General features: G+C 39.7%; 2 protein-coding genes across 3 annotated transcripts; both read right to left on the reverse strand.

Annotated features, from left to right (window-relative positions):
• Positions 1 to 9,614: 9,614 nt before the first annotated feature.
• DEPDC1B (DEP domain containing 1B) lies at positions 9,615 to 30,939 on the reverse strand. Of its 2 annotated transcripts, XM_074166218.1 has the most exons (11): positions 30,865 to 30,939; positions 29,961 to 30,226; positions 23,763 to 23,898; positions 22,041 to 22,168; positions 17,449 to 17,579; positions 16,322 to 16,369; positions 15,710 to 15,850; positions 13,328 to 13,494; positions 11,696 to 11,872; positions 10,833 to 11,018; positions 9,615 to 10,509 (listed from the first exon to the last, which is right to left on the reverse strand). In XM_074166218.1, the coding sequence occupies exons 1-11, from the start codon at positions 30,910 to 30,912 to the stop codon at positions 10,348 to 10,350; spliced, it is 1,590 nt and encodes a 529-aa protein (XP_074022319.1). In that variant the 5' UTR covers positions 30,913 to 30,939; the 3' UTR covers positions 9,615 to 10,347. The 2 variants fall into 2 exon arrangements, with proteins under 2 accessions (XP_074022319.1, XP_074022320.1); XM_074166219.1 differs by lacking the exon at positions 10,833 to 11,018 and having other exon boundaries at positions 10,348 to 10,509; positions 30,865 to 30,912.
• Positions 30,940 to 33,071: 2,132 nt separating this feature from the next.
• ELOVL7 (ELOVL fatty acid elongase 7) lies at positions 33,072 to 46,560 on the reverse strand. Its single transcript, XM_074166182.1, has 7 exons — positions 46,467 to 46,560; positions 43,893 to 44,083; positions 41,459 to 41,539; positions 40,994 to 41,050; positions 39,116 to 39,221; positions 36,101 to 36,237; positions 33,072 to 34,867 (listed from the first exon to the last, which is right to left on the reverse strand). Exons 1-7 carry the CDS (start codon positions 46,528 to 46,530, stop codon positions 34,664 to 34,666), a joined length of 840 nt encoding a protein of 279 aa, XP_074022283.1. The 5' UTR covers positions 46,531 to 46,560; the 3' UTR covers positions 33,072 to 34,663.
• Positions 46,561 to 72,089: the final 25,529 nt, after the last annotated feature.

Consider the following 72,089-nt stretch of genomic DNA (forward strand, 5'->3'; position numbering starts at 1 on the left):
GATAAAGCTGAATGAAACCATATTAAGTACTAACAGTGCCAGACAATTCCCACATGGCTATAACAGACATCTCAACAGCCAGAAAAGCTTCAACCTCCTTCCAATAACATTAATCCATTGATTTTATCCAAACATTACCTAATTTCATGGCTTATCTTTCTCCACGCACCTGTTTTTTTTTTCCCCAACCACTTTTTGTATTGCCCTCAACAATTTAACTTGTTCTGCCAAACTTGCATAATGGTCTTGTCCAGTGTTTCAAGATAACATCGAGGAGGTCTTGTTACTCCTGGAGGCAGTCAAGTACAATTATGACCATCCTTGGAAAACAGGCTGCACAAGAGTCAAGTTTGGAGCTAGACTTACAAAGGTCATATACAGAACCTGGTCTTTACTCTGGTAACAGATGCCTAAGTGTTCAATACATCAGCATCAGAAAAAATAGTGAGAAAAGATGAATCTCTGCATACACTACGTTTAGGCAACTTCCAACAAAGTGATAACCACGTTATGGCAAGGACTAAGATATGGGAAGCTGAAGACTGTAACATCATCTTATTTAATGCTTTCAGTGGCATAGATATTGTTTTTGGCAGGTTTGTATTAGTAGTGGCTGGTCTTCCCCAAGCAAAGATAGTCACATATGTTGAAAAACCTTTCCCCACCAAAAGCAAACACCTTGGAGGATAAGTGTTTAAAAAACAAACAAACAAAAAAATTTTCATCAAGTGAGATAATTCACAGTTGGTGTCTTTCTCCTCAATCTGGAGCATGCAGATAGCATTCAGCCTCGTTTGTTTGACCCTTGTCTGAAGACAGCTACTACTCTATGCTAAGCCTTTAGAATGGTATCATTAGTGTTGCTTAAGCTTACTTTTATCCAGTCATTGAGAAAACCTACCTGTACCAATACTGGTGGCCACTCTTCCCTGCTACACCCATGACATGTTGCAGCATCATTATCCAGATACTTCACTCCCACAAACATTAGGGCAATTCCTTTGTCCAGGCTGGATGGCAGCAGACAATATTCTTCTTTACTTTCTAAATAAAGATAAAAATGAAGTATGACAGAAATTCCTTAAGCAACACACCAGAGATAATGCAAAAAAGAGAGGTCCGCGTGCTCTCTCTGTTTCACGGTCAATGACATCGGATACCTGTCCCTCCTATGTGAACACTCCATAGAGTGCCCTCAAGCAACGCCACACTACTCTTTGCTACTCTTAGATATCAATAAAGCACCCCATGAGCCAAAGCTTCAGGGCAAAATTTTAATTGTATGCTGTGCCACATTATTTGTACAGTTTTCTTTTTTGTATTGATTTTTTGTCCATGCAGAGCAAGAAAATGAGAGTTCTTACCATGTCACTGTCCTCTTGGGGTAATTTATCCCTGTCTCAGCTTTGACCTTCTGTTTGTCAGGAATAATAAGCTTGGTGAGTGGAGTGGGAGAAAGAACTTTTCCCCTGTATGTTAAATTTATCATTCAAAAACCATTGTTCTCCAGCCTCCTTGACTGATTAATGGCTCCTATTTAATGCCTTCTATTTAAAAAGTTAGAGGTTTTAAAAAAAGCATTTATCCCTTTCTTTTTTCTTTTTTTTTAAACTTCCCTTCAGTTATTTCATGGCTGGGTATCCCTCTTATTAGGATTCCCGTGTCAAGTTGATCTTCTCCTATCTTGAAGAAAATCTCTTTATGCATGTACGTCACAGCACTTCTTTCACATGTAAATACTGAGAATCAGAGAAAATTTCAGAATACAAAATTTCTTTTCAAGGCTTTTATTTTCCCTGGTATATTTCTAAGGTTATCACCATTGTAACACTTTAAGAGATGGCAGAATATTTTTTCATTTATCTCTGAGGTTACGTAGGATTGTTACTGCTTTTCTTTAGTAAAACTGAATTGTAAACATATATTTAATGTTTTTCCAATTTAAATACACAAGCAAGCTCATCAAAATTGTATACAAGAAAATACTCTGTAAACCTATGTTTGGATTAATGTGTTCTTCAAAAATTTCTGGTCAGATCACCTTTAAAGTCTCCTTTCTCACAAATACATATTTCATATATCTATGGTGAGGAGACAGCCATAGCTTTGAGTTAAACTAGCACTAATAACAGCCCTAACAAAGATCATGAGATCAGGGGCTTCTGAGCAGGCTGGAGTATATCCCCATGGCTCCTGGCAGGCTTGCAAAATGCATTGAAAGCTATGTTTCTTCACTGTTATCATCTATGTTACAATGTCAAATTAAATTTAGCATATTATAAAGTGCTTACCTACATTTGGCTTCATAAACATGAGAAAAAAAAAAAATACGAGGCTGATTTTTCTTGGATTATAAAGTTTATCTACGCTTTGTTACATCCACAGAGCAAAACAAGTACTTTCTGAAAACAATGCATTTTATCTCAAAAGGCAGGAGACAAGTAGTCCCCTAAAAAATGGCAATAAAAAGGTATTCAGTTAGGATTTAGCTTTTACATAGCTGAAGTTGCATACAATTCCCACCTTAAGTAAGAATAATAAGCCTGACAAAAATTTTATCGATCACTTCACCTCTGAATTTAAATTTCATTTTCAGGGTTTCAGGCAACAGTTTCTTCATTAACAGGAATCTGAAAAATTGACAAAATCGGATGAAAAGTACAAAGATTGCAATATTTGGTAGTATATTTACCCTGACAGTTCAAGCTTGACTTCCAACTGAATTTAAAGGCCAGGTGTAAAAAATAATCATATTTTACACCAATATTACAAAACTGATGTTACATCTAAGAATATTTTATTCCAACCAGGATTAAAGTGTCTAAACAAAGTTGTTTTCTTAATGGAAGCCAGGTAACAATAGTATTTCAATATTGCAGTGTTTTTCAAAATAAAATTGGAATAAATTTGAATTTGATTGAATTAACCTTTCTAGTTGGGTAAAGAAAATGTCTTCGGATGTTATAATATATGTCTATTCTTGTTGGGTTTTTACGCATTTGGCAATGAAATAGTATACAACTTTCTTTTTTCTTTGGTTCGATTTCCTGACACAACAGGAACCAAAACCTATCAAAAAATTTATTTATGCTTTTAGATTCCTGTGAAACAAGCAAACAGGTTTTCTAGAATAAATCATTACTTATTTTATATTGATTAATATTTTGCAGATATTTTGAGTATATTCAGACACAATACCAACCAAATATGCAGAATAGGAAAGCAGGCAGTTAAACAGGAAGCCCAGCACACAGATACACACAGAGACTCCCTTCTTTTTCTTTCCTAACTGTAAGAAAATGAGCACTGTCATGGTAAGTACAAACATTACTATTCCACACTCAGATAATCTGCATATCATCTCAAAGTAGTAGGTAAACTGGGCTACAGAGAAACAACACCCATTATTATTGAAAAGAAAGTTATGAGAGGAACTAAACAAAGGAAAATTTGAGTCTATTTGACTCTAAGCAAGAAAAAATCCTCTTAGAAGTCTGTCCTGTAACAAGATTAGCTTGAGTTAAAGGAACTCAGACAGATGTTTGCCAGAAGAGCCTAAACAAAGACTTCACAGGTGACCCTGTAGCTTCAGGAAGTCAAACCTGATTTGTATAGTCCACTCCATATTCCTAGTTTGTTAAAACAAATTAGAGCCTTTATAAAATTCAAAGTGTGCACTAGTTACGTATCATCTGAATATGCAGTGTTCCTTGCTCAGGTGCACATGGTGCAACTTTTCCGTACCAATTTGCACAATTACTCTTGTATTTCCTTAAGTTACATAAGCCTCTCCTCACCCCAAACAGGGAAAAAAAAGTTTTACCAAAATTTATTGTTTTCTAATACCCGTGCTGTTTATCTGCCTTGTAATTTACCATCCTCAGTTTGGAAGGACAGAAGTAGGCTGCTGTTGCTTATGTTAATCCAGATATGTAGAAATTCAGGAGTAGCACATACTGGGAAAAACCATTTTGATCTTTTGAATCTTTAGGACAAGCTTTGTAGAGAGCACCCCCAAAGCACCTAAGCAGTGCTGTGTAATTCCATTCACCTGAATTACTTGTTTTAGCTAAATTTATGGACAAGGTAAGGTTATGAACCCTTCATGGTTGCAGATGTCTAAAGTCTGAAGTGGCTACTAGCTTACATACTCATGTGACACCTTGAGAAGTAGGCTCCTCTGTCAAAACCAGACCAGGCATTTCTGCACTGTGTTCTCAAAAGGAGGTGTGATGGGCAGCACAGTGCAAACGTCTCAGCGATTTTCTGCTTAGATAGTCTAAATTCAGTTGGGTTTATTAGTTTCAGTACAGCTGGAACCAAGCTGATTCAATTCAGAGCATCTGTCTCTGCACCTACTTTTGTTTCTCTTTGTTAAAGGAAGGCTTACTTAATTGAAGAGTTGCTCACAAAGCTGGAGTTTCTATGTAACAACTGAAGTGCTGGGCAAAAGCCGTTGTGCAAGGACAAAACATACTTTTGACTGAAAGACTGTTAAGGCAGCAGAGACAAGTACCAAAAGCTAGGAAGCACCATAAAATGGTAGTTATCAAGCAACATTAATTCACAATATCTTTTCTTTTGTATATCCATTAAGGTAGGGCCTAATTACGTAAGCACATACTATTAAGTCCACAGGATGCCCAAAGCATTCAACACTATTTTCATTTCAATAGAGTGAGTGGACAGGAACAAGAACATACACCACTGCCGATTAAGATTAAATAGCATTCTTCATCTTAATAGCTTGGCTTTCTGATTCTCCAGCAAACAATAAACATTAAGCATCCCCAATAATGTATTCCAAAAGGACACGTTACAGCATTCTGGTCACAGCACAATAATAAAGGCTTCCATTTCAGGATCGTATTTTCTCTCTCTCTCCAATTGGAGAGCTTTTTTATAAGATAATGCTCTGTCTGGCAGGTTTTGGGTGGTTTGTAGCCGTCTTTTGCAAAAGATAAAAGAAAACATAGTAGCTGCTGTTGCTCCAAGATGATCTTGCCTCCTTGAAGGCAAATTTTAAAGAGAAAAAGAGAAGAAAGTTTTAAAAGAAAACCAAGCATTAAGAAGCACAGTATCTATTCCTAAGGCTGGTTTTGACTTGCAGCCTGCTGCGAGACACAGAATATGTTTTTATTAGCTACTTCAAAACCTCGGAATATTGTCCTCATCACGGTGTGTTTTTAATGTCTGAAAAACAACTTCAGAGTATACAAAAAATGCAGTAAAGGAATAAAGCATCTTTGCAACGTTCAGAAAAGAACCTGACTGAATGAAAAAGGCAGCATGTTTTCCCAGTTTCCAATGTCATGCTCAAGTCATTTAAGCATGTTCTATTGCAGAAGACTCAGCTGCAGCCTTCACAATGCTGTTATTGCATATTTAGTTCTACTGTCTAACTGGATAAAAGTACTTTGGAGCTAGCTCAAGGTATACAGAAGATTGTGTTCAAGCAAAGCAAAGCAATTACATCAGCGGCTGTTGAGTTTGCCAATTGAAACTGAACTTAGAGACCAGCTAGTCAGCCAATTTAAGACAGAACTGCCACTTTTTCTTGATGTGGATTATAATCTAAATCAACTTTATATACAGAGTGCCACCCTTCACGGAATCACAGAATTGTCAGAGTTGGAAGGGACCTCTAGAGATCATCTAGTCCAACTCCCCTGCTAAAGCAGGGCTGCCCAGAGCACATTACTCAGGACTGCATCCAGACGGGTCTTAAAAATCTCCAGAGAAGGGGACTCCACGACCTCCCTGGGCAGCCTGTTCCAGTGCTCAACCCTTATTAGCATCAAAGAAACCATTGCTGATTATTCTAGCATTAGCTAGTCATTCTAACAACATAGGAATGCTGTTTTACATTGTAAACAAATCATTTGTGATTCTGAGCAGGTGGAGGGGTGGAAGGCTGATTTCCCTCCACTGCTCATCTTTCATTTTTTTTAGGCATCAAAAAGGAAAAAAACGCTCTTGTATGGAAAGGTAAGAACACTTTTTATTCTCATACACTCTTAGAAAAAGTAACAAAATACTCGCCAATTCTTCCCACTTCCCTCCTCACTTGTTCTTGCCCTGTCCCAGTCATTAATGTTGTACAGACACACTACTTTTAAGACGTCATGGCGAACCTGAAGCGTGTAGCATCAAACAACTGTTCCATGTGTTCCTTCCTGATGTTGTTTCACTGAATTACACAACCAACTCTGGAAATACAGTACTCTTATCTAATCAAACCAGTAATTAACTATTTTAGTATACCAATGAGGGTAACATTTGAGACAATTTGTAACAATTTTACAAAACAATAAACATTCCTATTACAGAAAGAGAAGTGACTCTGAGATATTTAAGCACACATCTAGCTACAACACAGTAATATCACACCAACTCTAGTTTGCATGAATGTATTTTATAAAATAAAATTCCAAAGACTTTTATAATACGAACTTTGAGCATATGTTTTGAAAACTGTCACAAGGCTGACCTCTGCTGGGTCATAAATTACCAAGCAGTTAGACTGATACACAAAACATTAAATAATTATCAAGAAGAAAAGGAAGGAATTTTTCATAGGATCCCAAAATATTTTGCATAGATTTCACCATCAAAAGGACATATTATTCTTCACACAATCTCTTGCAAGTGAATATACTGCAAGTAATTATAACAAACAAGAAACTAACAATCCCACTACTCATTTTCTCACAAGTATTTGAATACAAAATTAGCCACAGGGCTCAGAACTACAGCTTTTTATGAGATAAAATTTAAAAGCTAGCACTGCATATTGTCTTTGAAATCACATAGCAAATCTTAGTCATGCACAGGGCCAGATCCTCCCATGAATATGCACTCAGGTTGAATAAGGAGCAACAGAAAAATTTGCAAACATGTAAATATATTACATTGTGCCTTTTATTCACCTTTGGAGTCTGTCTAGAAGCACCAAGGTCAGTCCATCCTCTCTTCAGCAGGAAAGCTCAGGATTCATTGCCAGAAGCTTCTCCCTCAGTCACCACTAAAGTTTCAGAGAGCCTTGCAGTGATTTCAAACCACAATTATAGCGAAAGTGTAAAAAATTCACAGGAAGAAGTAGCCATAGACAGCCTTAAATCAGTGCTAAGACAAGAGACACTTTAGACTGCTTTGGATGTTCAAGAGCTGTCTTTCCTAGGTATGAAGATGATTAGTTCAGCACCACATAATCCCAGGTTAAAAAAAGGACTAAGACATAAATTTTAAAGTACGTGCTTAGATCATAAAGCAGCAGTGATTCTATTACTATAATTCATACCAGCCACAACATAACATTTCTACGTATCTTATTGTCAATCCCAGGCAAAGCAACTGCAGCACACCAGAGACATACCTCACCCTCCCTGACCAGAGTGCTGGGCAGAGCAGATCTGATTTTCGTTATCCCCAGAAGCTGTTGTGCCCTGGGAACTCAAAAGGTAACCCCTCTTTGTCTATATTCACTGGGGTTTGGCTGAAGAATGAAAGTAGCAAATGCTGTTTCTTTAGTTGCCTCAAAAATCAAGAGAGGAATGACAAGTCCACGGTTTCACATCACCTTCTGAATATCAAGTCACTGAGTGAAGCTAATGACTTTGAACAGATATGTAACTCACATGTGAAAATCCATAGCATGCAAAGATAAAGGAACCCCGAGATTTTGTCCAGTCTTCCACACATCACAAGTCATTATGCTTCTGCCCTGAGCTCAAAGACTTGAGTTTCAGTAAGTACCCACCAGGGAGCTCTTACTCTGAAGACACCAGGAAAAGTTAAAATTCAACACATTCCCATCATTCAGTACCCTCAACATTAAAAAGCCATATCCAGCTCCACCTTCCATTCACTGAGTATTACTCCCTTCTCAATTCAAGTCTTTGCTGCTTACCAGTACAAGTACTTCTTTATGTGAATGTACTCCACAAGATAATCAAGTGACCTCCTGTTCTTGTTTCTCATAAATAGGAAAGACTTGAGTAATTCAAACTCTCAGTTTAAGGTAATAATTCCAAATACTCACCTTGCATCATCTACAGTTTTACAAAAGCTGCAAAACCCTGCAATGTTTCAGTGTCAGTCAGTCAGCACTGAGTGTAGAGGTCACACAAGATGAGTCAGCTGATTTTATGTAACAACCTCCAATTTAGACCTTCAAGAACCACATTAGCCCTTTGCCTCAGCATAATGTCGGGAAGCCTTGTTCACTGTGGGAGAAATCTTTTACAGACTTCTAGTTTTCCAGAACACAATCTTTCCTCCTCTTTTTTTTCTTTTTTACATGACCTACATATCTTGTTCTGAGACATACAATTTTGACCTGCACTGTTACATATTAATGCCTCTACTACTACTAAATGTTCTGAAAACATTAATGAGATTAGCTAATGATGCTAACAGTGATTTTTATATTTATTTTCACATCCTCAAGGAAAACACTGTCTGGTAGGAAAATCTAGTACCAAATTCCTGCAGAAACCCATAAAGAGTATCTCCATCATGACTCCTTTATGCCTACATTTAGGCGGTTCTTAATCACTTAAACACAGACATTATCCAGGAATAATTTTATCTTAATACTTTTACTACTAAATGAAATGCCATAAAAAGCCTATCATATCCACAATTTTCAACTATATCTGTGGCTACATCGGTACTTCCAACGAATTCATAAAAAACTAATAAGAGCTAATCCATTGTCAGTTTTCCTAAGTCTGCTATATAAATATCTCACATGCATCAAAAAATCTTCAGCAGTCAAAAACTGACACACTTTATACAACAAACTTGCAATCTCCGTCCCTAACAAAGCCAATTTTGCCATGCAAGACAGTATACTTACTATAAAGAATTAAAACAATGCATTGACTAAGCTTTAGCTCTATTACTGTGCTTAGGTTTTCCTACTAAAATTCACCCTCGAAGACCTAGTACAAAAGGTAACAAGTGGCCTCAAACTACTTTTAATATTAATTTTAAAATTTTTTTATTTGAAAAGAAATGTGTACCCTTTTGTATCAATTTTGCTTAAGAAAAAGATTATTGATATGAAGTCTAAATATAATTGATAAGTGAAAACAGATAACAGATACTGATGTGTGAAAACAGATAACGTACTATTCAAAATCACATTGCCCAAGAAATACTTCAATCTATTAAACCAACAATCTGGTGATGTACATCTTAAAGCTTATTGACTGGTTAAGAGGTTAGCAAAGTGAAAATACTGTCAATGTTGCATTACAGGGTAGTCACCATGTTGCTTACTAAAATGTCAGATAGAAATTTGTTGAGATGTCAGCTGCCTTCTCTCCTGCATAGCCTACTCTGACATTCAAGAAGGTATGAAATGCTGCTCTTAAAATCGCTAATGGATGACATGAAATCACCACTCTAAGTAAACATTGGAAAATGGTAATGCTTTAATAGCTCAAAGGTGCTGTCAGAATCAAGTATGTTATATGCTCGGTCAAGTTATAGGTACAGTAGATTTCATAATGCAAAACAAATGAAACTATTAGAGGCACGTATGCTTCAATGTCACTTCAATATTTGAATTCCATTTCCAGAGGAAATGCAAGGTTTCAGATTTTTCTGATAAAATATGTTCTATTGTCAAGGATCCAATTTTATATGACAATACTTAGTAAGAGTATATGGGAAAAGGCTTAAAAGACTGGATTGCTTAAAAGAATTGGTCATCACTACAGAAGTTAATGGAATTTCGACAGGACTTGACTCAAGATGTAATGCATTATATGAATCAGAAAATTAAGAACGAGTTTTTTACAGTTTTCCAAAATAAATCTTACATACCAAGAGCACAGAAGTGTACAACAGCAAAACAAAATCCAGTGTTTCGTACTTATTCAAGCATGTACAGCAAAAGAATTCCTCAAGCTATACATGAAAAACAGTCTAGTTTACGCAAGAGACTCATTTTCAGGTGAAAAAAAGAGCTGTTCTAATTACCAACAATACATTACACACAAATACATTTAGACCTTGAAATGATAGTCAAATCAATCTACAACAAGTGTATGTTATCCCCCATGTAGATTAATCCCCTTGAGTTTGGTTTTTGGTTTTGTTTTTGTTGTTTTTTTTTTTTTAATAACAGACCTTTAAAAAAATAATTATTTACAAAAATACTGATAATGGCTCACATTTCTATGACCTCAATGCTTTCCTCTTCTTTTGACCTTTTCTACCATTTCAGCAGTATCTCCAGTAGTTTTTTTTGAGTAACTACAAGCTGCTCAGGCTCCTCTTGCATAAGATCCATTGACAATATGCTCTGACTCAGTTCACTGATATTCTTCAAACCATTTACATCCGAAAGCTTCTGGTTCTGTGAAATGGTTGAAAAGGCTTTTTTAAGGCCCACATCAGTACAGGTGGCTTCTGTTTAGTTTTTTCCGGAAATAGCACCGCTTCAGTTTCAGGGGTAGGAAATCGTACTCTATACACTTCAGGGTAAGATTTCTGAAACTAGAAAAATACATTAATTTAAATTAAGAATTCACTCAAACTTTTAATATAAAAAACTATTAAAGTGCAACCTTCACCTCTGGCAGCAGGAAAATTATTATTTCTCTAACGGACTTTCTATATCTCTATACAGAACATTAGGTGATATTTCCTAATATGCCTTGATTCATCACAGTACCCCTATTGTAAATGATTAAAAAGTTCAAAATCCCCAAGAGTGTCTACTATTTTAAATATCAGTATTTCTCTAGAGGACTACATGTCTAAGACTTCATAAAGCTTCTTAAGTTAAAATTAAAGACTGTGGAGGAGTTTTTATTTACTTGCTTGAGCTTCTTCTTCTTATCTTTCACAGATATTTCTTTATTTGTTGCAATTTCTTCCAATAAAGCTGCCAGTGGCTCTTGAGAGCCAGTTGCCCTTTGGTATTCAAATTCATCTGTACTGATTTGGTGACAAAATGATGGAGGAGGGAAAGTTGCATCAGTATCAGCTCCAGCATATTTTATCTGAAGAAAGAGGAAAAAAAGACCAGCTATATTTTCTGCAATAAATTTGCAAAAACTGGCTAAATCAAATTGAGCACCTGAAGTCGTTAAGTAGAGAGGACTTAAAGATGGAATAAAGACCCTAAATTGTACCTCCTATCCTCTGTACTAATTGAGTGCATTCCAGTAAGTCAAAAAACATGACACAAAGGGAGCCTGTTAAACTCTTGGAATAAGTTAAAAGTTACTTTTTCAGTAGAAATTAAAGAACGAAGAACTAAAAAGCATCTTCAAACAAAACAAAATATGGTATCAGGAAAAAGAAAAAGAGTTATGAAAAAGCTGAGCAAGTAAGGGCAGGTCTAAAAGAAAATCAGAATATTAATGGAGATGCTTTTTAACCATCCACGGTTTTCCTCACTACTATAACCATAATTTGCCATTCCATGGAGAAGATAGTTTTCCCTGACCAACAGGGAAAACATATTTTAGAGTTCTTATCTCAAAACCATTCAAGATTTGCTTAATTTCCTTTAAATACATAGTTATGGCTGAATATCAGCAGCCAAAATTAATTAGCTCCTCATAAGCTAACAGAGTCGGAATAAAGTCTTTAAGAACTGTCAGACTTCGGAGAAGAAAGGATAAATTTGACCTAGAAGCAGAGACATTACAGGCTTTTTTCACTAGTTACCTACTTGGACTCTCTGGAGATGTACAACATGTTCCTCTATAGAAGATTTTAAGGCAGAAGGAACACTTAAGATCTCTTGATAGTTGTCCATAAGAAAAGATACTAGTTTAGCAGCAAGCAGTTCATCCAAGTCCATTTCGTCCTTTGAGCGGAGAATACAACGGGAGAATGCCTGAACCATCTGAGAAAAAAAAAAATCATTATTGTATATTTTTCTCTTTGAGGGTGAGGCATGAGGAATCAGACTGTATTTAAAAAAATGATCTTTTCAAGAAAAGATTTCAAACAGCACAATACTTACCATACTTACAACACATCAATATAATAATAATAATATTTTTAAAAAGTATTATATACAGTGACAGTATCTGAGTGGACTGAGGATGGCTCTTGCCTCATATACATAATCTGACTTTAGACTTAAAATGGCTGAATTCCATTTTATTCTCAAGACTTTATCAAATAATGACTTCACATGGCTTTTGCAGTTAATCAGAGCACAAATATTTCAGAGATTTTAAAAATAACACAGGAATCTAATAGAAGTTAAGCACCTAAGGGAAAACTTAATACAATTGCTTTGAAATCATCAAACCAAATTTTGGGTCCAGCTGACTTCATGTAGTCTCATACTCAAGCATTGTTAGAAGAGTTTTCTGTCTGTGGACCAGTCACTTCTAACTTTAAAAGAACAGAAGGCAATCAAGGTTTTCTGTAACGTACCATACACTACACTGCTGAATTAAAACTTAGTACAAAATATTTGGACTGTAAAGGATTCATTTCTAAAAATAACATTTAGATTATAACATAATTATTTTAATGAAAGACTATTCACAGTTAATTAAATTATAACCTCAGCAGTCAAAATTTTAATCAAATACTATTCATAGTTAATTAAAAACTTAATTGCTATGGGACAAATTTAGATTTATGTATGCAACTGTAGGATTTTTATGGAGTGGCCCTACAGCTGAGCTTTCTGTTGCCCTTCTTGCCGACGACTTGAAAATTAACCAAATACGTGTCCTTAGCCAGTTGGAATTGCTAAGTTGTGCCTAATAACTTTTTAATAACATGCTGTTGCAAACATCACTGATAACTCTACAAGTAGTCCTACAGCAAGACCATCTGCAAAAACTTGGGCTTTATAAAAATCTAATTAAAATTACTGAGAGGTTTCTGTAGTTAAATGATAACAAAAAAAAAAAATAGTACTGAATTAAAAAGGTAGGAATTTTTTTTTGAATGGCTAAAAACAGGTAAATCAAAACATCCAGCTACATATTTCTAACGAATCGAAACAGGCAGTTTGTTTCTCTCACACTGTCTGCAGTGATAAAAAACACCAGAGACCTCATCCACTGCATTTTTTTTTTTTTCTACTCAATAGTGAAATCGGTGGCGATTTAACAAAGAAAGATATGGAAACCTTCAAATTCTGAGCAAATTCTTCATTTGCTCACAACTTATCAAGAAATCCCAATTCATTCAGAGTAGCTTTCCACATAGGTAGAATAGACAAACTGTTCTTCAAACAAGCAAACTGTATTTTGTATACACTCTCCAGCAAGAACCTTTTATCTGTGCTACTCTAAAAGCACCGACTAGACCTGTTGCCTTATATTATACATACCAAGGTTCTGGTCCTCACTGATTCAGAAAGAGGTGGCAAATCCTTGTTAAAGCTAATTCTTGCCATCATCCTCACCAATAGCTGTAGTCTCTTCCGATTTTCTGGTGGCAGCAGGAGACAAGATATCTGAAGAGCTTCTACAGCCTTGCTGTGTTTTTGCAGCAGACCTGATTTATACAAAACCATGAGATTGGGCAACATTTCACGATTATACATTTCCATAACATTTAACATAACATTTCTAAATGTGTCTCCCCAAATTCCTTTCCTACTCATTCAAGACTGCGTTAGAACTCCACTCCTCAAAGAGACTAGGAAGGTATGCCTAGAGTCAGACTACTAGAACTAGGCACCTTTTTTAAGTGTTTACAAGATTTCCTTCTGATGGATTGGGACATATTAGTAACCACAACCAACAACTCTAAATATTAGTAGACATGAAAAACTATGTTTTGGTTCATCCTTTGCTCTTTTATAACTCTCAGCTCTAAACACAACTGAGACATAGGCACAGATGTAGCAACCACGTAAAAACAAAGTTGTCTGGGGCAACAGTCAGGGAATCTAAACAAAACAAGTGCCTATGCATCAATGACAGCTATGACAATACTGATATGTCCCTCACACCTCTAGAAGTTATATCTACGACTAATTCTACTCACAAACTAAGAATGTGAGAAAACACATAGAAAACAGAATGTGAGCATGGCAGAGTTATTGAAGACTGAAGGGGCACAGTAGAACCTGACAGTAGTTTAGGTACTTATAAAGAGGTCTTGTCATCAAATTGTTATCCTCTTTTGGGTTTCTATGGCTCAGTGAAGGAAGCATCAACTACACATTTGCCTAAATAGCACTATTACCAGAATAAAACAGAAATCAGGAGCAAAATATCTGTACAGCTGAAGTCTGACAGTAATTTCTCTTAAAAAAGGAACAAGGAAGATGACAAAAGACACTTATTTTTGTTTTTCCATAGGATTACAGATGTTGGAAGGGATCTCTGGAGATTATCTAGATCTCTCCCCCTGGTCAAAGCAAGGTCATCTACAGCAAGATATCCAGGACTATGTCCAGCCAGGTTTTGAATATCTCCAAAGATGGGGATTCCACAGCCTCTCTGGACAACCTCTTTCACTGTTTGATCTGACCACCTTCCAAATAAAAAAAGCTGGTTTCCTGCATATAAATGAAGTTTCCTGTATTTCTGTTTGTGCTTATTGCCCCTTGTCTTGTTATTGGATACCACTGATAGGAGTTGGGCTCCCTTTTCTTCACTCCTCCCACATGCCAGTCAATTCCAGACTGTGTAAAAAGTGGAAGCTGTTTGTTATTTAAAAAAAATTTAAAAAATAATAGAAGGGTAAGTAGTGCAGCCAAAACAGATGTTATTGGCATGAATTGTTCCTTCTCGTTATTGGTGAAATACTACGAAATAAAACTCTTAAAACCTGAAAGATGTCAAATACAATGGAAAAGCAAACAGAAAGACAGTATGAAAGGAGAGGAAGAATTTTTAAAGATACTATCAAGAATATCTGTTGTCTGAGAAAAAGAAGTCTGAAAAGGAGCTATAGTCAGTTTGAAGCAAGATTGTCAACTAACAAAATATAAAAAAATACTAAATTCCAGAAATAAAGGTGTTATTCTTAATTCCTTTTTCATCTCAATAGTTGATTAAAAACAATGTTGTTTCCACTTATAGAAGCTCAGAAAAGTGACATGCTACAAAGCATACTTACTTTTCAAGTCATTTCTTTTCTGAAATGTAACCATAAAATGTAATCAAATATTTTCACATTTACTGTCTTTCAAAAGGCCATCTATAGCTACAGGATAGGTGAATTAGATACAATGTGAATCGTTTAAAAGTCATCGTTAATAACTAAACTATTGTTTCTTTAAAGCACGAGATAATAGCCAGTGTCTATTCTAAGTGTAAGCAATTAAGGATTTCGATTTCCTTCAGATGTAATGTTGTCATGGTTAAATACAGTCCTTACAGCCCTAATCCTTTTTAATCTAGACTTCAGTCAAGCAATTTCTAAAAAGCTTATGTGACTTTTTAAGATTTATTTGTAAAAAAATAAAAAATCTGTTAAAAAACATCTGTTAAATGTGGCAGTGCTAAGCAAAAGGCAGAGACCTTTCAAAATTATGAAGACAAGCTATGGAAGACTTTTGAAATAATGAGATCAAAAAGACACAAGAACAAAAACACCTTGTGATATGGAATAAATTTAAATATTAAACTGTTCTCCAAGTAGAATGGACAGGGCAGGTCTTAAAGAAATGAGTTGTGATACTATTTGGGTATGGTAAATTAATTCCAGTAATTTAATTCCAAAAAATAATTTCTTCATCACATCCCAAGCTACTTACCTAACACACTAACAAAAACATCAAAAAAATGAAACGTGAGAAGAGGTTCTTTCATCTGGCCAAAGTAGTCCACTATAGTTTTGAAGACATCTCTTTCAAATCCTGAGTATGTAGGCTGTTTCAAATCCGAGCAGCTAGGCCCTACAAAGAAGGAAAAAGGAAATAAATAAAATTTTAAAAAAAGGAGAGAGAAAAATAATTCGCAGCCACCAACCAGATCACTATTCTCTATTCCAGCCAATAAAAATGCAATGCCAAATAGAAAAAAAAAGCCAAAAAACAAAAAAACCCCACAAAACAGATTCATTCTTCAAAATACAAGTGAAATTGTATTAATCTATTGAATTGATCTATTTCCAATAGGTCTACAGAAAACACATAGCAGAAAAAAAAAATGAATTGAATAATTAAATCTTTATATATTTCATTGAAAGAAGATGCACTGGCAGGAGAATATATGCTGGCTGATGTTCCAACTTTGTTCAAGGCAGAAAAAAATACTGACTACAAATATAAGCAGGATTTGATAAAGCTATAAAGGCACAGACAGTTCAAATTGATTTTTATGGGGTGGGTTGATTAGGCTTTTTTCCCCCTCCTGAATTTACTTACAATTTGCTAGACATTTCATTGCTGATAATATCCAGTGAGGTAGTTCCTCTGCACAGGAGAGAAACAGACAGAAATTAAAAGGAGAAAAAACATGAGAAAAATGTTAAACTATAAGATAAAAAGCCAAGCTGAAAATTCTTTAAGAATTTTCTCCCATATAGTAGACTGACTAATTGCAAAGGCAGGCTATACCTTAACGTAGGATCTAGCCTGAATTACATCTATGTTTTAGTACCTCCAGTACTCAATATCAATCAGTTAATGCCCACTGCTCTTACAACTCAATCAGCAAAATGGATCATATGGCAAATCCTTAACCTGCCTTGCAAAATTCAGCCAAACTAGTTGAAGCTACACCTTCACTAGTGCATTACAGTGAAGTGGTTACTTTGCACTCTAGGCATTAAAAAGCACTCATACATTCAGCTCTGTCATTTCTGCAAGGAAGAAATTAGTATCTTCAGGTGCTCTAATTGCCTTTAAAATGAACACATGTATTCTCTGGGGGAGGTTTCATTCACAAACCAAGCCAGGTTCCAATCTCATATTTCACTTCTCTACAAATCTTTTAGAAAACATGATGGCAATAATATTTTAAGTGATATATCAGAGAAGCAAAAATGCTTTACTTTCTCCCTGATGTGCAAAGCAGTTTTAAACTTGTACTAGTTTCAAAACACACTGATTGAAAACTAAAAACTGAGAAACTTTAAGCATCTCTCAGTGTACATTTTGATTCTTTCTCAATTTTTAATACACTTTTCCCTCACATAAACACCACAGTTCAGGCATTTAAGGGCTGGGCTGACAAAGACAGCTTGAAGTGAGTAATATCACTACCTTTATAAATGAAAAGTTGCTGCTCTTTTGCCTTCATCTATCATCCCTGCTAAAGCATGAATATGCTTAAGAGAGTAAATATGGAATAAACAGTGATTCTTACTGTCATGATATCCTCTGATGGATGTCAGAGGACAACAATGACATACTTTGTAAAAACTCTAGTACAAATGTGGTCATGAAAGTGTAAAGATGCCACATGTTAGTATAGATTAGAACAAGTACTTTTTTATATACTAGTAAATTACAATATAAAAAAGTTAAACACAAACTTCTAAAATACTCACTTGATTTGTCTTCTAAAGTGACAATGCCTTGTTTATTGACATTATATGCATTTTGGACTATGTGCTTTGAATTCACAAATTTTGTGTCTAACACTTCATCCAGAGAATCCAAACCCAAGACCTTTTGTAATCTGTAAAAATACATAAGCACGTAATTCATACATCATCTAATCTGAAAAAGGCAAACGTAGTATTAGGATAGATATGATTCTGAAAAAGAGACCTCTCCATTTCATAGAATATCACAAGTTGGAAGGCACCCATAAGGATCTTGGAGTCTGACTCCCCAATCCTCACAGGACTACCCAAAACCCATATGAGTAAGAGCATTGTTCAGACCCTCCTTGAACTCTACAGGTTTGGTGCTTCTCTGGAAAGCCTGTTCCAGTGACCAGTGACTCTTTCAGTGAAGAATCTTTTCCTAATGCCCAATCTGAACTTCCCCTGATACAGTTTCATTCCATTTCCTCGTGTCCTATCGCTGATAACCAGAGAGAGATCAGCACCTCCCCCTCCACTGCCCCACCTTGAGGAAGTTGTAGGCTGCGTTGAGGCCACCCCTCAGTCTTCTTTTGTCCAAGTTGAAAAAACCAAGTGATCTCAGCCACTCAAGAGTCTTGCCCTCGAGACCCTCCACCATCTTGGTAGCCCTCCTTTGGGCACACTCTAAAAGTCTGATGTCCTTCTTATAGCAACGCGCCAAAAACTGCACATGGTAGTAGAAGTGAGCCGCACCAGTGCATTGTAGAGTGGGACAATCACCTCCCTCGACTGGTTGGCTATGCCGTGCTTGATGTACACCAAGACACACTTAGCCCTTTTGGCCGTCAGGGCACACTGTTGACTCACATTCAACTTGCTACAGCTACCATATCTACTGGCTTCCCTTGGTCAACTAGATGAGTAACCTTGTCATAAAAGGAAATGAGATTGGTCAAGCAGAACTTTCCCCTTGTGAATCCATCCTGGCTATGACCAAAAACTGCATTGTCTCTCAAGTGTTTTTCAATAACTCCCAGAATAGCCTTTTCCATAATTTTTCCAGGCACTGAAATAAGACTGACAGGCCTGTACCTACCAGAGTCTTCCTTCTTACCCTTCTTGAAAGTCGGAACAACATTTGCCCACTGGGACCTCTCCAGACTCCCAAAACCATTGAAAAGTAATGGAGAGAGGTGCCACAATGACATTGGCCAGTTCTTTCAGTACCCTGGGATAAATCCCATTGGGCCCCATAGATTTACGCACATCCAGCTGGAACAGCAAGTTTCAAACAAGCGCAGGGTCAGCTGGGAGTTAATCATCCCCTCAATCACAGTCTCCCAGCACAGGGCTCCATGGGTTCCAAGACCCATCATCGGTGTTGAAAACAGAGGCAAAGAAGGTATTAAATGTCTTCACTTTGTCTATGTCCCTATTTGTGAGGTGACTGACTTCATCAATCAAAGGACCAATGTTATCTCTGATTCCCTTTTTGCTGTTAACATATTTTAAAAAGCTGACCAGCTTGAGTTCTAGCTGAGCTTTGGTGGCACAAATTTTCTCCCTACAGTGGGGAACAGTCTGTGTTGCCTGCCCTTGCTTCTAATGTCTGCACACTTTCCTTTTCCACCCACATTCTAGAATAAGATCCCTGCTCAGCCAAGCTGCCCTTCTGTCCCACTTGCTTGACTTGAGACACTTTGGAATTTCCTGCTCCTGTGCTCTTAAGAGATAGCTCTTAAAAAGTGACCAGCAGTCATGGACTCCAATACCTTCAAAAGCAGGTTCCCAAGGGACCTTAATAACTAGCTCCTTCAGCAGCCTGAAGTCTGCTCTCCCCATATCCAGGGTCATTGTTTTGCACTGGTTTTGTGGTCACTATGACCAAGACAGCCACCAATCACCACTTCATCCACGAGACCCCCTCTGTTTACAAACAAAAATTCTAGCAGGCCACCTTTCCTAGTCAGCTCCTGCACCAAGAAGTAATCTTCAACATGCATCAGAATTTACTGGACCAGTCTGTGCCCAGTGTATGATATTCCCACTTGATGTCTGGGAAGCCAAAATCCCCCGTAAGGACAAGAACTGTTGATCTAAAGACATCCCTTAATTCCTTGTAGAATAATTAAACAGCAGCATCATCCTGGCTAGGTGGTCGATAGTAAACTCTCACAACAATATTGACTTTATTTGCTTTCCCCTTCATCCTTACCCAGAAGTTCTCAACCAGCTGTAAGCACCATACAATCCAACCTCTCCCCTACATACAGTGCAACCCACCCCAACCCCTGCCTCACCTGCCCTGCCTATCCCTCCTGAAAATCCTGAAACCTATAACCATCCACCATGGCATCCCAATCACAGGACTCTTCCCACTAGCTTTTGCTTATGCCAGTGTTGTATTTCTGGGACTGGGCCAAAGCTTCTAGCTCCTCTTCTTTATTCCTCATGCTGGACACATTAGTATAAAGACATTTCAAATGCGCTCCAGTGTACTCAGCACATTGTGGAACAGACTGAAAGACCATGCTAGCACATCATCCCTCAAACACTGGCATACTGTCCCCAGGCCTAACTCGAGCAAGCCTGGTTTTATCCCTTTCTCCCTTCAAATCTAATTTAAAGCTCTTTCAATGAGCCCTGCTAACTCCTACACAAAGATCCTTTTCCCCCAACTGTCACCAGCAGGTCTGGTGTCTTGTGGACCAACCCATGATCAAAACCCCACAATTCTGCCAGTGACATCCATCTCAGAGCTAACTATTGATCTGCTGGGTCTTTCTGTTTCTTCCCTCATCATTTTCCGCAACTGGAAGGCTATAGGAGAACACTACTTGTGCTTCTGATCCCTTAACCAGTCATCGCAAAGCCCTAAAGTTTCTCTTGATTGTCCTTGGACTTCTTATTGCAAATTGATCACTGCCTACATGAAAATAAAATCAATAATGGATAATAAACCAAGGATCACAACCAGGTAGGAAGTTTTCTGTTCACATCTTTAATCCAGGCCTTAGGGAGGCAGCAGACTTAGTGGGTCTAATCTGCATATTGGGCTTCCTGTTGCCCTCAGAAGAGAGTCTCCTATGACAATGACCTGTCTTTCTTTCTTTAGGGAAGTGGTTTTGATGCAGGACATAGGCTGACTTAACCTTGATGACACCTCCGACCTTGATGAACAATCATCCTCATCATTGTTTGGTTCTATGTGCAGAACATTGTACCTAATATGCAAGGGTACCAGGGAAAATGGGGTAGCCATGCACGAGATGTACCTACTGTGCCAGGCAGGAACTTGTTGCTTTTGCCCTCTATGCCTTATGTTGCTGCTTTCAGCCAGGTGGAGACAGGATAGGGAATCCTCTGTATCATTTGTCCTGTCTGCCTGACATGCCTGTGCCAGGGAAGGTAGGGTGAAGTTCTAGTAATGTCTCTCTCAGACTCCCTGATACTCCTCAACCTACTTACCTCCTCCCAGAGCTCTGTGACTAAGCAGAGGAGCTCCTCTACCTGGGCACACCTCCCACAGGTGTGCTCACTGCTGCTGTCTGGTACTGCCACGGCACACCCTGCAGCCTGACACCTGGGTGGCAGCATGTTCCCGCCAGAGCTCTGTCTGGGAAGCTGCATCAGCTGCAGCAGGTACAGAGTTTAGAGAGGACATGGCTTTCTGCCAGGTGGATACCATTGCTCCCTTGTTGAGCTGGCAGAGCTTCAGCACCCTTCCTGTACACCCTTCTGCACAAACTTCCATGCCATGCCCTGCCCCATTTGCTGTGCTCCTGGTTGACAGCACTCCATAGGAGCTTCTTTTATATATGGCGGAGGGAGCTTGGCTGCAGTTGCTCCTGGTGCCATAGAGGTCTTCTCAGCCACCATAGCACAAGCTATGGGTTTCCATCAGATGTCTCAACCCCCCAGACCTTTCTCTAGTTGAGGAATATCCCCTGCGCACCACGCTAGAGTGCTGTGCTGTGGATCCTGCCAGCACCAGAGCTGCTCGCCTTGGCATCGAGTTTATTACATGGAAATAATGTGCCAGGTTTAGATGAAAGTAATCACTAGTAAGGCCTCAACTGCGCTGTGTAAAAATAGTTAATGTATATTATTTATTTTTTTCTCCTGCATAAATAGTCTAAAGCAATGCCTGTAAGTTTGCATAGGATATTCCTGTTGGAAATAGTAAAGAATGTCCAAATCTCAAAGCCTTTTGCACTCAATTAGCTACTCCATTTCATACCTCATACAAAGAATTGTACTTGTCATTGAAAGGTTTCATAGTACAGAAGTGCTTCTATCTCAGAGCAAAAAGAAAAAAAGAGAAAGACTAAGGAAAAATGATTAAACAAGACAAAGCCCACACAACAAAAGGACTTGTATAACACAACAGGAAAAAGTCAAAAGGTATTAAGCACAATAAAGTTTCTTTGCAAACTTTATTTGCTGAATTCGTTAGCCAAACAACAAGTGGTATAGTTAGTCTAGCCACTATGGCTTTGATCGCAGCGATGAAAGGTGGATGGGTGAAATTACAAACATTACCAGAGAAGACTGACAAGACCATTACTTACTACACAGTTTAACAGCAAATGACTCACAAGCATACTCACCGTGACAAAGTCATGGATTTCCATATCTCTTCTATGTTTGTTTGTGTTAGCTCTCTGCGGAACACAAGTTTGCATGCCGGTACTTCCCCTATAGCTATACTGTGTCGTTTGTACCACATCTCAGAGTTCTGAAATCAGAAAAAACACTCCTCATTAACTGCTGACTTTTCAAGTATTGAACAGTATACTACATTTATAGTACAGAATGCTCCCTATTACAAGTATTTTAAATATTCCTTAATTCCAGTAAAGTCTCCAGGATGCAAATGACTATTTAGGTTTCCCAGACATGCAGCATCTCTTCTCAGTTATGTAAATTGTCCAAAGCTGAAAAATTATGTGTCAGAACAGCCATTAAAGTTCATGAGTCAGTGGCCTCTAGTCCTGTGTTCAGATCCTCTCCATAATTAAAATCAGTTCAACTCACTTGTTTTCAACTACCACTCTAAGATTAAACACCTGCTTATGGAAAAGTTTTCAGGGAATTATTAGAAGAGATATCAAAGACTGATATTCATCCTTATTCAGCATATACTGGTCATAACTAAACATTAAGTATAGTAGCAGGTTCTATATAAGAAGAAAGTAAAAGCAAATAGCTACAGCTGAAGACACCCATTATAATAATTAATCTAGTTCACCATTATAACAGAATAAAGTAAAGCAGATAATGTAAGAGACTACTTTTACTAAACCTTCACATCCAAGCTTGCTGCTTGAAGACTATCATCATGTTGATGGGTGAACATACAATACAGTTCATGTCAGCAGCATACTTTTCAAGGCAAAACTCCTAAGCATTCCCAGTTCTTTGATTTACATCGCAGAGCAGTCCTGAAGCACATTAATAGTATTCTTATGATCACAACCAAACCACAAAATGCACTCCAGGAATGCACTTAATTACTCCAAGCACTAATTGTCTGTCATTCCGTGACACTAGAGTAGAGCTAGTTTAAAATAGATAGCATCCTCTGAAATATAGTATCTGATATTCCAAATCATTATTTCACTACACAGACTCATACCCATCAGTCCACACACAGCCAATAAGTGCTCTGATTGATGCTGGAGCAGTTTAAGGTGCCACTACTTTCAGCTACCTGTCTACTTCACTATTCCAGTGGAAGCCACATCTTTCTATAAAAGAGCCAATAGAAAGAAGCTTATTCCTTTGCTTCAGTTAATTCAACTTAACAGTCCAGTGTGTTAACCAAATCCAGGTAAGTATGATGCAGGACAATTCTCCAAGCTCGCAAAGGGCAACAATGAAACCAGGACCACAACATATTCCTTATGAAAAAGGAAACTGAATCACTAACATCTTCATAGCAGCTAGGCAGGCAGTTATGCTGCTATATTCTGCTACAGGGAGTGTCTGTATACGAGTTACAGTGTAAGTGACAGTAAAGTAACTATTTTGACTTGTATAATAAATGCCCTGTTAGAATTTGATCAAACTGGAATCCAAGTATACTGGCAAATACAGCCATGCTGCACTTAAGATTCTCAGGACATCATAATCTGTAGCAAAGAGAACACGTAAAGCCAACGTACCCAGCAAATCATTAAGAATAACATTACTTGATGTAAGTCTAAAATAAAAGTATATTGCATCTAATTTTATAACCAAGTATTTTGTCCCACAACAATGAGATCATTAGTTCAGCTTTGCTTTCCAAATATGCTTGTGTCTGGTGAAATAAAAACTGGACATCTTACCATTGTGATTGATTTCACTGGGATGTGTTCTTGAGAAATCCCACTCTTCGGTTCATTCCAGTCTGGAAATTTAATTACTTCCTTTCCACATGAAGGTTTTTTTGGATATGGCTTCAGCGGTGAGGAAGGAGGAAATCTACAATTAGAAAATATTTTTAATGCCTCTGAACTCCACCCTATTCCATATTTACCAATGCAAAACTTCACAGGCAGGCCTTCACGTGCTAAAATACAAAAAATGCCTTGGATATTCACAGTGCAACTAAGTTGCCTGAAGACCGGTGTTGAGTGACATGTAAAACATCCTGACGTGTCTTGTTTGGCCTCCATCTGCTGCTTCAGGCCCTTTATACCTCCCTTGACATAGCTGAACCTTGGGTGAATGTCTGATATCCCAGTGCATCTCAAAGAGGAGAAGCTGCCTATGCATAGACCACTGGCTCAGGTCTTCACTAGAAGACACTGATCCTACTAAAAAAGTTATGGATATGTCAAGTGCACTGCTAGCATGCATCTCCTAAAGCAAAGCTACATAGTAAGTCACATAACTAACACTTGGCTTTCATTAGTATGCATGCAAGTGTCCACACAAAGTTTTGTCCACATTACCGTGTTCTTCTGTGTTTACGTGTTTTCTGTGCGAAGACCATATCCTGCTGCTCTTTTCTGGAGTCTTTTTCCAGCTGGTTGTACAGGAAACTCATTCACTTTTTAAGGCATTTCAAGAAGTGCCCTGAATAAATTAGTAAAAATAAACCCTAAGCTAGCCTGTGCAGAAAACAAGGAAAACAAACTGTCCCGGATCACATTCAGCTCAGTCACATCTCTACATCTCCACATCTCCAGCTTGAGCGGAATTAAATTACTGCCAAACCTAGGTCAGAGCATTTACAAAGGAATGAATGGCAGCACTTCAGAAAGGCAAGTAAGTTCGATAGCAACATATCATCTGACTGGTCCAGATCAGACCTTGTTTATTTGCACTCCTAGGTTTTAGATGCTGAGATTCAGCATCAGTCACTCTTTTAATCAGAACATAAAAGACAGTTATGGCTGCGACTATGCAACGAGAGCTTGTACACCACTTGGTAGCATGCATTTATATCCTACCAGAAAGATTCTCATGCTCAAGAAATCCTCAAGTTTTCTCTAAAATTTCACCCCACCCTCTTAAGGCAGTTCCAACACTTAGTTTTTAAATTAGTTTTGTATTGCAATTTTGTTAGTCTGGTAGTGTTATACTGCATGACTTAAACACGTTATGGTTTTGACCACGCACGCTGAGCCCATTTGGCATATTCCACAATGCTCTTCAATAGATACCTGCAACACAGGGAGATATCGCTTCCTTCAGACAAACACTGAGGAAAAGTAATAAGCACCTTTCACTAATCCTGCAAGACTTACTCTGCGTTTTAAAAGTAACCCAGATTACACTGCAGATGTTCAGCTGTTGAGTGTTCTCACCTGTTTTTCAACTATTTGTTATTTCTTAGAGTTTAATGTTAAAACATCTGCAGCCTTTTTTTCTTTATCTTACAGTAGTGTTGACAGTTCCCTGTTTCCCACTCTACTTCTTCACAATTTTTATCTTTATGTCATTTGCTGCCCTGATTCTCAACCAACCAATAAATGAATGAGTTCTTACAAGCAGAAAAAGGAGGTGCATTCCCCTTTTTCAGGTAGCGTTACAGCAAGATCTAAATAGAGCCAAGTTTTCGGACGAACAATTAAAAGCCTCTGATGTTATGATGAACAGAATAATGTTACCTAAAACTAGCAATTGAGGAGCATTCCAAGGTTAACATGTCAAGATTAGCATGGTTTACAGCCAGCAGCACTAATCTTAGGAGTCTATACAGAGAGGAAATAGAGATACCTGTTTGTGTCCAGAGCAACGGATAGAGAACAGGGTCAACTAACAATGGTATCAATGGTATAAAAAGTACCACAGCCGAATTTCCAGAAGTTTACTAGCAATGCAAGAGCATTTGCCTTTTTGCTTTTAATACAATTGCTTAAATTCCAAAAAATAAAGCCTGACAACTTCCAAAACTCTCACTTCTCATTTATTATTGTAGACTACACTAAGCCAGTAAGTCAGGACACACAGACAGATAGTATTTGTTATTTTGAGAAGCCACACTAGTTCTCACCTTCACATTTAATACTTGCCCAACACTCTCAGGCAAATCAACATTTGGCAACATCTCTTTCACATATTCTGTGAAATGAACAAGAGAAACAACTACACTTACATGCAAAGTTAATGAATGACACAACTGTGCACCACAGTGTACAGTTACAGTAAATTAAAGCAGGAATTATAGAGACAGAAGAGAGAGAATTTATAGAGACAGATCAAGGTTTCCAGACTAAGCACTGTCAGTGGAATTAAAAGTGACTTGTATTGATACTCATATCAAAACGGTGAGGAACGTATTGACAACGTAACATTAGGGAAGTCCACCAGAGGGTGCTGACAGGACATTAAACGCATGAATAAAGGCGGGATGGAAAACAGATGTTTAGCTCTGTAGACAGGAGAAAAGCATGCTTTCATACTTAAAAGCTAAATACCAAAATCATGAGCAGCATACATAGCCTACTTATGCACCAAGCCCTGTGGGAAAAAGCTGGCTCCAATTCAAGATGCATGAAAGGCATACAGCTGTAGTAAAAAGAAGAAAAAAAAAAACACAAACCCCACTGTTTAATTAGTAACTTAGTTATCTTTTGATAGCAGGAGGTGGAGAAAGAGCAGCATTAAGATAGCTATAGCAAAAGATACTATTGTCCAATAGTAAATCATTAGGCAGAGCATATAGTAAATGAAAAGCACAGAAATATTTCACCCAACCAACTTCCACAGCCTGCAGCTCAGGAAAGTCATGACTGAAAATATAAAGGAGAAAAGAGCAAAATAATTTTAATGTGTCACGATGCCAATGCAAACCCCACAACTACACAAACACAACAAACACAAACTCAAGAAATATACAGCATAATAACAGCAGCTACCAAAACCCATATTTAATCTTTTGACAAAGAATCAATGCCCAGAAAAAAGGGAGACAAATTACTTAACACCTATGGCACCAGTTAAAAAAAAATGTGCAGGTAGTGCTGTCCTAAGAACAGACAGAGCAGGACTGGGCTAGGAACATACCAAACCATCAACACACCTACCACCACATGCTGTACCAGCACATAACTGCTTTTCTAACTCTGTTTTAACAAGTAAAAAGCCCACTACAAACCACTCCTTTACATTTAACCTTCTCCAGGCAGAAGTCAAGACCTAAGATCCTCTCCAGCTCTTCTTGTCTTCCATGTCTGTTTTCCAACCTGAACTAGTCGATGACTAGATAAACCATATCAGTATCTTGCCCTTCTACAGCAACCAGAAGCAGATGAACAGAGAAGAATTTAAGAACAGGACAAGCATACACAATACTTCCTCAGCACATTTTCCCAGCTTTCGGTCATTTTCAGCTCACAGCCTGCAGAACCATATATTATTTTTGTATACTTAGCAACAGAATTTCTTGGGTGAGCTTCTGAAAATATCTTCAGATACAAGTCCTTTAATACACTGGGTCCTTTGAATTCGATTCCCACATTCTAAAATTTAACATTTTCCTTGATTAATTGTTACATGGAGTTTCCCTCTATGGAGCTAAGTTTGGAGAGAACATTCATTCATTATTCCCTCCAAATTATTTAAAATTTCTTCCATTAAAGTTGATTGAAATTGATTTGAATATTTAACTTATTTGGCTGGGAAGCTGTAGCCTTCGGTTCTCTTTAATATCATTATCAATTATCTGGATGAGGGGATGGAGTGCACCCTCAGTAAATTTACGGATGACATCAAGTTGTGCGGGAGTGTTGATCTGCTTGAGGGTAGAAAGGCTCTACAGAGGGATCTGGACAGGCTGGATTGATGGGCCAAGGCCAATGGGATGAGGTTCAACAAGGCCAAGTGCCAGGTCCTGCACTTGGATCACAAGAATCCCATGCAGTGTTACAGGCTTGGGGAAGAGTGGCTGGAAACCTGCCCAGCAGAAAAGAACCTGGGGGTGTTGGTCGACTGCCGGCTGAACACAAGCCAGCAGCGTGCCCGGGTGGCCAAGATGGCCAAGAGTATCCTGGCCTGTATCAGGAATAGTGCGGTGAGTAGGACTAAGGAAACAATCCTCACCCTGTATTTGGCACTGGTGAGGCCCCACCTGGAGTACTGTGTTCAGTTTTGGGCCCCTTACCACAAAAAAGACATTGAGGTGCTGGAGCATGTCCAGAAGAGGGCAACAAAGCTGGTGAGGGGTTTGGAGAACAAGTCTTACAAGGAGCAGCTGAGGAAACTGGGGTTGTTCAGCCTGGAGAAAAGGAGGCTGAGGGGAGACCTTATCACTCTCTACAAATACCTGAAAGGAGGTTGTAGCGAGGTGGGGGTTGGTCTTCTCTCCCAAGTAAAAATGGATAAGACAAGAGGAAATGGCCTCAGGTTGCTCCAGGGGAGGTTTAGATTGGATATTAGGAAAAACGTCTTCACAGAAAGGGTTGTCAAGCATTGGAACTGGCTGCCCAGGAAAATGGTGGAATCATCACCATGGAGACATTTAGAAGACAGGCAGACATGGTGATTAGTGACATGGTTTAGTGATTTATTTTTTTTCAGTGTTAGGTTGATGGTTGGATGCGATGATCTGAAAGGTCCCTTCCAACCTACACAATTCTGTTCTACTCTTAAGCATTCAATGTTGTTTCCTTCAGAAAGTATACTAGAAACCAGCTAACACTTGTACTGAAAGATGTTATGCAGTATCATAAAGAACAAGTGGAATCAGTGCTGATTTGTTACTGGAATTAAATACAAATCTGATCCAATCTCACTGTAAATCAACTGAACTGCACTGGACCAAGTTTAACATAAACTACAGCTCTTCTATAAGAAAGTTTCTTGACCCAAAATTGCTTATGATAAAGTAAAATAATTACATCATACATACATCTTACTTTTAAAGTATTCCAAGTTAATAAATAAAATTAGGAGATTAATGAACAACTGCACTTACAGCATAAGTGTACAGACTAGACAGCAAAAAAGCCTAGGCACACTCTACAAACAATCTATTTAAGATCATAGACCAAAACGAAAAATTGATTTCATCCACATCAAGTGGAAATTCAGTACTACATAATTTTTCCAAAGACAATACTAAGACATCATTACAAAAAAATTAACACATAAAATTTAAGTATGCAATAATATATATGTATATAAACTAAATAGAAACATAGCATTATTGTTGACCTATTTTTCCTATTCCTCTGCATGAGGATAAATCCCATTTCCTTAAAAGAAGACTCACCATGTTATAAGTTACAGATCCATACTTTAAGGCAATGATCATTTTTACCCTACTTTTTCACTGAACAGGACACAAGATGGTACAAATTCAGAATCCAACTTCAGAACTTCTGGGCACCCAAACCCTAACTGAGGTCACAAAAGATCAAAGAACCCACCCCAGTAATGCTAAGCTTTCACTACAAAGAAAATTCTTTTTCTCTGTTAACAAGCCACCAGTTGAGAGGCTAAACAGAGATAAGTAAGCAAGCATCCTTGAGGATGAGCAAATATAACTTTCTCTTTTAAGACAATTTCAGTCTATAACCCAAGGAGCACAGAAAAAGGCTATATATGTATCTCACAAACTACTTTTAAATTCAGAAGGCCTTTTTCTTCTCTCAGGAGTAGAAACAGCATTCAAAATAGTTAGAGAGTTTGGGGAGGGGGAGGACAACTGGAGTTGGATGCTCAGTGGCATCCTCACTTCCGTCAACATCTTCTTCATATGCACTCTCCCAACACTGACAAACCTGATGTCTACCAACAGCAAACAGAACTCACTACCTTGTAAAAGCTACGAAAGCTTTTGTTAGTATTTGTAGAATGTTAAAGTGCCCTTCAAAAATATTTTTAAAAAGCAAAAAACAAACCAAGCCAAACATTAAATCATGACAGTTACCTATCACTAAAAAAAAAATTAGTCTTTAAAAAGAAACAGAAGGGAAGACACATTAACATATTTTCAAAGGCATTTTACAATAACAGTTGCAAGATCAAAACACAAGAGTTATTACCTCTGTTTCCAAAACCTCACATTTTTCAGTCACCGTATATAGGCTTACCTATATAAATGGCCATCATCTTGAAAATCCTCTTTGCCCCATCTTCCTTTAATATCTTCAATAACATGATTTTTAAGGAATTTTCTAAGCAGCTTAACCGTTTGATTGCGAGTCACTTCTGGGCCAAAGTTTTGATTAGAGCCAAGCAATTCATGTAAACAGTCCACTGCCTCCGAGGCTTTGAAGCAACGCTCGTAGCTTTTGAAGCGACACCGATGCTTTCGTAAAGGCATCCCAGCACGAAAAAGTTCTATTATCTCATTCCACTAGGGAAGAAGAACAAAGCAAACCGTTATGGAAGCCTTCTCCTAGAAGCATTTTAGTTGTACAAAATGAGATCAGAATGCAGCCAGATCTGAATGCAGAAATACGTACATTTTTGATCATTTGCATTTACAAGCACACTAAAACATAAAACTATGATTTAAACAGTTGAGACCTTAGAGCAAACACCAGATTTAGGAAGCTGAAAGACCTCGTGCCCCATACTACCTATGGCTCTACAGATACAGTTTTAACCTCGCGTTGGCTTTTAACTTGACAAAAGGCTGGACTAAAGCTCTGCTCTGCCGCCGCCCCAGTCCCACATGGGTCCAGCTGCCTCACACAGACTGAGCATGGGGAGCACCGACACCCGGACAGCCGTTGGGGACCACCCCGTCAGGTCCTTATGGGGAACTGGCTGCCCGGAACCGGCCCAGGGCTCGCCCGGGCTGGCGGCACCCAGCTCTCAAGCCGCAGAGGCCCGGTCAGCGGGGCAGGCCCAGGAGGCCAGACTGCCTCAAGGCAGCCGGCCAGTACTCAGGAGACTAGAATCGGGGTACGGCGGCCCCACCCGGATGAGGTAAAGTTACACAAGGGGCAAAGGCGGGGATGGGGCACTACAGCCCAGGGGGGAACTCACCAGCCGGGTGGCGCGGTAGGGCCCGGGGCCGACGAGCCCTGGCTCCATGGACGCTGCCAGGTCGGGCCTCGCCGTCTCCACGGAAACCGACAGCCGCGCGTGCCGCGCGCCGCCGACCGTTTGAATCTGGGCCCGAGAGACGCCGCTTTCTCCTATTGGGTGGCGGCGACGGCCCGTGACGGAGCCGCGCCGCCCTTGATTGGTGGGGGCGGGGGGGGACGGACACGACATCCGTCGGCCCGCCCCGTACCCGGGCAGGGCCGCCCCTATCTCCCTGCCGCCAGTCAGGCCCCGGATCGCGGGGAGGGAAGCTCTGGGTATGCACCGGGCTCTACCCGGCTGCCCCCGGGAGGTCCAGGGGACAGACTTCCACGCATACCCGCGCCCCTCGGCCGGGTGTGGGACGAAGAGCCGGGCGCGGGTTAAACAACGCCTCAGGTTGAGCCCGGGCGCAGGAGGGGAGAAACTCGACTCCTCCCAGGCAGGAAGAGCGGGAACGTCACCTTTAGGGGAGGCTGCAGGGAATACGGTCTAAAAACAACCCTCTGCGTAGGGCCCGGGGGAGCTTGAGGTGGAAAATGGTGGAGGGAGTGGAAAAGGGCAGTTAGGAGGCTTTCCAGCCTGGCACTTCATCATGCACTTCAGTGGGGCCTTTTGACTTTCCAGAAGATATATTACTTAATTTTTAAAATGAGCATTAACTACGTCTTGTTGTTTGTACTTCCTCAGTCAGTAAGTGGTTCAACGCAAGGGCCCAGGCTGCAGTTTGGAAAACAGTTAAACCACGTCGATGAAATATCATCTGGTGGATTGCCACCTTGATAAAGAGAATACAGCCTTTTCATCAATGTGAAAAAAAAAAAAAGGCAAACACCCCAATTTTCAGGACCCGATTTCGTAGGAGAGGAGTAGCGAGTCATACTAGTGTCTCTCCTCCACCAAATCTCAGGAATACAAAATTTCAACGCCCATTCCCCTCATTATCAGTAAACATTTACTATAACAATTTTTCTGACTCTTTCTAGCATAATTCAAAGGCATAATATGCTTGAGCATGTAAGATGCACAATTTTTAGGTAGGAAAACATGTAACTGTCCAAGACTGTGTGATTCTCACAGATTGTAGCATTGTGCTTAGCAGGACAGGGATTAGTAACATTTTGTACTGATGTCATTAGCATACTTATGGTATATGCACCCTCTTAGAATACATCCATACAACTCACTGAAACAAAGCATTCTTTCTCCAAAGGCTTCATAATTTACAGAAAACTAAACCAGTGTGCAAGAAATTATGCAGTAGGCATCTGAAATGGCACTTGCTGACAGCCCACTGAATGATTAGCATCTCTAGTTTCTGCTCCTGCTTATTAATTCTTAATCTCAAACAACTGATGCTGGAGGCAGCTGGCTACTGTGCAGCTGCTGGACTTGGAAAGTTTTTCCTGGCTCCTTTCTTTTCAGCACCTGTCCCTCTGCAGAGCTGCTTTGTTTTGACCATGTGTGCTCTCAGCTCCTACTTAAGCCCAAGCGGGTTTGAAGAATCAGTTGCAGATCTCACCCCCAAACCAACAAGCGTCTGGCCCCTCATACTCTCTGCAGGAGGGGCAGCATGGGTGCAGAGGGTAGCATCATTCATCTTACACTACAGACTAGCTATTGCAGCCTTTCCCAAACACATTTGAACCCCCAGGCTCAAGAAGGCCTAAATGAACGGAATTGCCTCACTTTCTTCATCAGTACTTAGTTAATAAATTATTATATAGAAAGTAGGCACCATTCAAGCTTTAAAAATAAATTAGAGGCAAATCCTTTCCCTCTGTTTGAAAAACCAGCAACAGGTCTTTATCCCTAGGAGATGACCCCCTATTTTGGAAACCGAGGGCATGCACACAGGCTGGAAGCTGGCAGGATTTGGGACTTCAGAGTCAGTGATTGCATTTCCCACTGAAAACGTCTGGCCACTGATCAGCACCCCAGCTGTCTTAGATTCTGTGCCAAAGCACCTCTCTTTGTGCACTGCCAGGGAGGTGAAACTCAGCCCTGAGGATTCTAGGATCAAGCATCTAAAATTAAGGGGTTGCAATTTACATCTCAAGCCATTCAAATCCTTTCTGGGAATCTAATTTCAATCTGCCATGACAGTTGATAGCTACAGGGATTAAATAATGGAAAGATAAAATATAATTTTATCTTTAATTTATTTTATAAAGAAGACTCATATGTAATCTCATAACAAATCATTTGTAACTCATGTCCAAGACAAAGTTTAAATTCTTTTAGCATTAACAGTGCACTATAAATGTCAGTATCCCCATAAAAGTATTCAGGTAGCAAAACTTACTGTCTTGGAACTGTACATCAGGGAGGAAATGAAAACCTGCCCCAAAAAAATCCCACACATAGATCAAGCACAAAGTAAATATCGCAACCTTTTTTTCTGTTAGTAGGGAATGTAATATAAACCAGTACTTTTCATAGTAACATTAATTTAAACACCTTAACTCCTCATTTACAGGTCTGTTACATGCACCAATTCCTTAATAAATTTGTGTAGTACAAATGCAACTTGCATACCATTAGCTAGGTCCTTTAATTTCTATACATGTGTGGCCATAACAATCTGCCTAACCATGGAAAACAACATACCAGTTAACTGCACAGACTGGAACCATGCCCAGTCACCACTGCCAGATCCACCCTCAGCGGCTCAGAGAATGGCACATATCTTTTTGTCTAGTTCCAGACAAGGTAACTGGTGCTATTAATGGAGAAACTTTAACCTTGAATTGTTAAAAACCAAACAATAATAATAATGAAAAAAAACTAACAGAAAATCTTTCTAGGCATGTACTTCAACAGATAATGGAAGAAAATAGAGTACAGTACAATCATGCTAGGTGACATTTAGGCTTCAATCAAAAAAATTTTTTTAAAACTTGAGGACTACGATTTTGGCTATTGAATTACAAGATTTTTTTCCCCTCCCTAAACAGCTTAGGCTACCAATATCGAAATATATCCATAGATACATTGAATAATAAGTATATTAGGCTACTTTGGTGAACAGATCAGTGAGATGTTTTGATCACTACACTACAAGACAGTTCTGATAATCCTCAAACTAGTAGCTTTCTGACATTTAGAATAACATTCAAGTGAGTAAAACATGAAATGAATTATCTTATATTAGTAAAAGACAGTATATCCAAAAATCTATGATCTTCAAATGAAACGCCATACCTTGACAGATTAACATACATTCTTTTCTTTAAAGTAATATAGTTCATAAACAAGTGTAACAATGTTTATGTATTAACTATATTAATAATAAGCCTTAGATTCTATAAACAGTACTTACTGAAGATTCATACTTTTAATAAAATGCAGCCGACAGTCTCAACTTAAAACGTTTAAGGTGAAGTAATTTTTTCCCCTCAGTGTTCAAAGTACTCAGTACTTGTCATACACATTTTAGTTTTCCCGATGGATATATTTATTTTCATGCATCTTCTAGATAGATATCATCTATCCATTCATTTCTTATAGGATAAACATGAATAAGTTGTTGAAAAAAACACCTTTTTTTTTTTTTTAAATCCGAGATCCACACTGCTCCCCCCACCCCCCAAATTCTGAATCCCAAATAACTTATGGTAAAAATACAAATTCTGTTTTGGAAGAAAACATACAAAATATACACTGTGTAGTGTGTGCACCTAAATATCTTGATTGTCAAGTAGTGCAAGTTTCCACATTGACATATACACTTCTTTGTTTTTTGAGACAAGAGTTAGTTTCACTGATCTTTGTTGATCCCATTTCTTGCCATCTTTGGTAGTCTTTGTCCCTTCGTGTAAGCGTGGTACCAGAAGTGGAGAAACAAGACTAAAAACATAGAGCCATATAGCCAAATAATAAACATGAAAATTGGATACTGGTATGGACAATCATCCATGATGTAGATTTGTCCTATATGGCATGTAATCATAATAAACTGGACCTGCAGGAAAGAGGTGAAAAAAGAAAAATACTTTTAAAATAAATGACAAATACTTGCTACAGAAGTTTGAAAAGATTCAGCATAACTTGCACACAGGAAAACAGAGCATGTTTGGGAGGAGGCTTTTTAAAGTGACAGAGATGCACCTTTAGGCCCTCCCTCCCAAAAATGTTACTCCACTGAAAAACATTTTCACAGAGTAAAGCAAGAGAAGTCCTGGGACAAACTAATTACAAGCAGCACTGAGAAATCCATACTAGGAGAACGGGAGTCTGCCCTGGCTGGTTCAGAGAAGAATGAGCAGTGTTTGACCTGTGGCAAATGGGAGGCCCTTTTAGAAAAATTATGCAGAAAACTAAAAGAACTAGTATGAGACACTAAGGTCCACAGGTCCCCCAAAGAAATTTAATGGAGGATTTAAAAAAAAAGTAATAAATTTCCACATGAACTCCAAGTTAATAATCCACTGGTAGTGACGCCAAAACAAAAAGACTTTAAGTTATAAATATTCAAGCTAAATTGTTCAGAGTTACAAGTGGTTACACGAACTACTCTATTAACACCAGACCTGGTGCAAGCAGACAGCCATGGCTGCTTTTCCCTGCTGCCTTCCCTCCTCCATCAGCATCCGTGCTCAGAACAAACAAATTGTTTAGCCAGAAGCTGAATTTTGAGAATCCGGCTATTAAAAAAGCCAGGCATGAAAAAGCACCTAGAGCAGTAACCTTTTGAAAGTGATCTAATGCTGATAAAACACAATGTAATTACTGCAAGAGTGTTTTTTAATGCTCTGAGTTAAGGAAAGGAAAATTCTGTAAACTTATATTTTATGAAAGAGCAGATACGAAATGCTAAAGAAAAACTACTTTTCCCCTTTCCTCATTACTAGTCACGTGTTCTGTACATTAATTATGTTTTGTTGGTGTAAAATTACATTCTAATCATTTTTACACAGGCAATGAGTTTTATAAATACATTTACCAAGTACTGCATAACTGAAAAGCCCATGTGTCTAAATCTGTGATTACGGTGAATGCTGAAGTTAGCAGGTTTAAGCATATAACTGAGGGGAGCTCACAACTTTTGTTTCACTCAGTTAAAACACAAGTAAACCTTGTGCCAACTGCAAACTACACACATGAACGTATCTAAAAGTATAAATTTACTGCATGAAGCCTGTATTAGCCACAGTCAGTTTCCTGGGAGCTGTTTACGTCAAACAAAATTACTCACAAGTTGTATAGTTGTCATGTATTTTTTCCACCACAAATATTTGTGATAGGCTGGTCCCAAAGAACAGATTCCATAATAAGTGTACATGACAACATGGACAATACAGTTCAGCAAAGCATGAAATGTTCCCAAACCACCTGTAGAAAAAACAAAACATAGTAGTATTACTGCATGAGGTATTCAAAAAGCTACCTCAGGATCTAGTACTTCATTTTGGGTTGGGGTAGGAAAAAAAACACATACCACAAAACCTACAAACTTTGATTAACCCTCAAGGTGTTTAAGCTGAATTGGGTTAACACCAATTCTGAGGGATCGCATCAGTCTCCTTTCTCAGGAAAGGCTTATCTAAGCATTTCCAAAACAGCAATAAAACATAGCTGATCTAAATATATGTAAAAGGATTTAGTGGTATTTTTTGTTCTTTGGGTTCATTTTTTTATTAGTTTTTATTACAACATATACACGATGGAGATGCAGGAAATTTAGTAGAAATAATGTTCCTCCTGTTTTACACCTCTTTTCAGACATCATGATGAACTTTGCAAAGTTCTGGAGGATAAGTAATAACACTCTCCCCAGCACAGATTTCCAGATTCCCAAGGAAAGAATCACAGTTTTGGACAGTAACTTTTTGGAATCATGACCTAAGTGAGGGTCTCGCAAATCCATGGTCCATCTTGAAACCATACTTAGACTGAAAGGGAAATTTAAGGCCAAGTAGCCCCATCTGGGGAAAACTCACGACTAAAGCTGGTAAGATATGAACATTTCACAAAGCAAGTAAGAAAATACTTCCTTTTCCATTTAATAAACTATGGAGTTAGTCAACCCTTATCAAAGACATTTATTTTAAAGAACACAAGAAATTATAGGTAAAAAAGATCCAAAAAGTGGCAGACAGCAAAGTATTTTTAAGAAAAATATGAACATGAAAACACTGAGCATTAGGAAGAAAACAAGATGACGTAGAAGCAGAGGTTTAGTGAGGGGAAGAAAAGCCAACTTCCTATTAAGAATCATTCAAGTTAAAAATAAAACTTATTTTGTGATCTTAGTAGTTCACACATCTTCCAGCTCGACAGATTATAACTCCTCCAGCTGTGACTGCAAACTTTCTTTGAAACTTAGCTATTTGTATTTTTAAAAATAATTTGAGTGTTCTTACAGTTCAAATGTACATACTTTTTTTGGCTTGCACAGTGAATAGTCAAAAGAAAAAAACAACCTAATCAGCAGTACAAAAATATGCTCCAAAAAGCAACATGATACATAAGCACCATTTTACAATTTCATGGCAATATCAGATCAGAGAAAAATCTCCATTCAGAGCTGTTGGTTTTTTGTTTTGTTTTTTTTTCAAACAAGTTGAAAACTTGATCAATGCCACTATTTAGAAGGACAGTGATGAAACCAAATACAAGATAATCATAAGCAGGACTGAAATTCTTGGAAAAAAAATTTAAGTTATCAAACAGAATTATATTTGGAAAGATTAGTACAAAGATAAGCAATAGAGTTGTAGGAATAAACACAGCTCTGCATCAATACGAGAAACTATTATTAGCAGAGGACAAAACAGTTCTTGCACACTTTGCTGGAAGTATTTGTCGAATTATCACATGGGAAATTTGAATCTGACGCAAAATCAGAAGCCTGTAGCTGGTATACAGATCTGATGTCCAGATAAAAGGCAGAAAGTTAATCAACTATAAATGGAAACTTTTCAAGGTTGAAGAGGAGGGACTGTTAGTTGCTGGGTTGTGGGGTTTTTTTAGTTGCAGTTGGTTTGCCCTTTTTTTTTTTTTTGCAAATCTATAAAGCACACTGAACTATATGCTGAGAAAACTACTCACAATTTCATCATAAACTTAAAATACCAGTTACTCAGCAACGTTTAACCAAGACATTATGAAGACACCAAAACACCAGCTTCTTAATAACAGAAACTCAACAAATACAGCAGAAGGACATCCTTTTATACACCAGGAAAATCTGCACACTGAACATGTTCAAAAGATCTCATCTATGAATCTTCTGGACTGCTTCCAGGTTTTGTTTTTGTATTCATAAAACAGACACTAACAGATCAGATTTAATAAGCAATGGTTGTCTTCATCAATTCATCACCAATTTTCTGGGAGGAAAAAAAAAAATGTGCCAGAGAACATGAGTGAAGAAACATGTACAAACTAAACTGATTTCTTAGTAGAAACTCCTAAAAGAACATTCACCACTACCACTTCCAGAGATGGAATACTAAATGACAGCATTTCTCCACTCCGTGCTTATCAGGCTATTCTCATGGCAAGCTGTACTTATTAGCGGTGCACACCAATAATGTAGCATAGGAAGATGCATGCATAGACATACAGAGCAGGAAAGGAGAAAGTGAAGGTAAGCTAGAAGTAGACAAAAACTTTAAATTCAGCACAATTCAAATAATTTTCTGAAGTAAGGTCCAGAAAATATTTCTGTAGTTTTGTGAAAGCCAAAGTATTAGATGCAAATAAACCTCAATTATTCTACCTAAAGCCAGTAAAAATGACTGCAAAAAAAAAGCCTGAAAAATTTCTTAAACAGGAAAAAACAACATTAGAACACAGTCCTCCCTTCCAACTCAGTTCTTACATTTCAGGGGGACAAATGGCTTTGAAGTTGTTTCAATAGGTATCTGCCTCATGTGCCTTCCCTAGCACTTTTGATTTTACAGTTACATCTCTTTATCATGTAATAATGCTCTTTGCTTATATACAGCTCCCTCCTTTGAACCTTTTTTGCCCTGCAAGAAACCAACACTGCACAAAATGCTGTCAAGTAGGAAAAATGAGAACTCCCCACCCATTTAAGTAATTATGGTGATCTCAGATGTTCCATGAAATACTGCTGACATCTAAATTTAAAAAAACAATGATGTTTGCAAGATTTTTAATTCTGTTCTTTAAATATTTTTGTCTAGCATAGTTAACTTTTACTACCAGAAGGTATGTTCAACTTCAACTCTCTCTCCACTACCTGCAGCAAATTTGACTCCAAACCACCAGGTCCATGGCATGATGGAATGATGAAAGACATGCAGGAATGTAACTTGGTTGTTTTTCTTACGCAGCACAAAAAATATCTGAAACAGATTTTCAATGAACAGAATGTTACATGAGATAATCAAGCCCAACATACTTACAGAAAACTGTATGCATCAGTGCTGGTTGCTCACTACTATAAATTTAAAAATTCTTCACAGCTGCAGTCTTGGGAGAAGAAGGGAAGCTGAGGCTCTGGATATGCAGGCTAGTTTTCAAAAAAAATGAAACCAGTATGTAAAATCCACCTGTGGAGCCTCAAAAGCCAGGGCAAGCTTTGAAAGCAAAGGTCCAAGATTGAGCCATCACCTACATGTGCAACAGACAGTGTAAGATGGACTTGCTTAGATTGAGAAGTATCTAGAAGCACCAGATTTTAAGTCCCCTGGACTACTAAGGCAAGGCCATTTGAGAAGATTAACCAGAGGACTAGCAACAGACAGAGACAGTAGAAAATACTAAGTTAGAGAAATAGCACTTTATTATGAACACTGACTTAGCTACCCTTGGAAAAGGGCAAAATTGGACAGAAAATACATAGGCATTCATAATCAATATTGACTGGCCACTTTTTAAAGGACAGACATTGAGGGAAGTGTTGAGGTAAGTGTTAAGGGAACAGAGAACAAGAAAACCATAAGGAGAAGTCAGGTCATGCAAAGGGTAGTATCAGATGACAAGCAAAGGAACACAGAAGAAAAGAAGTCTGGCGTGCCAGGGAAAACATTTGGAAACAGCTGACTTAAATACAGCAAAATTACTTTTGCAATAAAACCAAAAACCTGCTGAGAAACAGATACCTGATTGGTTGGATTCAAACAAAACACTTTTTTTTTTTAAAAAAGAATTTTTCAGGCCTAGGACTAATTAAAAAGGAGCAGGCTAACTAATGAGTAGTAAAGGTAAATAAGAGACTAAACTTGTCAAGCTTTTCCAGCTTTAGCATTCCTGGACCTTCCATTGCCATTCCATTTGGCTCAGTCAGTAAGATGTTCCAGTGTTGAATCATGAGTATCTGCAGATGAAAGCTAGATGGCTAACTTTGCTTGCAGGGTGTAGAACATCCTAACTACTCATGAGTCAGCTCCTGAATCACCACTATTGCGCCCCACACAGCAAGGCAAATGAAATCACAGCCGATTCCAACAGTCAGAAGCTGGCTGGAGAATAGCTAAAGCACTGCTGCTGGGTGTCAGTCTTGGAAGGAAGGGAAGACAGACGGCTGCTGGTGGTTAGTGAGGTCTGCATTCTGCTTCAATGCATCACTGCTCAGACTTTCTTTGAAACAAGTTAGAGAGCCTTCCTGATATCGAACACATCTATAGTGACCACGAAGGCAAGGGAACTTAGAGGATGTAGGTACGGCAATTTATGCTGTATTCAGAGCTGCTGATGCAAACATTCTGGATGTGGAAGATAAAATCTGAAGATGACATGGGAAAAAAATTCAACATGATCAACACCATGTTTTATCTGCAGTGTGGAGAAAAGCATTGCCATAGCACAACAGGTTAGCGTACTCAGCTGTTAAGACAAGTTGTCAGGACTTCCTAAATTTTTAAAGGTGTGTTCCCTCATTAGCATTTTTTCCCTGATAATAAAGGAATGACAGTGTAAATGGACAAAAAGACAAGAAGAGATAATAAGGGTAAACACCTTGATGGTATTCCAATAACTGAAGATTGGAGGGCTAAATAAAGAGCAATTTATGCTCTCAGCCCCCAACAGCACCGGTTCTTCTCCTGTGAAAAGGAAACATCACTACTTTTTTTTTTAGGCTACAAATACTTTTTATTAGGCTACAAATACTTACAGTGTCTAATAATTCAATGAACTTGGAAAAGTAGTACAGCCAACAAGTTCGTACCATCTGCAAGAGCAAAAAGCAGAAACTGTCAAATCATAATAATCACACATAAAACTAAGCAGCTGCAGGAAAAATAAGTAACTATATAAAAAAAGTATTGGGACAAGTAAGTGGTGTCGCAATGTTGACAGAAATATTGAAAATTAAGTCTTGATTGTTTGGGGTTGTTTTTTTTTTTTAAACAGGAGGAAATAATTTTGAAACCAAGAAGAACAGGGCAACAAATACGTTGTCTCTTTTTTTTCCCCAAGCAATCAACTCTCCAGTTAACTCACATGCTCTACATTATGCAAGAGGGCATTTCCATTTAGTGCATTCCACTCTACAGCAGTGCATTTGGTTGTTCAAAAAGCATTTCCAAAAATAAAGTCAGTGTAGCATGACAATTCAGCTTTGCTTTTAGCAACTTACTCTTAGAGCTGTAGGTGACCTCGAGTAGTCAACAATATCACACCGGAATGAGTACCCTGTGGCCCAACCCGACATAAGAAACTGGAGCAAAGAAAAAGGAAAGGGCAAAGATTTACTTTATGTCTTTTGAAAAATTCATTAATTTTGGATTACTTTTGCAATCAGCAAGCAGGAGGGGAAAACAATATTAAAAACTTGTTGAATCAGCAACCTTGTCAATCATCCACCTCTGTGTGGGCCATAAAATCCTCTGCTGTTGCAGATTAATGAATTTTTAGTTCCAGGACCACACCTACAGACAAGAACTTTCTTCCTACACCCATTACCTCAGCATTAGTAACCAAAGAGGAGAAACAGCTGCATCTCAAAACCAATGTTAGAAAAGCAACTTACTGTGTAAATCAGACCACAAAACTGAATCAAACATTTTGAAATTTTTTGTAAATTGCTATCACGGCCAAATGTCTTAATACTGAAAAGAAACCAGGACAACATTTTAATACTGAAAGAAAACCATCACAACAGAAAAATATGGCTTAGTATTGTTAAAGACAAGAAAAGTATCAATATGTACTATATTTTTAGTAACCTAGTTTCTAAAATTTTGCTTAATTAAACTGCATGATTCAATGAGTCTTTCAGTGAGAGGAGGGATAAGAAGCTGGGGTTTTACAGTCAAGAGCACAGCATAACCAAAGGACTCTATGTAACAAATATAATTTAATCTTTTATCTTGGAATATATTAAAGCTCAGACAAGAGCAACATTGTTAATATTACACTTGGCTCACTGCCGCACCACCCACTAGGACTACTGCATCTTATATCTATTTATGAAGTGCTTCTCATCCATTGATCATCATCATCCACAACAGGAGGTTCAGCTCTCCTCACAGATTGAGGGGTTTAGTCTGTGACTGCAATAGAGGTTAAACTTCTTAAAAGAATCAGTTGCTTAAATAAAACAAGATTTGAAACACCACCAAGACATCACAATCCTTAAGCACCCACCCAATGGCTTGGATCCAAAGTGGGAAAGAATCGGCTTTTTGCTGGGAGCCAGACAATAGCAGAGATTCAATCTGTTACACTCAATCCATGCATTCTTTCATTAAATTGTAACACGGAATTCTTGACAGCAGATTAATTGGGTAACAGAAGTTTAGGGTTTTTTGTTGTTGTTGTTTCTGAGGGTTATAACTAAAACCAAACTTATCACTAAATCACAAAAGGAAGTTTGGTGATTTTTCAAATCAAAGAGTAAATAATAAATGTGTGCATCTTGCCCACAACACAGAGCTTTCCACCCTACAGTCATGACACAGTAGCTGCTGCTGCAGTGCCTGTAGAGTGCTGTTAAAAGAAAAAAGTCAGGCAGTTCACTGTAACTCATGATGAAATTTCTGCAAATTGAGCTGAAAGAAAGGTATCCTGCCAATTTGGCATGACAATCTGGCAACTTTTCATTAACAGTTTGCCACACCTAAAATAGCCACATAGCCAGATTTAACAAAAAAAGGGTCAGTACTAGCATAGTGATGTTTCACTAAGCAAATGTACACGGCTATCATTTACACAATGCTACTGTTAAATAGCTACACTTTAAAAAAAAACACAGCACCAAACAACAACAACAAAAAAAATCAAACAAAACCCCAAAACAATAGATATTATCTATCTTAAGGCTTAAAAGCTGGTTCTAAATTAAAACTTCTACTTAGTCTATCGCATTCATGGTTACAGATTTTTAGGTCATTCAACCCTTAACCCTACGCAACTCATCAGGCTTTCCCATTTTGAAAGTCTAACATTTACTTGAGCTAAGAAATACAGCAAAATCTCAACATTCCTATTGAGAAAAAGAGCATTTACCATTTCTGGGAGGGGAGAAAAAAAAAAAATCTCAATGCTAAATTTTTTCATGTTGGTTTTGTTGTTCTTTTTTTTTTTCTTTTACTGGTGAGGATCCCCAGATTACATATTGTTATCTTCTGCCTTTAAAAGGCAGATCTAACTGAAGATTATTCTATAGTAAACATACTCCACACAGTGTGTGAAACATCAGTATTGACTATCACATAGTAAGACAGAAACAATTACAAAAGACTAAGAAAAAGATGTAGTCTGGTTTAGCTGCCAGAGCCTGGGGAATTTCAGTAAGTTATAAGGATTTTTGATTTTGTAAATTATACATAATTACACATAGAATATTTTACAGTCTGTCTGTCTAGGTATGAATTATTCCCTTTTTTCAAGTATCAGCTCAATCAGTTTAGCATATTGCTTGGAGAAATGTAACTAAAACAATCAGAATAACAGTTTTTTGAGAATTGCATAATAGGAATTATATTAATGCATTTATTAATAGTTAGCAAGAGTTAGCAAAAGTTAGATACAAAACATATAAATATGTTAAAAATAAAAGTAGTACTTACTTCATAAGTCATATATATAGAGAGAGCTACCACACTAAAATTGTAAAATGCCATTATCTGCCTGAGTTCAAAAGGTTTTTTATTTTCCATGAGTCTGGGTCCCAAGGAAGTGACAAAATAAATGTAGGTTCCAATGATAAAGGTTGTTGGAAAAGGTGAAGACATGAGCGGCCAGCCTTCCAGTCTTGGATCTAGAGGAGAGGGGGGGAAGGGGGGGGGAACAGAAAAGAAACCTGATCTTTCCAGTACTTATTAAATACTAAATGGCTTATTAAATAAATGACTTATTAAATAAAATGGCTACAGAAAGGTACTTAATTCTTAACCCTTTAGGTTTTGCTGTCACTGATCACGTTTCAGACTCCATTCACCTCAAATCTATACCAACTGGATAACATGATTTAGCACCTGTAGGATTCAATGCTTCTTTGTGCATTTATTCTTCACAGATAACGAAGAGGAGACACATAAGAAACCTGATTTTCAGTCTAGAGCTCTCTTCCATGAAAAGTCCACATTTTCACACATGAACAGGACTCTCAGGGCAGCACAGGAAGGCAACGCACGAGTAGGTCACCGAAGCTGCATTTCTATCTGAGACTTCATTCTTCTGGAAAAGCATGAACCTTATTTCACAAGCTCAAGTCACAGATGGTGACTAGCCCCACTTTTCCAGGTTCTTGAGCTTTATAAGCAGTACTGCATTAGATGTAGTAAGTATGGGGATTTTAATGTTAGACAACCTTCTGTCCCATCAGTTGGTGCTTATAGCTTAGCACATGAGGCTTCTGCCTATTCAGTCCATACATGTCACCACTTTCACAGCAGCACAGAACACACTTTCATATTACAAGCCTCCAAATGGCAGAAGTGTTGCAAGTTCCCCTCCAGTTATCCCAGAGAGAAGTATTGCAGAGTCCTTCTCCTACGCACACACTGCTCCCACTCACTCTCCCAGCAGCTGAGGCTGGCGCGCGCTCCTTCTGAGCTTCACCATGATCCCACTGCACCTTTCTGTGCTTCATCACTGAGCTCACCAAAGACTTCAACATTTCTCCATAAGCAGGAGAACTGACATGAATTTCATGTATTTTTTAAAAATATGTATTTCTCTAATTTCTATAATTTGACTTCTGGAAGATTCATTTCTGAATGATCCCAAACTTAACTCCTGACTCAGTAAATTGCTGCTTTCATGGTTTGATGCTGTATTTTGGGGGTGAAACTACACTACTGCAGTTCTTGTTAAGTGCTTAGTTCATCATCAAATGTCTTAAGTCAGTGATTTTCAACCCATAGCATTCAAACAACATATCACCCCTGAGACCCTCTGATGTTGCTTACAGCCACTGGAAGTTTTAAAACAGATTGAGGAGGAAAGCACATTATAATGCTGCTCAGAGCCTATAATGTGCCCTGTGCTGGTGCCCACAGACCAACAAGGATTGTGAACCACAACAGTGGGCACCTGTATGTGTTGCACTGCAAAAGAATCACCAGCACTTCACAACTGACTGCTTTTTCTGCATCCACCCCTTGCACTGATGCTACCAAAACTTTCCCATTGGTCTTCCCAGCCAGATCCTGAGAAAACCATGTCCAGACACTGGCAGTACACTACAAGATGCCAAATACAAGTACTGGTAGGAGGGAGACAAGGAACTCAAATTCTGAAGTCATGGACACTGCAGCAGAAATGCTGTGTCACCCAGCTCCATCCTAATCCACTTCACTCCATGAGTTATACTGATAAAACTCCCTTTTCACTTGCATGTGGTTCTACCAAATGAGAAAAATGGTTCTCAGCTATACTGGAAAAAATAAATTAGTAATTTTATTGATCAAACCTGAACTGCTTCTCAAGTTTTTGCCCAGGAATCTGGTAATCCCTGTCACTATGTGCCTACCGTGGTGAGGAACACTCAGGGGTACCACTGAAACAGATGGGTTTTAATCCCAAACTTGAGATCTTCCTGTCATTTCTTGGTAAGCATGCAGAACCGCAGAACAACATTAAAGCAAAGCGTGTTTAAAATCCTCATACCAGGTGCAACAAGAGGCTAACATTCCTTTTAAAAACAGAAGTGTGACAGAGTATTCTGAGGATTAATTTCAAGAGTTATTTTTCAAGATACTATAACTTACCAGGGTTTTTATTTCTTTTACTTTGCAAAAGCAAAATACAGTAACACCATACACCTAGCTCAATTAACTGACAAAATACCATTGTTCAGTAATGAAAAAGATTTAAAGCCTTATGTTCAGTAGCACAAGAAAAACAAACTATATTTTCCCACACGCCAGAAATTCTTACAGAAGAATCACTGTCTGCACTTTATTTAGTCTGAGGTTATAACCATAAACTAGCTCAGTTTTGCTTTCTTTTCTTTTTTAAAAAGCAGAAATAGTCTGGTTCTTTATGGTTAAAAATGTCAGTATGTAACCTCACAAGTCTTAAAAACATTTACAAGAAAACAAAGCTACTTTAAGTTGATAAACAGTACACCTAGAATAGCTACACATTGCTATTCAAAATTATTGAAAGTTAATAAGTTTTACATTTAAATGACTCACCAGCATCTTTAATCCATTCATCATACAGTAGTACAGCCTTTGATGTCAGATTGCTAAAGGCCATTTTCACTTGATTAAAATTTTATGATGCTGCCTGCAGGAAAACAAAGCAAAACAGAAATACGGATTTTTATAATTAATCAAATAAAGGTCAGTAAAGCATTTTAGAAAATATTTTCATGAAAAAGAATGGTAAAATATAGAAAGGGCTAACAAGCACCACGTGTGAAATACAGATCAGGGAGCATTAACTGACCACATCACACTATGCCTGATGCTAATTTATAGCTGAGCTGTTATGCTCAACAATATGATTTTGTAATCTCTACATACCAAACAAGGTGCCTTTATGCCATAAAGTGTTATCTCAAGAAACCATACTGTGGTTAACCGTTACAGTTAAGGAGAAAATATAAATAAAGAGCAGCTGCTTTAATTAATTTTATTGCCATCTCCACTTAAAGCCCAAGTCACTGATATGTGAAGAAGTTCAGCTTTGCAACATTTACTCCCAAAAACTTCAATTTTTCTAACTGAGAAGTATTTCTAAGGTAGGTAGGAAGGAGAAAAGGTGCCAATACGTCTGCATACTCCTTTTAAACACAATAATTAGCTATGTTATAATTAGTATGCAAATCACACTCTGATGAATCAACTGTTTCCACATCAGGATCATGAAGCGTCATAGTACCACCGGTAATACCATTAACTCACAAAAATTATCCAGCACATCCAGTTTGTATGCAGCACCACCCACATATGTAAAACTCTTCAAAGAAATACGCTTATATGAATACTGATTTTTGCTTCAAAATCAAGTACTCATCAGCCCTTCCCTTGCCTCATTCCCCCCAAGAAAATACTTTTTTAAAAATCCCAACATATTTGAAGGGTTCCTCTCCTATTCCCACTCAGTGTCTCACTTTGCCATGCGATTTCTCTCCACACCCCTGTGCAGTCTTCTTCACACTGTGCTCACTGTTGTTAGTCCAGGCTGCAGTGCACCTTGATAACCAGCTCCCCTCCTCTGGCTGCCCCTGTGTGTCTCCTCCAGGTGAAGCAAGCTGTGGGTTTGGAGACCTAGTTCTGCCCTCGTGATGGTAATGCATCTTTCTCCTCAGATCCCCCCCCACTATCGTCTTCCTATTTGCCCTCACCTTAACTCTCCTGCAAAATAATTTCACCCTTATCTCCACTTCTATAAGTACCTCCCATTCAACGCCATTTCACAGGAGTTTTTAGGCAGCTCAAAGTACACTACACACACCCTTCATCACAAGATGCAACACAGCCTGCCTCCATCAGAGTTCATCTCATCTACTTCTTCCCAGTTCTCATTTTGCTACCCACCTGTTTTTTTGCTTGCACTTCTGTCCTGTGTGTCTGTACATCTGAAACCACCATGAATTTCTTGTTCAGAGAATATTCCCTCTGCAAGTCTCTTTAAAGTTCACATTTTCCAGAAATACCATTCTCCAGCATCAGCATTCCCCAATGCAATGTCACTGCCTTTATGCTGACCATTTTCATATGCCTTATGTTCATATTACAACGTTTGCTACAAAGCTCTATGTTTATAAAGGTGCTGGCAAAATCTGAAGGAGCAGAGGACATCCTCTTCCTTTTCTAATGGAAACTTGAGTGGCCCTCTTCCTTTTGGCAATAGCAATCACACAAGAGAAAAGGACTTTAAGGTCAGAGAAAAATTATAATTAACCCTGCCATCTCGCTTTGCAAGATAAACCATGGATATATCAAATGTTTTAGACCCAACCCTGTCTTGAACATGAGGTACCTCAGATTGTCTGACTATGGCAACCAGGCAACTCAGCTGTAAGTGACTGCTGCCGGAGGGAAGTGCTAAAAATCTGTATTTTATGGATATTTATTTTATTAAAATAGATTGATTACAATAAGTTATCCTTAAAATCCAGTATTCTGCCCATTTCAGTCTCACGAGAGCAGTCTATCAAGAGGCAAGTCATGGCAAACATGTCATGTTCAGCAGCTATAACAATATTCTACCAAAGCCTACAGACACCTTGTGCACAGTATAGTTCAATATTTCAATAAAAATATAGTCACTGAATACAAATAATCACAATACATTTAATCAGCAATTCAACAAGAAAAACAGTTTGCTGATTTCATTGCCAGTTGGTCTTCCTGCTCTCAAGCGAATGAAGATATTACTGGAACTCAGATGGGCTAGCTCAATATGCTAACCAAAACCTATGTTAAACAAGTAAACTACTGCTTCAAAACATGTTCTCAAAAATCCAGAAAATTCTGTTTTGGATGCTGCCTCAAAATGAATTATTATTAATTACAGGTTTGAGGGTGTTGATTGACTTTTCCTCCCTCTTACAGTGCAAAGCTGTCATCCTGACAACTGCATCCTCACAAATACAGAATTCTTTACATTCATCCACTAGACTAGTCGACACTGCATTCATTTTGCATTAGGAGTCTGACAAACGCGCCACTGGTGTTTAAATAGCAGCCTTTACGTCTGGTAGGCATTGGGACCAAAAGCAAGCTTTTCATCTGGAACCAGACTCGATTTCCAATAGGCCACTTCTGCTCATAGTAGAAAGGCAGCAGATGACAAGAACGAATCCTCGTGTTTCCCAGCCCCTGCCATACTGATGGAGGGGCATTTGTCCCACCTCTCCTGACCCCAGCACTTGCAGCTCTTCTGCCTTTAAAACATTTCACAATAGCTAAGACAGTAGAGGCTTGTTCACAAGGGTTCTTTTCTGTTCATAACCCAGCAAGCGAGATATAACTGCACAGCAGCTGCTAAACTTATTCTGAAAGTTTTTGCAGTTTAGTTACTGTCCTTGAGAGAAGGATGTACCAGCCAGACAGCACACAGATGTACTGACTGTTTATTCTGAATCTAATGGCAAGCACAGTAAAATAAGTTAAAACTAAATATTCTAAGAGCAGTTATTTTCTTAACTAGCTACCTAGTTTTCCTTTGGAAGTCCATTTCTGTGTACAATTGTTTGAATTAATGTTAGGTTTTCAGAGGGTTTTTTTTGTTAACCACCTACAAGTAAGGTTAATGGCAGCAGGAAAAGTATTTTGACTTATCCTATTACTTCACACACAAATTCATATGTACAGGAAAATAATACAATCAAGGCTTGCTTTTTTTTTTTTAAAAAAAAAGAGGAGTAAAAAAACCTCATGTACCCATACACAAACAACTAGCTTGTGCTTCAGCAAAAAAGCAAAATATTTTTGAAAGACTACTTTAAAAAAAATTATAGTACAGCTGTATTGTTAAGAAGTAACCTGATAAAGCTTTGACCATAATACAATCTCCATAACATTTGGCAGTTTTTAAGTCTACAGGATTTATCCTCTAAATGTGAGACTGGAAATATTTGGCCTGAAGGGACAAAGACTTGGGGGCGGAGAAGGCCATTTGTTAAATCCACAGCTTTAGCTCTTCATGCTGTAAACTCATCTGCACATTAAGCATTTAGCCACAGTTCAATCAGGAAAACATACATTTAGTCTACATACCTGTTAATACCATACTTACAGTATCAGCACATTGGCATTTCCACTTTCTGCTTGTAACAAAATTAAAAAATGCAACTAAAATGCACTAACAGTAGGGAATTTTCTTTTTTAAAATAGAGTTTCTAGACTGTAGCAACCTCTCAAAATTATTGAAGTGACATTAGCAAACGACTTTTCAAAACTAGGTTATTTTAAATGACATATTAGAAGCAATTTACACAAATTTTAAAAAATGAAGTCATTTAAGTTCAGTCTGCCCAGCTTGAAAAAGTTCTAAAGAAGACACAGGTGGTCCTCTGAAGCACACGCATTTGGAAAAACAAGCACTGAAATCACCTCAAAAACATATGCAAGGTACTCTGCCTTAAAAAGAAATAAGCGCTATTTTTCTTCTTTTCTTTATACTTAAAATGTCAATGGAAGCATTATTGTGCACCTAGGTTCAAGCCAGCTGTGATAATATAATTTCTGAAGATACTTTTAAACAAGTGTGTCTTTACCATTTTAAAAATAGGGCGTGTAAGTAAAGGCAAATGAGGGAAAGGGCTGTGCTAAAAGAGCAAAGTCATTTGCTGGCCTCTGCTCCCCTGCAGCTCAGCAGACAGAGCCCACTAACTGCAGCTGAGTTAAGGCGTATGGGTAGGGAGAACCCATTTCAAATTGGACCATTACCTTTACTGGAGAGGTAAGGGTAGATGATAAGATCATTTTCACCAGCCAAAAATGCCACAAATACCACAGCAAACCATATGAGAATGCCTCACGATGACAAGTAGTAGGTAATAAGTTGTTGGAAGTGCTCAAGTTCTGTTAGCACATGAAACTATTAGTGATTCTTGTAATGGGAATTACTGGTATGCCTCAAACATTCCTTATTTTTAAATGAGAAGTTTCTCACATTCCTTTGCTTAACCCACATGAAAGATATTTGCCATTCTTGGTGCTTATTTATTCCCCCTACATAGTTTTTAAATATTAAAACAAATATCAACATTTGCTTTTAAACAGTAATTTTACAGCAAGTGTTTTATGTTGATGGCTACTGAACCAAACAAGCAAACGAAAGAACTTGACAGAAAACCAAGCGAAATGAAACAATCCAATGTAAGCTCTATCAGTCCAGAAAACAAGTTGTAAAAGTCAGTGGGAACTTGAAACACTTCGAAGCTAATTATTAGAAAGACGGACAAGTTACTTTTACAGGGACCTCTTAGCATAAGACTGGAGAATATGATGATACAGTACAAACTTCAACAGGATATTTTCCACCCAAGGCAGGTCCCAAAAGCGAAGGTTCTGGGGCATCAGCCCTGGCCTGGCAAGCACGTAACAACAGGTGGACCCTCCACCCCACAGAGCCCGTAGGAAGATGGGGAGACTCTGCAAGAAGAACTGACCCACGCAGATTTGATTTCAAAATGATATCTTAGGAAATGACAGTAATACCGGCTTACATATTCAGACACAATTATGAAACTTCCATGTTTCAGAATCACTTGGTGTACTGTTGTTAATTCTGCTCTTGAAGTTCAGAAGATAATTTAATCAGGATATTTCACAGATCATATCTTTAGCTTTACCTGGGAAATACCAGCTCTGCCCTTCCTATTTCCCAAGGCTGTGTGCTTACACAATTGCAGTTATTTTAACTACATTACTCCCTTATGCCATCTGGCAAACAAATACAAACTGCCTATTACATTACATGGATTACTCACCTATATTCTGCAACAAAGTTTTAAACTTTAGCTGGGTGTCACCTGTTACAGATTTCCATGAGAGGAGTTTCCATCACCTTCTCCATCCTTTTCGCCTTCTCTCAGCCACCCAGCCCATTTTTTGAAAGTTTAATCTCAAAGACAAGTTGGCTACATGCTGTTTATCATTAGGTGGCCTTCTCTTTTTCTTTGATAATATTGCTTGTAAACACTGTTCCTGTTAGATGGCAGTTCTGCCCAAGCGAGTGATAGAAGGCAGGCAAGGTCACTCTATGCAACAAGAGGTATTCAGAGAAATTTCCAAGTTTTGAGATACGTATTAGTTAGCTGTTACCTTGACTAAATTTCAAACTTTGTCTTTGAAGCCAGTCCATTTTAAAACACAAATCTTAACTGCTTAGAATGCATCAATAATCTCTGTGTATACATTTTAAAGCAGACAATGGGGAGTAAAGAGCAGATTTCAAAATAAATATAAATTCCTTTTTTTAAAAAGTGGGCATCCTAAAAACAGAGGAAAGAGGTTTAGAAACTATATTAAAAAATCTACTTGTAAAATTCCCCATTGGTAGTATTCGATAAAAGATCTCATACTTACCCTGTGTAGTCACCGTTACTGACATATTTACACAGGACCTGTTTATTTAATGCCTTGCTATTTAAACTAGCATGAAATCTGTTGTTCACCTACATGAATAAATCAGTCTGTAGGCAGCAGAACTAGTGAAAACATGTTTCATTTTACACTTTGTATTGGTTTTCTGCCAGACTAAGGGATTTCCCATTCTGATGCTGTCTAAAATAAAGACCGACTTGAACCTTGTTCCACACCTGCCTATAAATTGTTAAAGAACTGATACTGCAGACTTCACCGCAAGGGTGAACACTGAATAAGTCACAGCTGCTCACTGATCCAGCTGAAAGCTTAATCTTCTGAGAAAAAAAGTTATTTTTCAATCAACTCTGACCTGAAAAGCTGGACAGGCCTGAACGGGCAAAGGAAACATTGAGACACGTGAACTGGGATGCTGTAGTCAGGGAGAAAGGTGGGAGCAGCAGCCCTGTCATAGATCCCTTTAAGCTGACACTGAAATCATGTAGGGAGGACACAGGACCATCATGTACAGTCTTGTATAATTATAGACAACCATGTACTAGATCCATAGTCGAGAAGTTCACACACTGCACCTCAGCAAGTCATCACTCTATCCACTACAAGCCACAAGGGATGCACTACAAGACAAGAACTGAAGACACAAAATTTACATTGTGCTACCATAAGGAAGGAAAAGATCTGGCATCACCAATATCATAAATATCTTAAATGCATCACCTGGGGTTGCAGTGATGCCCGTGAAAGTGATGCTAGGGCCTGATGTCCCACATCACATCAAAAGACAGATCAAATACAACACTCCCTGCAACCATAGCCTGGAAGGAAGTTTCTTTACAAGTCTGAACTCAGTTATCAGTTTAACTCAAGTACAAGGAAGACTCTGGGCAGGCCTCTGAAAAGATTCCCAGTTTCCCTTGGGAAGTGAACACCACAGACATCAGTGTATCTTCCCCCAGTTTTCTTTCCCTGAATTCCCAGTGTTTCAGAGAAAGGCAGATACATAAGCAGAGGGAAAAGCTCCTAGAAATTGAACTTGTTATCGATGCTCCCTTGCCTTTACCAAAAACACTTTACTAGAGCATGTCAGCCATACTGCAACCAACTGGTCTCACTCTGCTGCAGTGGGTGGCTCCTGGACCCAGCTTAGGACAGAAGCTCTTCTCGCTGGCCCCCCAGTGTCTGACTTGCACTTGGCCCCTTTAAGTTTCATTCCAGCTCAGTGAGACCAGCTCACAAAATCACCTGGCCCTGCCTACACAGTGAGCCTGGTGGCATGTATCGCACGACCATTTTTACCTAGAAGCCAAAATAAGGTTCACCTATGATGCAATTATTTTTATTAATGCAACCTCATTTCCATTAGAAAATGATACATCATTACCCTTATCAAAGACCTTTGACAAGGTATTGGTTTAGTAATTGGGCCGTATCCGACTCAGGTTAATCTCCTTACCCAAAGGACTTAACAGATTCTCCTTTTTCCTCCTTGCTTAATATGTGACTAGAAAACTTTATACAGCATTTCAATTTTTCTTTCAAGCCAGATCAACTAAGTTTTCAGTCACTTTAAACAGGTTTTCACAAAATGAGAACCAGCAGCTAGACAAGAGTAACAATCTAGTATTTTCAGCTGCACTACACAATCATGCTAGCTCATACACTCAGTGTTCCCTGCTCACTCCTCTGTAAGTCAAAATCTTCATAACATGCTGAGTTTTTACCCATTCTGGGTTTTTTTTCCCCTCTACAGCAGGGACAGTTATGATAAATATATATGAGGATTATTTACAGCTGTGGCATTTGTATAGTGCGTAATACACATTGTTACTAACCAAGCAAACCAGAATATAAAACTGTAAAGAAATAGAGGGGTAAGGAATGGTATTTACCTGCTCTGCAGAGATAGCACAGCCGGGGGGTTTTTAACCTGCTAAGAAAGTATTTTAAGACACAGTTTATAGGTGAGGTCTAAAAAGGCAGAGGGAGTGCAAGTGCTAAGTACTTTAATTTAGAGGGATCAAAGATGTCTGATGACGGCAAAAGTTTGCATTTTAGGAGACGGACTTTGAACGGGCTTTGTAGACATCCACAAAATAGGACTAGTGACGTTTAATGTCTTCTCATTGTGGTGATGAAGATTGCTTGGTTTAAGTACACACTGTAGTTATTTGAATGCTTTGATAAGACTCTTCAACTTACTACCAGACACCCCTTTTAACCTGAAGCATATGCAATGAAGATAAGAGCATCCTCATATCAGTTGTCAATACACCTTCCCAGTATACCCCGCAAAGGGCAGGCCACAAGTGAAACAGAGACACAACTGACATTGCCAAGATTTGTGATAAGTCTAAAGCTCTCCCTTCACTGTGATACCATTACCCAAAGTGTGTATCATTCCTGAACCTCCAGGTAAGATAGCTTAGAACTGACTCCAGTTATGAGCACTATTGCTTGTATCTACCTGCCCGATTAAAGTTACTCATGCGAAAGCGACATGAGTGAGACCTTCAGCAAGCAAGCTGAGTCACCGAACTGGCTCCATCATATCATCTATCCTCATTAACAGTTAAGAGTTAATGTATATGAGCTAACTGCTTATGAGAATCTCATAAATCTAATTAATTACAATGGAAGCAATTGGCTACCAAGAACTGGTAAAGAACTTCGTTTGATTTTACCTATCACTTAATAGAGTAATGACGTAGATTGTCATTAAATAGTCGCTGGGGGGGGCACTCCATGCAAGGTAAACAAAAGGAGAAATGCAGAGCTAGGCTTCAGCTTTCAGAGATTACTCCTTAAAACAAATGGGAACAAGACTTGCTACACAGGTAACATCTTGCTAATCTAGCTAATACCAGGGGGAGGGAAAAGAAAAAAAACAGACAAACCTGCTTTTTTCCAAAGTCATTTTGTAACCAAGTAATTAATGGTAATGTACCTGTAGCTATTCAGCGCTGGGGAAAAATAAATGCAGAAAATTTCCACCTGTAGTGGACAAAGACAGGGAGACGGTGCTGTATTTTGTAATGTGAAAATACAGCAGAAAGGAGTTTCATAGGAAGAAGAGACCAAAAAACAAAAAATCTAATTAGCTTAAGAAAACCATATTCACCTTAAGAAAGAAGAGGTGAGCAAGTAAAGAGAAAAATATTCATCATTACCAAAGAAGGAAGTGTTTTTTACAGTCATGTCTTGACTATAACATACACTCAACACAGCTGCTGTCACTGCCATGGTGCAAAGTCAATGTCATTTTACAGAACTTTTATTGCACCAGCTGTAATCTTGCTCGGTTCAGAATATTAGTTAAGTAGTAACGCTGATAACACCCGTGTGGAGTTGCAACATGGTATTTCATTCTCTCTCTTTAATGCAGCAATTTAGAAAAGCCGAGCTGCTCCCACACCACTCACTCGTGCTGACGTGGTCTGATTTCCTTTACCATTGTTTCCCACCGCCTTCCACTTGCTCAGCCTACCTACCCCTCTGGGTCCCGGGCTGATATCTGAGGCAGCAAAATAATGCGTTCCTTCTGCTCCGATTTTGCTTGCGTTGCATTAGGCAGGCATAAATCTTAAAGGTGGCTGACCTAGGACTGACACACAGCCCCTTCCCTCCCCCTCTTTTTTTTGTGGGTTTTTTTTTTGTTTGGTTTTTTTTTTTTTTTGGTTTTTTGTTTTGTTTAAGCTACCACACAGCATAGCAGACATGCTGTTGAGCACTGTAAACATCAGCAACTGCACCCTCCATAGCGGACATGCTGTTGAGCGCTGTAAACAGCAGCAGCAGCGACTGCAGCCTCCCTAGGAGGCTCTTTCAGAAGAAAGCTGGAACCAGCTGTGTCGGCACCTTCTTCTGCAAGGACCCACACAGCACAACCCTGAACTCAGGGAAGCGTGACACAGGCAACTGCTGCACAGCCAGAACGGATGGCAGAGCTTTAGGGTGACAAAAGCCATTTTAGAGGAAATCTATGCTAAGCGTGTTTTTCAACTGAAGTCTCAGAACACTCCCCCTACCCAAGGAAGTGCGTTGACAGTATCATAAAAAAAGCTGCCACTCCCACGTTCAATCTTGGCACATCAACTGCTGTTGTGAATGTGCTTTTTGGAGTGCTCCAGGAAGCTACTACACTGCCACATCCTAAATCTTTCCAGTCCGGAGCTGGTAATTTGTACAGCTGCAGCTGAAGGTTCCAAATCACTGAGGGGTATGCAATGAGATATAAAAGTCTTAGGGTTGGGGGGTGGGTGGGGGCGTGTGAGGGGGTGTGTGTGTGTTTGTTGTTGTTTAAATCAACATTCTTCAGCACGATGAAAGGCCTAGCTCATCACTACAAAATATACGCATGAGTACTAGTGTCATGCAACCCATGAAGGTACACTGCACTGTTGTTTGGAGACTGAGGCCTCTCAGACAGAACAACTAAACAGAGCAGTAAGAACATGAAAAGGTTTCTAATTTCTCCTGACACTCCTGTTTTTTCCTCCTCTATCCCAAAGACGATCTCCACTTCAAAAAAAAAAAATGTATTATTTTAACTTGACCAGATCTATTGCAGAAGTGAAATGTAGTTTCAGAAATAGAGGTGAGATGGAAAAGTCAGACGTTTCCTAGTAAGTGCCTGTTGTGGTCTGTACTCAAGGGAGGAATCACACAGGGGTGGAAAACAGACAGCAAAGAGACATCTGAACATTGGATGGAGGAAATGACCCCGCAGACTCATGCTGTGGTCAAAGCCACTTGTCAAGGTTGCAGTGTGCTTAAACTTTGAGTCCAGGGATGAATACACGGAAATTCATAGAATCATAGAACGGTTTGGGTTGGAAGGGACCCTAAAGATCATCTAATTCCAACCCTCCTGCCATGGGGGGTTAAAATTAGTATATTGTAGAACCCCTTTTGATTCTGTTTGAAATTCGAATAAGCTTTTGGGTACTACTCAAGCCATTTTAGATGATGTTTACACTACTTCATGGTCAATAACTTTTCACAGCACCTTTTCCCTTTTGAGGTGACTGCACCCCTTGGAGGGTGATCCAGTTTGACAGTGTCTGGGGACATGGTGTGAGCACAAGAACGGGAGCACCTTTTCTCCCGTTCAGCACTAACTCAGTACTAACAGCAGTTCCAGAAATGCTCTTTTCCACTTCTGTGCAGGTACTCCTGCACAATACAATACAATTGTTTGACTTCCAAGGGGTTCATGTCAAAGCCCTGGGGGTCAGGACTCAACAAGCAGTATGGAATAGGAACATTCATAGCTACCTACAAGCATTTAGAGAGAGGAAACATCCAGTCAAGGTGACTCAGAGCAGTTAAAGGCCTATGAAGACAAAAGTGTTGCTCCAAGGTCAAAGCAGTATTCAGATGACAACCTAACCTCAAAAGCTTACCTGAAAGCAAAAATCTCCATCACCCAAAAACATTAACTGTCTTGATTAGTAGAAGTGTTTTGCAACTTTTTCTTAAACCAGGTCTTGTTATAAAAATCCAACTTTAAAAATATATCAGTTCTTTGTTCAATTTCCAAACAATCAACATGCAGCAGTTTATCACAAAATACAAAGTAGAGGCTGATATTATGGGAAAAATATATTAATGACGTTATACAGCTGTGAAGGTTTACTTCTGCTCCAGACCTTAGTCCCTTTGCTAAGGGGAATTTTAAAAAGTTTTCATTATTTTGCACTTTCAAAAACAGTGTACAAGGCAGCATTATGCAGGCTATGAGTTTGTAACAGTAGAGCTTTTTAAAATAATCTTAAAACACTGAATGATAACTTCACAGGAGAACAGAAGGAAATACCATATTAATGCACCGGTTTAATCACAGGTAGGTTTAAGGATTTTCCATCGTCTATCAGTATTTTCCACTACATTCATGCACAGATTTAATCACAGGTATGTTGTAAGGATTTTCCATCTTCTATCAGCATTTTCCACTGCTACAGTAAGATGCAGTTTTTACCATCTTTCCAAGCATTCAGAGACCACCCAGGACCACAAGACATTGCTGCAGTTTAATATAGATCAGCTCAGCCAGACAGCATGTGGCACTGCACTGCACCGATCCTGAAAGACTGCCAAACACAAAGAGCTCAAAAAAATGTATCCCATCAACAAAGTGCATTAGGCAATGGATGAATACAGAAATCACAGAAACGCATCAGAATAACACGGGAGACAATAATACTTCAAGCGCAGAAGCTTGGCAAGCAGCAGAGTACTCAGCCTAATACTAATGTTCCTGTAAAACACCAGTATACAAGAAACAGAGAAGTGTCTAATAGCCTACTCAGCATGCAACAGCATTAAAGAGAAGAAAACTGGACTGTCTCCAGTACAAAGAAAGATTAGGCTTATATATAACTATGCATTTAAGTTATCAAAAAAAGTCTCAGCATTTTTCACGTACAGATTTCAGTGCTTTGCAGAAGAGGTCAGTGTGCTTGGTTCACTCTTTGTATGGAGCACGCAGTCAACCAGAGGAAAAGGGGCACGTTTTCCACCAGATAACACAGCAAAGCTGTGAACAAAACCAAAGTGTTGGCTGCCAGTTCAATATTCCAGTTACTATGAAAAACTACCAGGGCCGTACACCGCCGTCTGAGCCTAAAACAACACTGCAGCCCTCATCACCCAAGCAGGTTTCTAAGTGCAGTGGTTTCTCTCCACTCTTTCTCTACTGCCTCACCTCAGGATGATTTTATTGTTCACACTCAAACCAACGAATTTGCTTTCACCTACACTTGCTGCCTTCCATACACATCGTTATAGCTGCAAGTTCATCCAGCTGACTATATCCAAAATAGCGATACTTTCCTAACTTCTTCCCAGGCTGTTGGCTCAACAGATGAGTCAAGGTCATATCACTTCACCATCTGTAAAAGCAGCTCCCTTGCTTATCACAAAAGTCTGTCTAGATTCAATTAAGTTTCATCTGATGCTCCAGCAGCTTGGATGAAAGCAGCCGATGGCATGCAATCACACTTCACAAGAATACGTGTAAAGTCTCTGCAGGATAAAAGCGAGAACACCAAATTGCACAATTTCCACAGCTCCAGAAGCAATTTTCCATCCCGTACTTTTAAACGTATTTCAAATGGGGTATCTAAGCTGTTCAGTTTTGAAATACAGTAGCAGCCTCATTTCAACAGATTGGGGAAAAACTCCAGATCAAACCAGAACCCTGCATAGTCCGGTCCATGTTCAGCAATCTTATTTCTGCAGCTTTCAGATAAATTCCCCTAATTGATGAAGAGGACGACCTATTTACAAGAAGCAGTTTCCAGATAATCTAGAATTCAGATGGGGGATTTTTCATCCCATAGCATTTCAAACATTCATTAAAGGACTTGTCAAAGGGAGGCAGAGAGTGGTCTAACAGCTCCTCTGTTTCACGCTCCCCCCTCCCAACCTTTCACCTTCTCCAAAATGTAAGAGTCATGTTCATGGTTAGAAGTTAAAAATGAGTGGACTTCCCGAACACCGGAGCTATGCACAAAAGCTATTTACAGCCTTGCCTTACAGTTTTATCACTTCTTCATGTAGAAACAAACCCAGGCACACTCCTCTATAACAACCTAACTTGGTACAGATCAAAAGCTACTACAGAAACAGTATTGTCAGTGCGATAGTAATGATGCAAGCGACCAAAGGAATTAGAATCTTTAACAAAGTTTCTGAGGAGCACAGCTCACAAGTAGTTTTGTGAAAGGTTTAACTTCAAAGTCAACAGTGAACACTGAACTTCCTCCATTAGCCTCTCAGCTTTTGTACACAGTGTCTTCTACGCATCCCAGTCCCAAGAGAAAAGGGTGGACAGGGCACTTCCAAAGCGCTCTGCAATAATTTCATTAAGCTGGTAAGTTTCAGTCTGTACAGTTACAGTCTCAAAAGCAAATATTTTATTTCAGTACTGAAAAGACAAGCCTGACAACTCTTGACTACAAAAGTGATTAAAGAATGTATTTCATCTAGATATTTCCAGCTGTACATCTAAACAAACTAAAAAGGGATTGTAGTGGATGCTATAAATGCAAATACTGTAAAATACACTATTCACTTGCAGTATACCTGAATCTAAGTAATTTTCACCTGTACAGGAGAAGGCAACATTACCAGCTACTACTTCTCTGAACAGACTATAGACATTTCCCTGCTGCCCATCCCCACCTACTTGTAATGCCACATGGTAAACAAATACCACAGTATTTACTTAACAGAATAAATGAGCACACCTGGCCAATAACCCTTATAGTCCTGATGCTTCAGCCAATACCTTTTCATTAAAAAAAAACCAAAACACACATCTGCAACATTTTACCAAAAGAAAACAACTGACCAAGAAGTTTCTCCTTCCCAGTCACTCAGGTACGCATCAAAACACATCAGCATCAACTACTGGTAACAATTTACTTTATAACAGAACAGGCAAAACTTAATTAAAAAAAAAAAAATCTACTTGTTACAGCAAATAACTTTCCTGAAAGAAGGGTCATGGTACCAACATGAACTATACCCATAATCTGAAAGTATCCAGAGAAGCACTGAATCAGGTTTTTGTGACTTTGTTTTAAGCCATTTCAGGACTAATAATACAATGTAAATTATTTCCAAATCAACAAACTGATCTTTGTGTTTCAGACTCCAGCAAGAGTTGTCCTCTTCTGTTGTTAGAAAACAAAGAATAAAAGGAATAGAGTTATTCTTAGTAAGCTATGTTTTTATCTCAGACATACCCATAAACCCAGAATGCCATCACTGGGATAGGAGCATTCTCTTAAATTCCAGTCCAGGAGATACCTGTAGAAACCTAACAACTTTTTGCAATGTACATACTATTCAGGTTTTTTCAGTGCACGGTGCAAAGGTATGCTCATAATCACACACACTGGGCGAGGTACTGCTTTAAAAAAAAAAAAAAAAAAAAAAAAAAAGAGGCTCCAGGCACAGGGCCCAAGGTGCAGGGCACCATATCAATAAAAAAGATAATCCAAACTACAAAGAATTCACAATACAATTAAATGCACGCAGGCAGCATGTGGGAATTCATAAAGCTGTTACAAGCAGCTTCTCTTGAGCATAGCCTGCTTGAGCAGAGCAAGTCTGACTCCTTACAGGCTGTTTGCAATCATAAGAGTGCTTTTAATGGTACCGATGTCATTTTAATCAACCTCTCCCCCCATTACTCATACCTGCACCCATGTCACCCTTGACTTGTGCTGGAAAAACTTTTCCTGGCTGCATAATTACATAGATTGGGAAACGGATCCAGGGCAGGGGAGACAGCCTAGCAGAAAAGGAAAGGGTATTTTTAACCCAGACCAGTTCCTCAGTGCACTTCAGCACTGGCCTTCACCAAGGGAAATACCGGCACAACAGAAAGGTGACACAAGGACAAAAGCACTCGGGATAAAAGAAATGCTGGTGAAACTGCATCAGCTTAAGTTGATATCATGATTAGAGCAGAGATAGAGGTCGATGTTCATTGCTTTTGCCCTGACAGTTAAGAGGGGCAATCTGAATACCATTGCTCCTGGCAAATAAGATGATTCATAGAATTTATTGACACCTATATTTGTCTTCCTTATGACATCTGTGCCGCTCTGCAGGCGGAACCCAGAGCTTGCTTTGGGCTGGATAAAGTTCACAAGAAGTTTTTAAGAGGTTAGGTTTGTGCGCTAGCTCAGGATTTCAAAGGTAAAAATGTGACTGAAGCTCAGTTCCTTGGATTCTCATCCAGAACTAAGATAACAACCATGACACTTTCACACCTGTGCTGCTCTGAACTGTGTATTTTCTCACATCACTCAGTTTATTAACTACTTATAGGTGTTTTCTAGTCAACATCTTCAGTGGTAAAATGTTTTGTGCAACTATCCTAAGCAGAGAGAACATAAATAACAAAATACATGCAGGAAAAAAAATTTAAAAAATCAAGACATAAATCAACAGACACATGGAAAGCATTTTACTGCATGATATTAGTAAAAAGAGACAAAAAATAATTAAGAAAATCATTCAACATTTCTGTGGGTCAGCATTAAACACTGAAACCAAAGACAGGTAAAGAAAAGAGAAACCTGAGTTGTTCTGGTGTCTCCCATCAACATAAACTTACATATTTAATGTCAGCTGAAATAATATTTTACGTTTTAGATTTCAACTAAGTATCAGAAGGACAGAAAAAATTCTTAACTGCTACATCACTTGCAACTTTGCAAAACTTCTTGTAAACTGAACGTGTGACAACAGGCTACAGAAAACAAAACTTGCATGACCCTCTGGCTTTCATTTTCTTGCTTTTTAAAGGAACTACGTAAAAAAAAAAGTACCATCAGGCTTACAAAAGCCTGGTTTTGTTAATGCTATGGTTTTTTTCTAATTATCTGATCTAATTTTCAAGGAGTAAAAGGTTTATTTTTCACCATTTAGGCTGGACTTGCCCTCTGTAGATTCAGCACTGAGCCTGGGTTCTGGAGGAAGGCCACTGGGCAAACACACACGGGACCTGTTCCTTTGCACTGTTACAGCAATGCAGAGTAACTACCAAAATTACTTTAAATGTTATTTGGAAGTTCAAGTGAGTAATTTAAAGTAATTTTAATCTCCTAAAGCTAAATCTAAACCAACGGTGAAGCTTTTGTCACATGCTTACATTTTTTTTTTTATGGCAACATTTGTTCGTGGTGTTTGAATAGCCTCTGATGGAGTTTCCCAGTGTTTAGCTGTTTCCTGTCCCTTTCCACCATGAGGGCATCTTCCAAGCACAGATCAGCTTCCTCCTAAATTCTCAGAAGGGCCTATCAGAACTGCTCTTTGAAGCATCCATAAATTGCAATAGAGAGACACTTAATCAAATCTGTCAGTTCTGAAACTTAATAGGTACTTGGGCAATGGGGAAACAGACAAAAACACTGCACCTGTGTGCATGTCATCTGCTGTGACTTCAGGAAAGAAAACCAAAACACAGATGCAGTAAGGGACAGGGGAACAGTGAGAGGAATGGAATATTTCTTTCCTTTCAGCCACCCAGGATTTGGGAAGTAGCTTAAAGCTCCAGACATCAGCTAGCCTGAAGTCAAAATGATTGTGGGCTACAGAATTATTTTTATGAAGTTATGCTGTGCCACTGAAGATAACACCATCCCACTTATTCATCCTTGCCCCTGTGCCACAGCTCTATTACTGATATTTTACAAACAGTCCTTGATCTACTTCAGGCAAAGTGAGCCAGATTAGTTTAACCCCCCATTCAGGAGCTAAACTATCTTGTTTCGGCTGGGGCTGACCAGGGAGCTCGCACCAGCTTTCACCAGGAGAACTGCAGAGCAGCAGCCTCTGACAGCAATGAGGCACCAGGGAGGGAGAGATGACACCTGAAGTCTGCAAAGCTTGATTTCAGAAGCAGCTAACGAAGATTCAGGAAGGGATCTCAGCTCCCTTCCACCTCCCGCACCTGAACATGGCACAGAGGTGATGTGCTCCCCCTCGCCACACATGTGCCTCCTGTGCCCATTCCACAGGATGCTCACCCCCCTGTCTCGCTCCGCATCTGCTCACACCTCCAGAAATCTGTGGGTTGAGCAACCAGCCCCATGGGGGCAGGCCAGAGGGTGAGACAAGATAAGCAGTAAACCAGAAGCATTGGAAGACGTAGGTTCAAGAGGAAGAGCGGGAGTACAAGGTAGGAAAAAAAAAAAAAGTTTCCCGGTTTATTGCAGCAGAGTGAAACAAAGCCAGGAAGGGCACGGCACACCACAGCAGAGCAAGGGGAGCTCACTCAGCAAAGGTCGCCAAGTCACATCAGGATATAAACATACAGACACATACCTGATTAGTTCTTTTACTGGTATGTAATTAGTTGATAGGTATTTCATAGTATTTGGTGAGCTTTATAACTAGATAAATCCTATTTGGCATGTATTACACGACTAATGCCATGGCATCTTTCCCAACACATTCCATGAATATTGCTTCCTGTACCATAATCTGCTTCACGCTACCAGTAAATAAATACTATTTAATAGTTGATCGACACATTATAATGAAATACCATACAGTTGCGTTATTCCCCACACTTGCAACAGAGGCGCTGCCAAGGAAGACTTCAAGCCTGTGTCTGGCTAGGTTTTCATATCTCAGGACTTTGTACTTTTTCTTCAAGCAAACATGTAAGTACAAGTACACCCATTCCTAAGTGAAGCATTTTCAGGGTAGATTCACACTGCCTAATGTTGTGTTGATAAACAATGATGCTACCTCAACCCAAGACAGCTCCAAGGCAGCCTGAATGCTTCCCGGGCAGCGCCCCAGATACTGCGCAGCAGAGTAAGTCAGGCACCACGCCATTCCCAGGCTGCTCCCGACAACCAGAAAAACTTGTTCAAACTTTTCCCACATGGCAGGGTTCAGTACAAACCTAACACATGGGTCTGGGAAGGACTGAGTTACAATGGAGTAAGGAAGAGGGTATCCATACATAGCTGTAAGGTTTCTGGTCTGCCTGAACAGCTTTAGTCAACTTATATTGATTTCCTACACAAGCAAGGAAATAAATCAGTAAGAGATGGTCTGCGGCCCCACCACACAATTCTATCTTAGTGGCAGTGACACCCAAAATCCAACCAAAGTATCAACATGCTTAAAACATATCTACAAATCAAGTATCAACGTATTTACAGTGCTCAAGCAACACACACAACATACGCGGTTGCAAAGGACAAGTCCAAGATCCTGGCCCAACGTAGCCAGTAGCTGACACTCGCTTCCTCAGCTCACAGCCTTGCTGCTGCCGCCAGACCTCAGGGTCGGACCCGCCATGCACAGCAGCAGAGGAGACCTGTCTCTGAGGTGGAAAGCAGCATGCCAGACAGCCGCCCTTTCAACTTGCCAGACAACCCCTGACTAGACACCATCCCTCCAGCCCTACATTTTAATATCATCACCTTAAGCACAAGGACCACACCTCTCCCCTGGCTGCCGCCAACTTTTGCCCCTGCAGAGAAAGAAGCCTCCATTTCTCAACGTCTGAGACAACTCTTCTCTCTGGGCAGTGTGGGGGGAAAGGCATTTTTCAAGAATGGAATCCCGGATGCAGCCTCCTGTGCAAGGTGGAGGCCGTCCCTGTGCCTCATCCTTGGAGGACTTGGTCTTGGAGACAGGAAGATGAGCTCAGTACATGTGGGGCATGGCCCGAGGGCTCGGAGCACCGCCGGGTGCGGGGCACAGCCAGAGGGTTTGCGGGGAACAGGTACCGTGGAGTTTCTCCAAGAAAGCTTGGAGATCAGGCAGTGCAGGCTGCGAGGTACAGCCAGGGTGTTTGGGGGATGAGGTACCGCGGGGCACAGCCTGAGGGTCTGGGGGATAAGGCACAGCGGGGTGCAGATGGGGACAGGGACCGGGGATGCGGGTGCGGCGGGTCGGGAAGAGGCACAGCCAGGGGTTTGCGGGGGAGGCACCGGGGGTGCGAGCCCAAAGAAGCAGCCCTGGGGGGAAGGTGGGCAGGAGGCACGCCGACCCGGCCCGCCCAGCCCTGCGCGCAGAAGCGCGGGGTGGACCCCGCGAAAGGGCTCCGGAGGGGCCCATTCTCAACCCCACCCCGGACCCCGCGCCCGCCCCGCAGCGCCACCCCACGCGGAGCCCGGACGGGCGCCGGGTCCCCCTTGCCCCCCACCCCCGCCTACCCCTGGCTCCGAAGTTTCCCGCTCCCGCCGGGACCACTCACACGGCAGCGGCGCGTCCCCACCTGTCCCCGCAGCCGCCGGGCAGCAACTGGGCGGCCGGCGGGAGAGACGGAGGGAGAGAGGGAGGGAACGCAGCCGCCCCCCCGCCCCGCCCCGCCCCGCCCCGGCCCCGCCCGGGCCCCGCCGCCCCGGCGCCGCCTCCCGCCGCGCTCTCACCCGCGGCCGCGGCCCTGAGTCACCGGCCCCGAGTCACCGGCCTCGGCGCTGCCTCTGCCGCCCCCTCCCGAGGGGCGCAGGGGGGGTTCCGGGCGCCCGGCGGCAGCGGGAGGCGGGGATAAGGATAGGGAAAGGAGGAGTGGTTTTCTCCCTGTTGCGGCATCCACTGCCGCGGTGTTCGGGGGCTTCTCCAGGCACCCCGAGATCTGCCTGTCTCTCTCGGTTTATGCCAGCGCGGAGAAACGCGAACCGCGGCGCGTTGCTTCGGAGTCGGTGGCAACTAAGAGTCACTCAGGGCAACGCTAGGAAGAGGCGGTAATTCCTTGTTTTAAAAAATAAAGCACCACTGGTCAGCTTTAGCTCGATGCTTTAGGGCACACTCTCTCCCCAAAGAGACTGCAGTACTCCTCCTCTCTTAGAAGCTGTTTGGGATGAGGATAACATTCCCAATGACTCCCATCTAGAGAAGCAGAGGGCACAAAGAAAGGTGATGGGGAATTCCCAGTGTGTAAACAGGTGCTCCGGTTTAGTGTGTCTGTCACTTTAGCCCACAGAAAGTTATAAATTACAGCTTTCTGAGATGGTTAGCATGGAAATGATAGCTTGAGTCAAAAGAAGAGGCAAAAACAACAGCAGGGAGAGGGTATGAAGGCACATTGAGATGCAAACTCCTTTTATGATGTGCAGAAAAGCACAAGATGAAGGGACTGTGAGCTAGTGCTGTGAAAGGAATACATAGTCAATGTATAAGAGCAGAAGGGGCATCTGAGTTGGACGACAGTGAGAAGCTCAAACCAAAATTTTGAGACCACAAGAGGCAGAGGCAGCACAGAAAGCTTGTCATGAGTGTGGAAAAATTTTGAGAGGCTGAAAAGCAGGTGGTGGGATGGGAATGGAAAAACAGCTTGTAACAGAGGACCTGCAGAAACTCCACATCACTGAGTGATTGATTAAGCTGGAGATTAGGAGGAGGATATTGAGCTTTTGGATTTGCTTCATGCTCCTGTTGAAATTTAGTATTATGACAGGTGAAGAAATCCTGGGGCTTTTGAAAGGACATCTTAATAAGATCACTGGGTTTGGCCAAAAAGAATATGTAGAAATATGACAATCCATTGAGCAATACTCACCCAGTATGTCTCACCTAGGAGGGGAAAATGGCGAAACAAAATTCTAACACCCCATTCCCCTACCCCCTTAATTTTCAGAAGTTGGAAATTTTTCTTTGATTTCTTGGTTCAAAGCCATTTTTCCTAAGACAACAGCCAAGAAAAACTACAAACAGACCTTAGGAACCAGCACATCCCTGCTCAGACAGAGCCCTTGGGAGCCTTAAGACTAACGCATCTTGACTTGTCCAGAGCGATGTGACTATGTGGCTCAGCAGGCAACTAATATTCCTTGTGTGTTGTAATATCTGTTTTGCTGTGCCTGATAGGCCTGCCTTGTCTGAGGCAAAATGGGACACTGGGGTGCATAACAATAAAAAGTAAGTAGGTCACCTGTAGACTTCAAAATGCAAGGCTGTTCTAATTAATAGGAAAAAATAACAATTACCAGATGCAAGCTAACAGCTCTAACACATTTGATGCAAACAGTGCTAGCAACAACATCTGCTACTTCTCTTTTTGGAGCCCCATAAAGAGAATAGGTGGCCTCGCCTTCCATGCACTTTAGGAGCAAAGGTAATTGGAATCATCAAGCAAGTCTGGGAGGGTTGGGAGAGAACAGAATTAATGGTTGACCTGCTCATGGCAGGTAAATGATTAACGTGCAGCAGGGGAAAGGCAGCATGAAGGAGACAGCTGTGCCCTGCACACACAAAGAAAGCAGAGACACACAGGAAGCCAGAGGCATTTAAATTGTAAAAGAGGGAGCTAGCAGCAACCGGGTTTTCTCAGTGCTTAGCCCATGAAAGCTGCACATAAGATTTATTGTAAATTTAGGTGATATTTCAAGTTCCCTACACTCACCATCCAAGAACAAGGCAATAGGGAAATGCGTGTAAACACTGGAGACAGCTTCCTGGGATATTACAAGATGCTGAAGACTTAACTCTTGGACTACACTGAATGAAGAACTGTGCTTGCCAAGAATACTGCTAACCAATGCTTTTCCTTATTTTGTTGACTTACCAGAATCCAGATAGCTCAGATGCTATTTTTCTGCTAACTAAAGGATGTTTAGACTGTTATTTTGTTGATGAGGTTGTGTTTTAAGAGTCTTTTAGAGATGAGTACTCCCTAGGTCTGTATTTGAAGCCTGAAGATCAGCAGGAGAATCGCAGGAGCCGTCCCCTCGTGCAACAACAGTCAGGGTTAGGAGCTTTTGATTAAATAGCAACAGTTGTAACCAAGCAAGGTAGTCACCCAAAGAACACCAACGAATATCTGCATACCAATCTTGAAGAGATGCAAATGTTACCCAAATCTCGTTTGCAAGCTTTGCTTTCCTAGAGAACATCTTGTTTACCTGTGCACTAGTGCAGGTGCTCTGAGTCACAACTGCCGAACCTGCCCCGGGCAGGCTCTGTTGCCAGTGGCCTGTATCCCACAGCTGCAACAGCACAGCGTGTTGCTGTGTTTGGCAGTTGGACTGGAGACAAAAGGGCCCTTCGTTGCCCTTCTTGTTTTCCACTTGGAGTTACTTTCAGACTTTGCTTATTGCAGAAAAAAAAATTGGTTTTGTATACCTGATCCTCTGAGCTGGAACAGTGTCCTTTGTGTAGCCAGGCATTTCTAAACATTTCTCAGCCTAGGTCTGTTCCGGAGAGCCATGCATGGGTCCTTGTGTAACGCTGGTGGTGACCTTCCAGGAGCAGTTTCCAAACGATAGAGAAATTCCTCCTCAGACATGTGTCATCACTTTTGCTGTGGCACAAGGTGAGAGGGTGATACAGTCCTGGTCTTCTGTCTATGGATGAGCTGAGTTGTGGAAAGGGGTTCCCCCCCGCCCTCTCTCTCTGTGGGCATACACTGCATGTACCTGTACAGAAGTGAATAGCTGTTGCTGGTTTTGCATGGTTTCTTGACACCATGAACCCACCACAAGCTACTGCAGTATTGTCAAGTCAGCTCTGTTTCAACAGGTATGTGTTTACCTACATGTTGAGCTCCAGTTTTGCCTTTTGAACTGAATTTGACAAACTCTTGCAAATGTGACAAAGCTATTCAGCTAGGGAACTTTCATATAAAACTACCCATCTCAAGTAACAGTATTAAAATCACTAGGTCCTTACCATGAAAAATTGTTATACTATTAGGCAGCTGAGAGTGGTGCTAGGCAGGAGTGAGGGAGGGTGCTCCAAAAGTAGGGTGAAAAATGCAAAAGTATTTTGCATTTTCTACTATTGCAAAAGTAGAAGCAATAATTGTAACTGTATGAAAAATGTCTTTAAAGGGAATGTTTAACAGAGGTTGTGTCACGGTATCATATGTATGTGATATGTATATATGTGATATATATACATTGTATTATATATGTATATATTTTAAAGCTTATCTATAATGTGCATATAGTACTGTCACGGGTGGAGTGATTAACTTCACTTGTAAGATAGAAGTAGTGAAATATTTATTAAGGTGGAACAGTGATTTAACAAAATCAGTAGTAAATGTGACTGTTTTACAAGATTCGATGGCAAGGTACACGTGGTTATTTACTGCATAGAGGACAGAGTCAGACAAGCTGTCAGGAAGACCCTCCCGTTAAGTCACAAGGTTCAGAAAAGACCCCCTTGCTTTCTAAACTCCTTCTCAGAGAGGAGTCCAGGCGTGGCTGGATCCAGTCCTAGTCCCAGACTTGGTCAACGGTTTATGTCTAAAGGATTATGCCTGTGCAATCAATCCTTTATATCACTCAGCTAAGATTTCAAAGTTTAGCATCCTGAGGATCTGTTGCGGCAAGGAATCTCTCAACCTCGAGGAGTAGAAACTTAAGCGAGTGTCCCCACTCAAGGGGAGATCCTGGTGTGCAGCCCACTGCCATGCAGGAGAGCTCAAAGGGCTCTTGGGCTGTCCACTATTTATAGAGTAAGATAATTGTCCTATAGCCACACTCTCATGGGAACAAAATATCTATGTCCCCACTCCAGACAGTGTTTTGGGTGTGTTGCCAGCCATCCCCCAAAGTCCAGGTGTAACTCATCACAGCTCCCCCAAAGTCCAGGTGTAACTCATCACAGCTCCCACTGATGGTTATGGCTTGAGCAGGAGCCGGGAGGGGAAGAGGGGGAAAAACAGGGAGAGCACAGCGCCACAAGTACATATACATTGTATACACATATACATATATATAATATACTTATATATAAATATTACACGTATATACACAGACTTTATACAATACAGTTTATTATATACACAATGTGCTTCTCGAATGAAAACTGCTAGTAACACATCTCTTCAGAGTGTATTGCTTAAATACAGCCTGGTTTCAACTCAATCTATACCAGGAAGGAAAAGTAAATCACCTGAAAAAACTGCAGTGCAGTCAGCCAAAGAAGCCGAATTAAACATAATGAGAAAACTAAAGCCAACTCACTTGGCCAGCCTATTCCCAAAATTCATAACCTTGCATCACCAGATTTTTCATTTTAATTTGTCCCATCTCTGAAAACAATACATGAAGAAAAAGTCAGTCTCACTAGCATTGTGAATATAATCTCCAATTTAAAAATGTATAAATGTGAAGATTTAACTTATTGTTGTGCAGTGTGGATAACCATTGAGTGAACACTCCAAGAGCATTCCACAACACTGCAGACAATGCCTGTTCTGGACCCCACACCATCTTACAGCTTTTCACATCGGAGAATGCTAATTCAGATACTATCTACCAACTGATTATGCAAAAGCTATAGCTAAATTTTTCATGAGTCAAATTTAAATGTATGTGTTGTTGACAGTGATGGTAGCAAATGTAGGAGCTGACATAGATGAAGCTGAAGGAAGTAGTAATCTTTTCAGGATGCTGGAGGAACATTTATCATAAAATTATATAAAAAAAAGAAAAAAAAAGAAAAAATGTCAACAAAGAAGTGCTAGGCTTTAGCTGCCCAAACTGACAAGTGCAGGAGCGTCTTGGTGCAATACACCAGAACAGTGCAGAGCTCTAGGAAGATCAGTAACAATAAGCTGTTAGTACAAACTACACCACCTCTAAATCATATCAATCAATGGGGATTGTTACCTGATTCTTGCTGTTAGAAGGAAGTGAGTCAATTGGGCAAGCTGAAGATAAACCAGCATAGCCTAGGGAAACGCTTTGCTGCTAGTGAAGACTTAGCTGTGTATGTCACCACACATGCCATGTCCTGCACAACTTCTGCAAAGGTGAGACTAAGACCTTTCTCAGGTGTGGCCTTGAGTAGCTGCTGGTCTGCATTTTGTCTGAACACAAAAAGGACAGCTTCTTTATCCAAGCAGCATGTGATGACACGGAGATGAGAAAACAGCTGTATCTCTCACATCATTTTTCTATTCCCTCGCTAGTGAGAAGACCACACTCTGGGACTTTGTGGGCTGTTGTGTTCCCTGAACAGGAGGAATAGGAATGCCTGTCAAAGATGCTGGTCTTTGCTATATTCAGTGTCCATGCAACACCTGCAACTCATTTTGCCAGTTTCCAGACAGTTTTCTGTGAGAATGCATTACAAAGATAGTACACCCAGGTTAAGGAGTGAGAAGAGACCTTCAAACCAGAGCCCCTGAGTCTCTGAGATATGAAAAATCAAAGGACGAGAAAAGGAAGCTTTACCGTTATTTACAACAAATCCACAGCCCATTCTGCCTTGACAGATATGCCAGTATTCACAGGATTCAAAACAACAGTAAAACAA

This window comes from Numenius arquata, chromosome Z, assembly GCF_964106895.1.
Source record: "Numenius arquata chromosome Z, bNumArq3.hap1.1, whole genome shotgun sequence".
Taxonomy (NCBI): domain Eukaryota; kingdom Metazoa; phylum Chordata; class Aves; order Charadriiformes; family Scolopacidae; genus Numenius; species Numenius arquata.

What these genes read in the sequence shown, in the direction of transcription:
- DEPDC1B (XM_074166218.1), bottom strand. Translation starts at nt 30,912, where the DNA reads ATGGAGCCAGGGCTCGTCGGCCCCGGGCCCTACCGCGCCACCCGGCTG. An exon ending in CCTACCGCGCCACCCGGCTG is followed by an intron (nt 30,227 to 30,864) that starts GTGAGTTCCCCC and finishes CTTCTTCCCTAG; the next exon opens with TGGAATGAGATAATAGAACT. An exon ending in CACTTTAGAAGACAAATCAA is followed by an intron (nt 16,370 to 17,448) that starts GTGAGTATTTTA and finishes TCTCCTGTGCAG; the next exon opens with AGGAACTACCTCACTGGATA.
- ELOVL7 (XM_074166182.1), bottom strand. Translation starts at nt 46,530, where the DNA reads ATGGCCTTTAGCAATCTGACATCAAAGGCTGTACTACTGTATGATGAA. An exon ending in TGAATGGATTAAAGATGCTG is followed by an intron (nt 44,084 to 46,466) that starts GTGAGTCATTTA and finishes CCTCTCCTCTAG; the next exon opens with ATCCAAGACTGGAAGGCTGG. An exon ending in CTATATATATGACTTATGAA is followed by an intron (nt 41,540 to 43,892) that starts GTAAGTACTACT and finishes TCTTTGCTCCAG; the next exon opens with TTTCTTATGTCGGGTTGGGC.